The sequence below is a fragment of the Eurosta solidaginis genome, chromosome 3, assembly GCF_040869045.1.
Source record: "Eurosta solidaginis isolate ZX-2024a chromosome 3, ASM4086904v1, whole genome shotgun sequence".
NCBI lineage: Eukaryota > Metazoa > Arthropoda > Insecta > Diptera > Tephritidae > Eurosta > Eurosta solidaginis.
Genome location: NC_090321.1, coordinates 241,958,688 through 242,030,776, shown reverse-complemented (window position 1 = coordinate 242,030,776; position 72,089 = coordinate 241,958,688). Strand labels below are relative to the sequence as shown.

Here is a 72,089-nt window from a genome sequence, read left to right as displayed (position 1 = left end):
ACCTCGAACAGACACACAAAATTGTATCAAAATCCTTCAAGTCGATTAGGAAGAGTTCAGTCGCAAACACACGCACAGTAGAAATAAATATATTAAGATAAATGTTCCCCCACCCTTACCAGATCTGATTTCATGCATCCGGAATAAAAGCCGTGTGCTTTGGCTCTTAGTTGGATGTTATGCAACGCAGACCGTACATCTTTTTAGTATAAGAGTTACATATAACAGTTAAGACTATAGTTAACTATATTTCGACACAAATGATTGACTGGTTACTACCAGTCTGACAAGTAATGCAAATGGAAACTCCCCTGACTGTTTTTCGGCCAACGCCATACGAGAGTAGTTAGCCCTTTTTACAGAATCCCAGATAAGAATGCAAGTTGGGTTATTGCGAACGAACTTGTACTTAGCTTCTTTTTCTGCTAGTTAGGTACGTGTCTATTTGCTGAGGTTTTCTTTTCTTTCGATTTCGAATATACTTTATCTATGTTCAGCATTTCTTTCTTGCGTATTTTTTTTTTTGCGCTCTTCTCAATGGGTGGTAAATACCTTTGACAGCTAGAGATTCTAACTGTCATTTTGATATGTTCAATGTGAATCACAGCATCGATATTAGCATATTCTATAGGGCATTTAATAATCAAATGACAAGTCTTAAAGTACTTTCTCGACAGGGGACGCATACAAAAATTTACTAAAGTAGTTCACCGAAAGAAATCATCAACTCACAACTCATTTAGAGGCAAACAGTCAATTTAGCACGCACGCATTCGCCTATTCGAACACACATAAATATTTATCTATATGTCATTCAAAATGACAAAACCGTGATAGACTTTTTCAGTTTTCTTTCAAACATATGAATGTATATTAGCAACTTTTTATGGCGGTGTGTTTGTTTGTTCGTATATATGTATATGTATTTAGAACTTGCGAAGAAAGCCCTTTTATTTTGTTTCACTGAAAAAGATTCTTAAATTTTACTTGGGATATAAGTTTGGAAATACGTTACATACTTTAGATTACACAGACGTACATATTTAGAAATCCTTATATGTAATACAGTAGCAACGAAAAAAGTAAGCAACTTATATAATTCTGAGTTTGGTCAAAGGTATTACAAAAGGGAGTCCTGAAATTTGTTAGAAGTTGAAAGTATTCCTTTACATCAGCATTCACTTGGGTCGAATCCGGAACCGATACTAAAACAGAACCCCCATCCGAACTCGGAACCAAACCTGTGGCCTAATCTGGAACCAAACCCAAACATTAACCAAATCTGATACCGATTTCAGAACCAGAACTGAAACCTTAAACAAAACATGAATCAAAGCCGAAACTCAACCCCCAACCGCCAAAAACCCAAATCGTACCCCAAACCGAACCCCGAACCTTAACAAAACCAATTCTGGAACCGAAACTTAAACCAAAATCGGAGCCAAACATTAAACCGAAAGAGTGTCCGCTACCAAAACTAGACCCGAATTCGCAGCTATATCCGTAGCCTAAGTAAGAACCGAGACCGGCACTGAATTCGGAACCGTATCCGAACCGTAACCGAAAATAGAAAAAAACTAAAATCGAAATTGATGCAACACTGAGCGGGAAGTGCACACGAATCTGAAACCATAACTCAAACTAGAACGGATACTGAAACTGGAAAGGAAACCGACATCGAAGAGGAAAGGGGGGAGTTTGTTTCAGGTGTATTATCGATGAGGCAGAGACCAGTGTTATAAATTTGTCATCGATAGCAAAGTTTGGCTAGGGATTATCATTCTCAATCGACGATTGAATTATTTGTTGTCAAAAATTTAACGATTTATTGTCAAAATGTTAGCACATTTTTATAGAGAACAAAAAATTATCGATTTCTTATTCAAAACTTGGCGATTTGTTATCGGAGGCGAAATATGGATTTGTTATCAAAATGATATCGGCGTTTCATCGATTTGCTACCAACGACCATTTAATACTTCTAGTAAAAACTAAAAATAATTTGTTCTCAAATTTCATTGAAAATAATTAAAATAAAGTCGCCTTGTCCGTCCTGATGTCACGTTGTTTAAATTTTTCCCAAATTATTAAATAAATTATAAAATTAAAAAATTGCTTCAAATAAATGTTTTCATACATTTAAAAAAAAGCAATACGGGCAATCCCCGATTATTAAAATCATACAAACAGACAAAATTGGTTAATTCGTTGTAGTTCTATAAATAGAACAAAAACAGCAACAAAAAACCAAAGTTTCTTTGAAAACCGCCGTACCAAGCATAGCTTTAACACATAATTGCATACGAAGTATGTAATGTGTAAAAGATTAAAATATGCAAAAAGAAGGCAATTGGGAAAAACTTTACAACAACTAAAGCATGACGTAGCTGAATGCGTTTATAACCATTTCAACTATAGTAGGAGTGCGGGTTCGACTCCCACTCCCGGGAGAAAAGGCTTTGAAGAGATTTACAAGGTATAATCGAAACAGCTGTCGCCTTGTCCGTCCTGATGTCACGTTGTTTAAATTTTTCCCAAATTATTAAATAATTAAAATAGTTTACAGATGCAATCTGCGTTTTGTAAAAATTGTTTAAAGTGTTGCATCTGGCACTCTTCTGCTATTACTAATACAACATATCTGCGGATTTGAATACACAATCTCGCAAACCAAAAACTGTTCTAAGTTGAATTCAAGTAGCTTTAGAGTTTCTGAAAAGGGGAGAAAAAAAGTTTCAATTGTTCTGGAGCTCCTGAAAGGATAAAAATGGTTTGAAAAATTGGTTATTGGGCGTAATTTTGCCGAAATCTTTACGACATTTTCAGGAAGTCCAAAATTATTGAAAAACTACACAGAACACCAACTTTTTGCATGTTGAACATTTTTTGAAATTTTAGACTTTTAGAAAAATGTTATCAAATTCGAGCAAATGCCAGGTTAGGTAGATGCATTTCGCAATGTTTAAAGTACACCCTTAATTCCAGCAAATAGCTATACAATATAGCTCTTTTGTCTACTTAAAAACACAGAAAATCAGTCTAATTTTTTTGCAATCAAAAACTAAAAACTTGCTCGGAAATAGTTTTGAAGCAAATGAAACCGCCTATTGAATCAAATGGCAAACACACTATACCAAATTCATTCAATTTTCATAAAATTTAATGTACACCAAATTGTTCATCTAGATTTTCCAAAAATTTAAAAAAATAAAATAAAAATCAAAAAAATTGTTGAAAAAAGCTTAAAGCTAAATCACAGCTTTTCATGCTTAACGGAGAAAAAAACGAAATCTAACTTGAAAAGAGCTAAAATGGCAACACCGGTTGTGACAGTAGACAAGACGAAATGAAGGAATATATTGCTAATAAAAATTTTATGAGAAGAAAAAAACTATCAAATTTATGGTTCATGAAAAAAAAACTGACTTATGTAAGTAGCGGCTCCCCTATTGTCAGATCTTGGCGGACTGCTCTAATCGTCCCAGAGTTGTTATGAACACATCGCAGCAGTTCCGCCGCATCACAAGCAAATTTCTGATGTTTATTAGTTTTGATGCAAAAGCGATCATCGTAACAGTCGCGCAATATGCAGCGTTGGTTAAAGCAAACAAAACTTGAGATTCAGCAGTTATAACTTATTTCGGCTTGCCAATTCACATAAAAATATTCGTAAGGCACTGTTATGAACTTTCCCACTAAACTATAAAAATACTTCCTAACATGATGTTTTTAATAGGGAAAAATATTAAAAAAGTACCAGCGAGTGTGATAAATAATTACAATTGCTAAGTCTGAAAGCACTCATAGCCAAAACACATGTCACATATTACGCATTGCTTGGAACAAAAGTTGCAAATTGGCTCCTTTTTCATGTCAGATGGCACCTGTGATGCGCTATTTGTCGCTCTTCATGTAAATAAATGCAATCTGTTCAAATGTCAGCGCTCTAAAAATCTTATCTTGCTTCATGCATATAATCTATATATATATATATAAAAATCAAATACTGCGTGTTTTTGTGTGTGTTCCCTATGGACACGTATTTCCCACACTTCAATCATCAGCAAATTTTGGTTATAGTCGATCAAGACGAAGGTTTTCCATATTTCAGAACTAAGAATTTTAAATTAAAATTTTTTTCAATTTCACGTGCGCCACTGGGTGGTGCGACAAATTTTGTATGTCAGCAAAAGTTACTCATACGCCATGTACGTATTTAAGTGCAGAACTTTTGTTTGGTCATAGCATTGAATTCATTAAAAGTTAAAGCGATTGCATTGAGAGATTTAAAAGATTTTATTAAATGTAAACATTCCATTGTAAAAATAGCTGTCTATATGAGATGATAGACAAAAATTGTGCAGCTAAAGTATGTTGATTAAGTTATAAAATTTTGAGTATGAATTGTGTGTGACAAAATAAAATTTGAAAAATAAAAAGAAAAGAATGGCAAATTATAGGAATGAGAGATCTTACAAAAAAGAAGGAGAGAGAAGAGGGTGTAAAAAAGAAGAGGGAGAGATAAGGAAATTTCAAAGGGTAAGAATGGGAGATACATTTTGAAGAAGATCAGTAAAATCGTATATACTGATTGCTTGACTTTGAGTAACGGGAATGAAAGCATACACCTTCTTATTTAGATTAGTATCTGCCCAACCGGAATAACGCCGGGTACGCTGCTAGTTTTTATATATAACGGAAAGAGTTTCACGCATCAGGTTAGGCGATGAGGCAGTTTGCTGATTCCATATAATCTTAATTTCCTATGTTTTACTTACACGATTTTTTGCTGGGTTAATATCTAAACATTAAGTATGTGCCTACTATAAATAGAACAAGTTTTAATCTCTCCATAAGCGCTTTAGAGCAACAACCTTTGTATGCCAAACAAATGGGGTTTGTGTGCTAAATCGGCTACTAGGCTGAACCATTCTCTTTTCAATAATATATACGAAGAAATGGACAAAACAATTGGGTTGGCTGATTTTTCTGTAAAAGGATCACGTACTCATAAACACTTTTCAACGAATATTCAAATTTCATGTGAAATCAATTTCATGCTTTCGAAAGTTTGATAAGCCTTATTACGTGCCAATGCTTTGGGTCATAAAAAATATCTAAACCTATTGTTTTTTTATCAAACACTATAAGTTCGTATACTTATGTACTAAAAGTTTTTGTTGTGAATTATAGATCATACTTATTTATTATATATATTATTTTTTGATGAAAAAACTAAACAGTCATACCATAATTCCTTGATAGAAGAGTTAACTCTAAAGGGATTTCATTTCTCTGTAACTCCGTTTAATTTGTTGCGTCCATCCCACAATCTATAATCCTTGGAGCAGCTCCTTGCAGCTAGACTGCTCCATATCCTACTGCTTCGGGATGGTATCGCACCTAACCCCGATCCTAGGTTGTCGTTCTGCTGCATATGCAGGGAAAAGATCAAACTCAGACGGTCATAATCTAATCGGTTCGTAACGTGTAAAAGATGGTTGCATCGTTCGGGTTGTTCTGGGTTAAGACCCATCGTTCATTGTCCCTGATATTTCTATACCAGAAGGTGCAATGAATGGTGTGACTGCTCAGATAAAAAAAAGTATGAAGGTCGATAACATAATATGCGAAGGCGAAACAAACTCTGACCAAAATTTTACTATTCATCAATAAAAGAAATTTAAAATAGAAGAAATACATGAGTATTTTCCTTACTCCCAATTTTCGGTAACCGATTAGAAAATATCTGATATAGGCATTTTTTTCATAGAAAGTGACTTAAACTTCGGGTGCCCAGTTCGGAGTACGTTGTATGTGCTCAAGGGTAGTAAACGAGGCCCACCATGGTCGATAAAAACTGGTGCTATGATGAACAGGTTACCCATCAGTTCAATGGATACACTTTACTTGCAACACTATTTTGGAAAGTATTCTCTATGATGTGATTACTACATTTGCGAGAAGAATTTCCCATAAGACAGTTAAGTTTTCTCTTGGAGCTGTTTTACTTTCTGACATTCGGTCCCAATTCTTATTTCAAAACTCTTACTCGGTTTATACTGATTTTTCATTGAAAAACAGATAGAAAGGTCGTTGATGGCGTAGCAATTGTCTACAGATGAAAATTTCCCCAAACTTTGTGTGACCTCATGTAGGTAACATTGTAAAAGGTTTGCATATGCGTACCCAATGCGGAGCTTGTTTTCTACATTAAACGGAACAAAACACTGCACCAGAACTAAAGATGTGCGCCTTAATCTAGCGGATAAGGCTAAATTCCTAGGCATATCTCTGGAGTGAAATGGAAGGATACGGTCAACCATTGGCAAAAAAAATATTCCCCTGCTTTATATACATGTAAACACCCACAATATAAATAGATGGACTTATGCCGAGAATATTTGACCCATACTGCTATATAGCGTAGTCGTATTGTGAACACAAATATAGCAATATCAGGAATAATACCAAATGAGTCTCTTCAGATCAATATCGACATACGAGAGCCACGGCAATGTCATCCAGGGAGTTTTTCAGTTGAACTACTTAACCCCTGAGACACACTATCGGACTAAAGAATTAAATTTTGATCTCTCGAATCATGGGCGGATGTGCAAGCACAACACTACCACCCCACGATGTGTTGGCAAAATCATATGCCGATAAATGCACGACAAGGTCCATTAAAAGAGACCAAAACCCCAAACTCACAGTAAAAGAAATAAGACTACCCAGGAAGACGTTCGTCAATTTGTCATAGCTTCGGTCGGTACACAGAAGAAATATAAACTCTTACATATCCAGAATCAACCCCATTATATGTATATCCTGCATATATGCATATGGATAATGTGTCGCTTCATGACAGTAACCACCCTTTCAATTGCAATATGAAACCAACACCTCTAACATCCAGAGTTGTCAGCTACCCTGCAAGCCGGTGCTTGGATAGAAAACTATACTATTGGCAAGGAAACATTTAGGTCGCGGTACACTGAATTGTTCTAATAACTTCTAAAGTGTGGCGACGCACAGAGACATTAAAGAAAACATTATTTCAGCTGACGGACGGGGCACGACCGATCAGATTATTTCCGACAAAAACGTCGGTATACCTTTTATCACATGCAAGAATATTATAATGTCACCGAGCCCTGAATACACTAAAAAAATATTCCTGAATTTTCTTGTAAACGAAGAAAAAATGGGATTGATTTTACGCCAAATAAACTCTACCCTTAATATAGACAAGTCATTTTTTCAAAAATTTAGATGTTTTTCTAGTCGAGGTGCTCAACTTATGCACTCAGTCAAAGCCTTTGAAAGAGCTGGACCGAATCTCATGAAATTGTATGCGTATATTGAGCAGGTTCGAGCATCGGATCTTATCTATTTTAATACTCTAAAATGTCAATTTCCTTCTAAAAAAATGCTTGCTCTTATTTTTTATGAAGAGCATTCAAAAATATTCATAAGCCTCTGGGACTGGGCTGGAAGTGAAGGATGGGGAAAAACAAGTAAGAAAGGCTAGCTTCGGGTGTAACCGAACATTACATACTCAGCTGCCAAATAACAGCTTGAAAAACTTTTAAATTACCTTCTTTTAAAAGTGGGAGGTGCCACGCCTATTGTCTAAAATTTTACTAATTTTCTATTCTGCGTCATAAGGTCTACCCACCCACAAACTTTCATAGCTTTATCCGTCTTGGTTAATGAATTATTGCACTTTTTCGGTTGCTCAATATTGAAAAAGTGGGCGTGGTTATAGTACGATTTCGTTCATTTTAAATAACGATCTGATGAATGCCCAGGAACTTACATACCAAATGTCATTAAAATACCTCAAAATTTACTAAATTTATCGTGTTCACGGACAGACGGACGGACAGACATTGCTAAATGAATTTCTTTTTTCGCCCAGATCACTTTGATATATAGAAGTCTATATCTATCTCGATTAGTTTATGCCGTTACGAGGTACCTGTATGTGAACAAAATTAATTTACTCTGTGAACTCTGCTCAGCTGAGTATAAAAAGAACGAGGGATGGGGAAAGAGACTGACAAAGAAAATAGAGTAAGAGTTAGACGAAGATAGAAATATAGCAATGGATAAGGCGGTGAGGGAGAAGGAGAGGGAGCTAGAGAGAAAATGAGATAAGAAAAAGACGGAAAGGTAGAAAAAGACTCAGAGAGAGGGAGGAGTGAATAAAAGAAAGGAGAAAAGGAGAGGAAGAGTAAGAGGTGAAAACTTCTTAAATAAACCAAACTAATTTTTATATAAAAATGTGAAATTCTTACGTACAATATTGAAACTTTTGCTCAATTTGAAAAAAAAAAAAATAGAATATGTTTTCCTCATTTTATGTAAACGTTTTTTCTTTTTCTGTGTGTATGTTCAGCCCAGCCACAAAGGAATGGCTTAGGACTAATTTTTTGTTGTATTAACACAATACAAGTCTGAAGATACCACAAAGCCATACATATTTTCATCAAATGTTAGCCTTAATAGCATCCAGGCTTATACTGAAATAGCTCACCGACCGACCAATTCATTATCGTGAAGACTATGGATCTCTGACACAAAAATGGAGAGAGCACTACCATCACAGTCCTACAGAACGCGGATAGTATGGCTATTATTTTACTATATGTAAAACTAAAAACAACAACAAAATGCACTATGTCGACATGGAAAGGATGTGTTTCATTTTCTATATTGCTTTATCAGTCCCGATAGAATCCTGGTTAATCACAAATATATCACGTTTGATGCATGTAATTTTGTTAGTCAAATCTTAATTTCAGCGCTTTCGATGCTGCATCTGCGATTGCATAATTATGCAAATAAGGCTTCGCATTAGCACTGTTAGTAACCCTGTGATTAAAGCGACTTATTTAAAATTATTATTATTATGTCCAACACTAATCTCATGGTAATATATATACCACCGGTATTTTTAATATGCGCAATCAGGTATCAATTTTAAAAGTTTGGTAAGAGTAATAACACTTCTGAACTGAAGCAAATATTTGTAAAAAAGATTTATTCCCAAGCGAACGTAATGGGAACATTGCTGGAAGTATTCAATTCTTATGGGAGAAGATTAATATTGGCAGCCGAGCTACCGAAAAAGGAAAAATTTAATTAAAAATATCAACTAAGATTTTTCCAGCTCTGGGCACGCCAATATTTGCTAAAGCTGCTGTTTTTTTTTTTTTAACTATACAGGTAAATTTTTTTTTTTCCAAACCAGTTTGATATCAACCGAAACTAAGTTTTAAACTAGTACTTTTTCTGACTTGTTCAGTTTATCACTGCCAGCAAAGTAACTTCACTCTTGACGCCAACATAAACTACCCTCCAACACAGATACACCCACATGTGCATGGTTTCCTATTACTGCGCCTAATTACCTACTGATGCTCCAGCAACAAATTAGAACAGCTGTTAGTACAACAACAACAACAGCAGCCACATTAAGTGTGTCATTAGCGGTTTTGTGCAGCGCTAAACCGCCAAAATTCGGTAAGATTTTGGTGTCGAGTGCAATCAAAAAGAAAAAAACAAAACAAGTGAGAGTTAATGAAGATAATATGGAAACCGCTGCTGCTGCTTTATTCTTTGTAAAACTTTTACGCATTTCTTGTGGTTTTCACTTAAATGGTTGCTTTACTATGCGATGACAATTGGGTTGCTTGCTGTTGACAAGTGTGTCTACAAAGCTTTTAAACCCCTTAAACGGCTTCAGCAATTACGAGGTAGTAAGATGACGTTACTTAAAGTGCATTAGTCAATATAGAAAGCAGACAAGTATTATACTTTAATTGAAATCCTTTTCCCTAATATGTATGTCTTTCGATATGTAGTGACTAATTTAAAAATAAGAGAACTATTTACAAAAATCGGATCAAAAATGGCGTGAGTACCAAGACTCATGAAGTTCTTTCTGAAATTATTTGAGAGGAACTTAATCGGTTTCTTGTCGATAACAAACGACACCGACAAGTTATTGTTTTATTAGCGACTAATTGTCGATAATAAACTAATACCGTCGAGTGATCGGGGTTTTATCTGCTACTGGTTACCGCATCACAAGCTTTGTTGTTCTTGTTGTAGCAACAAAGACACTCCCGAAGGTCTTTGGGAGCGTTATCGATGTTGATGATTCTCTGCTGGTATAGATCTCATAAGTTTAGTAACGAGATCGATTTAATATAACCACATTGAACTTTACAGGCGTACAGCCCCCACACCCTTGTTCCATGATGAACTTGGTGTATCTATAGCCTGGCCTGATAAAGAAAGAGGTTTCGCCTTGGGTTGACGAGGTTTACAAGTCACCTGCTTCTTACTGGTTTCTTGCCGGCTTGTTACCGACGGAATACAGATATTTTATCGATTTTCTATTGTAGATTTATTGGTATAAAAATCATAAAAACCGATGAGTCGTCGGTGACAAATCGAAAGCACAGCTATAAGAATATATAATAAACACTCCATTAGAAATCGATAACTTTCCGATATAAATGCGATAACCTTTTGATGGAAATTCGAAAATTTTCAATAAGCTTTCGATACTAAAGCGAAAGCCTTTGGATAACTAATCGATAAGATGTCAATGACTTTTTGATAAATAATCGATAAATATTAATAACTCGATAACTTTTCGATAAGAAATAACTTTTATGGAATATGCCAAATCGGTAACTTTTATATAGTATGTAAATCGATAACTTTGCGATATAATGCGAAATATGTCGATACCTTTTAATAAAAACTCGAAAATTTTTAGGTAATATATCGGTAATTTTTCGGTAACAAATAGATAACTTTTTCAATTAGATTACTTATAGATAACATATCAAAATTGTTTCGATTAAAATAACTGATTGATATACTTTGCTATCGAAACCAAATTTATAAAATTTCGATAACAAAGTGATAACTCGTATATAAGTCGCCTATAACGCACTAAACCGATAACACGTCTTTAAGTAATGGATACCACGCCCATTACTCCTCGATAACAAGTCGTAAACACTTCGACAACAAGTTGATAACACGCCTTGCCTAGCCTTTGCTATCTTATTTAGCTCATACAGTGCAACGACTACACTTCTGCTTACATTCAGTTTTAATTCATATAGCATACCAATATCACACACTTCGCCCTTTTCCAAACACTATGCTTATGCTCTCACGCAATGATTTTTAACCATCAAATAATATCAAAAATATCTGAAGTCATTATGAAGCTTTTAATGTACGCCGTGGCGTATGAGTAATTAAATTACTCTCTGAGGGTCGGTTGCTGTTCAGTGAAAAAATGGCATGAAGAGTATTAGAGCTGTAAAGTATTAAGAATGCACCGTAGGCCATCGGAAAGATTAATTTTAATTTTTTATACTACATTGTATTATAATAAACTCTGCAGAAGTCTAAATGGATTTACGTATTACCTATGAGATACGAAATCTTTCGTTCATGCGACATCAATAACCAATCCATGCCGTTCTATCCATCTCATGGTTCTACATGACTGTCGGGATTCTTGGCCCACTCCTTACGCCCAGCAAATAGTCTTTCATAAGTAAATTGATAAATGCGTCGTCAGATTGCACAATTTTCCGTGATAACGCAAGCCACGTTACAGTTCTTTTAAGTTTGAAAAAAAAATTTTTTATATTTTCTGTGCAAATGTTGTTCTATGGTCAAACATATATATTTTGCATAAAATTCGTTTCCCAAACAACGTATTCTATCATTTCCCTTAAGAAATTATCAATGTTGTTCGTACAGCATTGTAGTTCTCGTTTATGTTCAAACACCTTCGTACAATTTCCTATTTTATCAAATAAGATTCTAGCGGCTTTAAGGCAACCTTGCTTTCCACAAGTATAGTTATGTTTGTGTGAAAACCGCACTATTCTATCACAATTTTCATGCTCCTTCCATAGCATAAATTGTCCTAATCCTAGGAGCACTTCAATGTTCGAGCAGCGACCACTTTAATTTCAATTTTTGAATCGTCAGTGCAAATATTCATTTGTATAGCGCTGCCACAACCCTCCGTGGTATCCGTCTCGAAGGATACTCCATACGTACAGAAAATATAGCCGTAAACTGACGTGATAAGGGAACTTTAACAAGCATTGAGTCATGAATCTTTTTACGTCATAGTCCTTACAAACCCCTATCTCTTTTATCACTTGTGGAGCACAATTATGTATGGAATGCACACTCCTGTTTTAAACTGATGTGGATATTCTAAACGGTACATCATAAACTTTGCTGAGTAAAGAAATGTTATTTTGCTTTACGTGCGTGAATAGCCTTAATTTGAATGTCAGCAAAACCAAATTTATGGTCATTTCCAGATGAAATTTCGGTAATATCGACCTGCAAAATTTAAATATTAACCAAGAACTAATCGAAAAAGTCAACACCATTAAATATATGGGAATAAAAATAGGTGATAAACTCAATTTCAATGAGCACGTTGATTATACAGTAGGAAAAATAGCTAAAAAAAATATATTTTATACAAAGAACCTGCAAATATTTAAAAAAGAAATACAAGGTAATGGTAATCGCATTTTATTTTTTGCCCGACTATATTTGTCATATTTCGAGATAGTCAGATATACAAGCTACAAAAGCAAAAGAACCGAGCTATGAGATTTATTCTCAAAAAACGCTATGACTCACCTATAAGAGACATCTCTACTCTAAATTGGTTAAGCATTAGACAGCAACTTTTTTTATTTTACTATGAAATTTATTAAGAACATAATAGACGGTAATTTGTCTGCGTACTTAAAAAGTAAAATCAAATATGTCAAAGATATGCATTCTGTAAATATTCGAAGCAAAAAAAAGTTCAATCTACCTACTTATAAAACCGAAGCAGATAAATGTAACTTGTATTATAAGGGATTAAATTGCTATAACGCGCTACCTAATGATATTAAATCATGTAATGCCAATAGGTTAAAAAAAAAATGTTATATGCATTGCAAAACACCAATCTAGTACTGTTTAGGCAGGCTTCCATAACATTAATACAAATGCATGGCTTCTAAATATTCTGATTTGAAGTGCCTTCCAAGCTCTCGTGTGCATACAATAAAAGTCGCCGAACCACATAATTGCAGGACATCGCTCGATCTTATCAGTGCATCGCCGTTCGGAAGTTGCCTTCGCGCTTTACGAACATGCATACAATTCTCCGAAGCACATACTGCAACGCATCACTCGATCCTATCAGTGCATCGCCGCTCGGATGTCGCTTTTTGTGCTTATGCGTAAATGACCTTCATACCAGAGATGATAATATTGTTGGGATGATTCGGAGGTCTGCCACAGTGCAGCGCTGTATGGTAGTTCAAAGATATATCTCCCTTTCTACTTCCAATAGCAAAATTTTATTCAAATTCGTAAATCCCTAAACATTTATATTTAGATTTGTGCCTATCCACTGTATAATCTTTACAGCTTTACTATTTCAACGTTTATTTTGTAAGTATTTTTGGTGAGTGAATGCTATGTCGCATTGATTAATTTTTCTTGCGTGTATCTAACAAATATATAAGTATTTAAAAAAGGGCTACGAAAAATTAAAAGAAAGAAGAAGTAAAATAAGAATGCTCTGTCTCGACAAAAATTTCAAGGATGCAAGTTAGTTATGATAAATATCTAAAAAGTAATCAAAATATCAATCAAAAAGCTTGTCACTTGTAATGGAAGCTAACAGTGTCAGCGAAACAATCAAACACAACTTCTACGCTCAGCTGGTAGGAAGTAGAATTTATGAAGTGAGAAATGGAAATTTGGTTTGATCATATTAAGTACTTGTATATGTACATATGTCTAAGCTTTGGTTATTCGGCGGGTGAATAGTTTTTTTCTATAATAATAATATTTGCTATTTAAGTTTTTTTTTAACATAGATCAGTATGCACCTGCCTGGTGGAATCACCAGGTGAAGTAAATAAAAAAACACAGAATATATACGCAATCTGAAGTGGTAGGGATGTATTTTCTACGGTCAGAAGAGGGTAACATTTTTACCCGCTTTGAAGAAATAGGAGTAGAAAAATAAATACCTTGCTACGAAAGCCATTAAAGAAACTATTTTTTCATTATATCAGTGCCACCTACCGCCAATGCAAAAGGGAATACAATGGACCAGCGCGAGCTTAAATTACTTTTAGTATTTAATAAAAATAAGAAAATTCAATTTGATCACTTAAACTGACCTTAACTTCAACTGTAGTGAAAACTTTCATTGAAAAACCGGACATAAAAGAAATATGTGTTATTCATATATAGTACGTGTGTACATCAGTAATTTAGAACTTGTACGCCTTTTGCTGAAGTTAAACGGGTTTGGTATTCGATTGCTAAAATCAAACTGATTGATTCTCGCTTGCACCGAGCTTCGTTTATACTCTCAGTTAGCCTTGTCCATCTATTTATCCTAAGGTCTAAACTTTTCACGAATATGCTAAGACTCCAGCTTGGTTATTTAGCTATATACATGATATCTGTAGTTTATATTTTTCTTCTAGCTATATGCGTGTGTATGTGTGATGATGACAACGTGATGTGTGATTGTTTCTCTTTCGTCTTCGCTCTTATCTGCTGATTACAAATGTGTATGTGAAATAATCTCTTTGCTTCAAATTGTATGAGTGTGAAATATTCTTCGTTGCTTTCTATGTATGTGTGTAAATGGCTTACTGTCGTTGTGTTTATTTCTAACAGCATAGTGATGTTGGAAATGCTAATCTTCGCCACAACATTTTCTAAATTATAATCCTTAAGTGTTCCTCTCATCTTAGCGGTGTGAGTTTTAGGGCAAAACAACAAAACAGCAGCAGTTTTTGGTTATATTTAGAATATCATTGTTTTAGCGGAATATTTTCATAAATATGGTATGATCTTTGATTTAATCGTATATTCATTTATCACATTCGTAAATTTAAAGAGTTTGACACGTATTCACAATATTTTCTCTTATTAGGTTATTGTGTTGTTTATTATGAGGGAAAAACTGAAAGGAGTTAAATATTGCGGCTGATATTATAGCTATTTCGAACCTGCCAGAAACTCTTCATATATTTATGTATTTTTTAAAATAGAATTTATGTATCTTACATTATTGCGAATACGTCTCAAACTCATTACATTTACGAATATAAATAAGGTATAATACAACAATTTTGGTGTTCTTGTAGGAATGCGAAAAACATTCTTCCAAAGTCTTCAGTAGCACTTGTTTTAACAGAGACCTGTTTCAATATTTTTGGACGTATTAGTTTAGCACGGCCTTACTTATGGAAGCTAATACCAAAGATACCCAGATGATGAATCTCTGTAATTAAATCTAATAGTTTATGCGAAAAAGTGATAAAAGTATCATATTTTACTCCTGAAAAATGCAAAGTGCAACACTTTTTGGAGGACACAGTGGTCGGTTCCATAGGCCAAAAATTAAAAAATCAAAGTGAAAAGTTTGTCACCAAATGTGTCGTTAGTATCTCTCATTATAACAGCCTTTTAAAAGGTATATTAGTTTTTGTTGTATTCGAACTGTACTCTTTAAGAATAGCTTCAAATTGAGGTTATGGTATTAGTTGATTTTTGCATTGTGAGCAAGTTAGAAATAAAGTGCAAGTTTAAGCTATTTAAAAATATATTATATATCATTGTATTGAAATGAATAGAAATGAATCTTGAAGTAAACGGTATTTACTTCATTTTGAAATAATTTAATTTTAATGTCTTTAGCTTGTTGCGTTTTTATACTCAGTTGAGCAGAGCTCACAGAGTATATTAAGTTTGATTGGAAAACGGTTGGTTGTACAGGTATAAAGGAATCGAGATATATATAGACTTCCATATATCAAAATCATCAGGATCGAAAAAAAATTTGATTGAGCCATGTCCGTCCGTCCGTCCGTCCGTTAACACGATAACTTGAATAAGTTTTGAGGTATTTTGATGAAATTTGGTATGTAGGTTCCTGAGCACTCATCTCAGATCGCTATTTAAAATGAACGATATCGGACTATAACCACGCCCACTTTTTCGATATCGATAATTTCGAAAAACCGAAAAAGTGCAATAATTCATTACCAAAGACAGATAAAGCGATGAAATTTGGTAGGTGAGTTGAACTTATGACGCAGAATAGAAAATTAGTAAAATTTTGGACAATGGACGTGGCACCGCCCACTTTTAAAAGAAGGTAATTTAAAACTTTTGCAAGCTGTAATTCGGCAGTCGTTGAAAATATCATAATGAAATTTGGCAAGAACGTTACTCCTATTACTAGATATATATATGCAGAATAAAAATTAGCAAAATCGGAGAAGGACCACGCCCACTTTAAAAAAAAAAAATTTTTTTAAGTAAAATTTTAACAAAAAATGTAATATCTTTACAGTATATAAGTAAATTATGCTAACATTCAACTCCAGTAATGATATGATGCAACAAAATACATGCGACCACCTATACAACTACTACCACTCCCTTTTAAAACCCTTATTAACACCACTCATTTGATACCCATATCGTACAAACGCATTCTAGAGTCACTCCTGGTCCACCTTTATGGCGATATCTCGAAACGGCGTCCACCTATGGAACTAAGGACCACTCCCTTTTAAAATACTTATTAGCACCTTTTTTGTTTGATACTCATATTGTACAAACAAATTCTAGGGTCACCCCTGGTCCACCTTTATGAAGATATCTCGAAACGGTGTCCACCTATGGAACTAAGGATCACTCCCTTTTAAAATACTTATTAGCACCTTTTTTTTTTGATACCCATATTGTACAAACAAATTCTAGAGTCAACCCTGATCCACCTTTATGGCGATATCCCTAAATGGCGCCCACCTATATAACTATGGCCCACTCCCTCATAAAATACTCTTTAATGCCTTTCATTTGATACACATGTCATACAAACACATTCCAGGGTTTCCCTCGGTTCATTTTCCTACATGGTTATTTTCCCTTATGTTGTCACCATAGCTCTCAACTGAGTATGTAATGTTCGGTTACACCCCAACTTAACCTTCCTTACTTGTGTGTTTTTTGTTTTTTTTTTTGTTATTTAAAATTTCACAAGTGCCTGTATTAGTGTTTATTTGCACAAATTTTTAAATTTCAGCTAAAGTTTTAGTTGGGTTCCTCACCGATCCTCATGTTGTGACTTATACCTTGGTATTAGTGAAAGTTTTAAAATTCTAAACTGTTAATATCAGCTGCCACTTTCTGCCACTAACTATGTTTCGCGACAGTTTTCTGATAGCGTCACCTGGATAAATTATTGTCGTATGTTATATATGCTTACATATAACATACGACATTATTTTATCCAGTCGACGATATGCAAATGTAAACTTTTGTGTGTGTTTCTTGTTTTGTTATTGTTATGTATGCAAAATCTTTTAATAACTTTAATTTCTTTATTTAATCCTATTAAACATTGTATTTGCGATAGACACATCTTACCACTCCCCCCCCCCCCCCCCCCCAACATCTACTTACTTTTTGTATACATGCGGTGAAAGTGGGTGGTTGTAGGTCGGTATAAAGGTATCACCCGCACCACTTTTATGAAAAAATAATTCTCACATCTTTGTAAAGCCGTAGCCAAAGTTTCACGTTGATATCTCTATTGGAAGTATTTTTGGCCACCAACTCCATATAAGACCGACCACTGTGCATTCGTGAAAATTTTTCAGATAGCCGAACTACAGAACAAAGAAGAATTTAGTGCAAGACAATTGACGGCTTACTTACTTACCTGGTTATTCAACCATGATGCACCCGTTACACCTTTGAATGTAAATTATTTGGGGTGAGCACTGGGGGCTCTAAGGTATTGGCTGCGGGTTGAGCCACCTTACTTTGCTTTGGAAAACCCCGCTTTGGGATAAAAAATTTAAACTACATATGCCTTTAGAATAATTCACTGATCAGTTGAGAATTACCAGCGCACTCAATGGTTAATGAAACAAACGAAAGATAAATGTTCTTCGTTTAATTTACTTAAACAGTGTAATATTGGGCTTTATTTAGTTACCTTTTTGAAGCGTATTCTTTTAAGTTATTTTCTAAATTATACCATCATTTCATTGTTGTAGCACAAAGTGTTACTATTTAATGAAATAACTGCACAAAATTATTTAAGGGACAAAATAACTGCAACTGAAGGTACGAAACAAATATCCATATAGTAAAACCTTAAGATCTTTCACCATATTTTTTTTGCAATTAACATATCGAAATTGCAGCATTTTGCTTTAATTATTTTGAAGCAAGTGGAAAAATGTTTATGGCACACGTAGATCAAAACGGAGATTAACTCAAAAAATCGCAGTGCTCAGAAAACACGAAAAAATAGCTGCCTCTCGCATATGCGCCAATGCAGTTTTAAATTTTTACAAAGGATTTTCTCTTTGACTAGTGTAGGTATCAAAAAATCGAGTGTATAGTTCGGTAGGTATTGAATTGGACAATCCGGAGATACTCATAGCTTCAAACTTTCAGATTTCCGAGTTAGGTCACTATCAATACAGATGTGCGATCTAGTCATGTGTGATGAAAATGCTTTACCTTCAGTTATATTACGGTTTTCATAGGGAAGATTGTGAAGAATAGTTATATGCATGACCTCACACACAAAAGGTTTGTTTTGCTCCGTTCAAAACAGTTCACAAAAAAATAACATTTTGGAGGTAGCTTGTGGGTTATGGTTTGTTGGTTGCTGTGCTAACCGGCTATGGAGCCGGGCCCAAGTAGCGCTCTAGGCGCCATTTTGATGCACTTTCTCCTGGAACCAATTATATGTTGGCTGATGTACTATGCGTATTGCTTTACTCAAACCACTTGGTTAAAACTATAAACTTACTGAAGTCCTTGATGCGGCAGTTTGACACCGCCCTTAAGTCGGGAAACACATAGTTGCCGAGATTTTGGGACCGAAAGTTCGCGTGGGCTGGACACTCGCAGAGGAATTGGGTAACCGATTCCTCAGCACCCTCCTGTCTACAGCTCCTACACCTCTCATTGTAGGAGATACCCATTCTACTCGCGTGCGGGCCAAACGACCAGTGCCTTGTAATAATAGCCGTGATTCTGTATATTTCACGCCTGGACCTATTTAGTAGGTCATCGGTTCTTTTCTGGATGTACTCTGGCCAGATTAATTTGGTTCTACAGGTGTCCGTAGAGTACCAATCGCGAATTGATTTTTTCCTAAAATAGATGAGAATGTCTCTTTTAATTGATGTGAGTGGTCGATGAACCGCAACTGCTTCCGTGATGTCTAACGATGCTCCCGCCTTTGCTATTTCATCCGCTTTTTCGTTGCCGTCAATGTTCCTATGGCCGGGTACCCAGCTGAGTGTGATAGATGCCTGGTTAGCTGCCTCACGTAGCACCATCTTACAGTTATCGATGGTTTTTGAGGATGTGTACGGTGATTCAAGCGCTTTTAGCGCCGCTTGACTGTCGGAGTATATGACTACCTCATCGCCTAGCCGGTTCTGCAGCAGGAAGATGCAGGCCCTCTCTATTCCTTGCAGCTCTGCTTGGAAGATGCTAGCTGTGTTTGGAAGGCGGATGGGGATTGCGACATTTAGTTGGTTGGAGAAGACACCTGCGCCGACGCCGCAGTCCATTTTGGATCCGTCAGTGTAGAGTGAGGTGACCCCCTCCCTGCCAACTTTGTCGGCCAACCAATCAGTTCTAGAGGGTATCTGCACCTTGTAATTTCTGTCGAAGATCAGTGTTTTTGGCAGGTAATCTGTCGGCGAGCCTTGTTAGGATGTCACTGTGGCCATATCGTTTTTCTGTCCAGCATCCAGACTCCCTTAGCCTGATGGCTCTGCTGATCGCTGTATATCTGATGTGGAGGGCCAGTGGCAGTAGGTTAAGTATAACATTTAGTGCGTCCGTCGGGCACGATCTAAGTGCACCTGTTACCCCTGCGCATGCTGCCCTTTGTATTTTGTCTAGTTTGTTAGTGTTGTATTGCTTGTTCATGGCAGGCCACCATGCTATGGCTTCGTCCGTCAGGATGGGCATTATGACCGCCGTATATAGCCACATCATAAGTTTTGGCTTTAGCCCCCAATTTCTGCTGACTATTCTCTTGCACGAGTAGTATGCGATATACGCCTTCTCTACCCTTTTTTCGATATTGGTTTTCCAATTTCACTTGTTGTCTATCACGATACCTAGGTACTTAACTCTAGTTGTGAGCGAAAGTTCCGTACCATCTAGTGAGGGCAGTCGAAATGTTGGTTTTTTCGTTATGTTGCTGAACAATATCAGTTCTGTTTTGCTAGGGTTGATGTTGAGCCCCCACGATGGCGCCCAGGTGTGTAGCCTGCTTAGCGCACCCTAAAGGATATCGCCTAGCGTGAAGGGTAAAGCCCCCGAGACTGCAATTACCACGTCGTCTGCGTATGCTACTGCCTTAACACCATACTTGTCGAGTTCGAGTAGTAGTATCTCGAGAGGACTCCGCCATAGGGTGTACCTCTACCAACTTTGCGGGTCATTGTCACTGAGCCCATATCCGCTGGTATGGTTCTGTTTTCCAGCATTGATTGAGTCCATCCACAAATGTGGTTGTCAACTCCGGCCCTTTGCAGGGCTTTCACAATTGTTCTTGTTTCGATGTTGTTGAAAGCGCCTTCTATATCTAGGAAAGCCGCTAGTGTGAATTTTTGTAGTGTAGTGATCTTTCCGCAAAGCCCATAAGCTCATGGAGGGCAGTCTCCGCAGATCTCCCCTTCATGTAGGCGTGCTGTGCCTTTGACAGATTTGGTCCTGTTATTATTGATCTAATATATATATCCAGAAGCCTCTCAAGTACCTTGAGCATGAAGGATGTGAGGCTTATTGGTCTGTAATCTTTGGCATTTTCGTGTGTGCGTCTGCCCGCTTTTGGCAGAAAGATTACTTTTGTTTTCTCCAGCTTCGTGGGATATAGGTCAGGGCGATACTCGCTCTGTATACCACTTCCAGCCAGAGGATCATTGGATCAATTAGCTTTTGTAGCATTACCGGGATAATGCCATCAAGATCGGGCGATTTGAATGGAGAGAAGCCATTTATGGTAAACCTGATCTTTTCGCTGTCTATTATCCTGTCCAATAAGCCTTCTGAGGGCTGATAGTCCCTGCAGAGAGATTCTTTTACTGGTGCTAGATCGCATCCAGGGAAGTGAGTATTGATGATTGTGCCCAGGGAGTCCTCTGCTGAGTTTGTCCATAGGCCTGCCTCACTTTGATTGTTGTGGTGTTCTTTGGACAGAATTTTACTCAGTCTGGAGGACTCACGAGTGTTTTCTATTGAGGAGCAGAAGGATTGCCAGGACACAGCCTTCGCTACCCTTATAGCTTGTTTGTATGCTTTGAGCGCCTCCCTATATGGCTGCCACTCCTAGGTTATGAGGCACTCATTAAATGCCTTCCGTACTGTCGTTCTAAGTTTCCTAAGGTCCCCGCTGCAACAGTGTGGAGTTGCGGGCTATAGTGCTCTAGAAAAGTATTCGCCAGAAAATATATGTACCTACAAGTTGTACTTAGAAAAATTCTTTGTACAAAGAACGTGGAAGACCACAAGGAATAAAAAATTAATTTACCGCAGATAGGTATTCAGTAATTTCTCAGACCTTATGCTGCTCTGGTAGGTTAGGCCTAAAGGACTAGGCCGACATTTAGGGCATCAATGGGCCTGTTTTGGTATATCCAGGTACCCATAAAATGCTATAACTGAAGAGCTGGGTCATCTCATTGAAATATCTGTGACATACAGAGATCTGCTAACGTATTATCAACATACGAGTCCAAAGCTTTTTTCGCGGTCTGGCTCTCCAGCAAAGTGAACATCCTTTTTCCGTCTTTATACACAGGTGCCAGAGGAAGACGGAATTAGATGTTTAGTCCCAGGTCTGGCGAAAAGATATCAGCGATCGATCTTCTGATCTATCTATCAATCTTGAACTCAGCACTAACCGCGAAAACAAAATCAGCCAAAAAACGAAGACTCACTCTTACCAGCAAGTGCTAATGTGGACTAAGTGTAGTCGTACCAAGTCTAACTTGGCAATGATTATTCGTACAGTCCTCGATTTTTTAAATTATTATTTTAAATCAAAGACAAAGATGAAAAAAAATATTTGGCTATTTTTGCAAAAGATGTTGCTCTTTTTTTATTACAATTTGAAAATTTTCTGAAATTTTTCATCCAATGAACTAGCTTTTAGGTGACTATTAGAAACGGACTAATTTTTCATAGTCTGTTACTGACTATTTATGGTTTCATTTCCATATATTAGTTAATAATTTCTCTAACAATTTAATTATTTTTGCTGCACAATTTAATAAAAAAGAAGAATTTTTAATGTTTTTCACTTACGCGATTATGACAAATAACCAATTCAAATATAGTGACATTATTATGCTACAAATCTTTAAAAAATTTCGCACTTAGACATTTAAAAAGCAAAATTCTCTGTCGGCTAAAAAAAATCTCCTTAGGTATCTTCTGGCGACCGCGTGGTGTGGTGGTAGCGTGCTCCGCTTAACACACCGAAGATCCCGGGTTCACGCCACAGGCAAAGCAACATCATAATTTTAGAAGCAAGTTTTTACAGTGACGGCCATGGGGGTGTTCGAGAGAAAAGTTCTTTGGTAGATTTATTGTTCTATCCGATGATGATACCGATGGCGAGTACAGAAGTAGGTTTAGTCATGAGCTATATGAACTTTACACAGACATTAACATCAAGCAACAAAAGTCTTCGTTGGCTAGGTGATGTCATGCGTATGGATCAATGAGTAGAGATAGAAAATTTAAGGAAAACTTAATCCTTCTTGACGTACTAAAGATGACTGATAAAACTTGCCACGAAATATCTGGAATCATCTGGCCAGTCTAATGGCGTATACCTCTTGGAGGCATATGATTTTAAAAGCGCACCTTTATTAGGAAACATACATACCTTTATTTTTGTGTCATTCTTCAGAGTGATGCAGCCTTAAATATGTCTGGGAAGATGCCGCATGTGCCAGGAAATTTAAATTGTAATATCTAAGTCAGTGCTACGCCTACTTCTTAGCCCAAATAGGCACAATTCGACCGAATGCAGCGTGTTTGTATAAAATTTAGGGGACAGGTGACCTTTCGCTGTCTCACTTTTTAGTAGTTTCTCTCGACTTAGTTTACTTTACACTGACGTGATACTTCCTCGCAAGATTTTTCTGACCGAAATTAGATGTCCGGCAGCTTTTGAAGTTCGTCTAAAAAATTAAGCTAGGAAATTTTTACTGCTACTTAAATATATTATTTTCCGAGACTTTTAATTTTAAAACGTTCACATTTTGCAGGAGCTAGTCGAAATTTTTTTGGTCTCGGCGTACTACTATCTGCCAGAATTAATCGAGAGTAAAGCGCTTCTAAACTAATTATAGGTAACTTGATCGTTTTTTATATGCGCCAAGTGAGTTTCTACTATCTGAATCTACTATGCCATCCCACTTAACTAAGATTAAATGTTCTTACTGGACATTATTTGAAACTGTACTAGTATAGGGTCCGGTTCCTGATCTATGGCAGAGTAAGTGAAAGGCCCATTTTTGAAAGCCGTACTAACTTAACTTAACCCAACCCAACATCTCTGTTTTTATGAATTTCTTATATTATTAAATAATATTTGATTTTTCTTGTTCTTTTTGCAGATTTTTGCTTCAAGAATATACGCAGAAAAACGAAATAAACAAAACTAATTAAATAATAAACAAGAGGATATTTAAAAGTAGAAAACTTTTAAGCATCAACGACAACCAACGAAATACTTGTTATTAACGCATAAGGAAGTGAGTAGTTTTCAAAGCAAGGCAAATTAAAATTTACAGAAAAGTTCAAAATCAACCAAGAACACAAACCACAGATACGCGCTCAACACCATAGTGACCATCGTATCCTCCGTTATCGTAGCGCAAACATACATATACTCCCACATTCTGAAAATAGGCTGAGTGAGTCAAAAGGATTTTTTACAAACGAGGTCGAATACTCGCGAACGCGGCAACAATGCGTCCTTCGTACGTGTTGTGGCTGCTGACAGCTGTCGCGCTACTAGCGATGACCACTCAAGCGGCGCACGTACGAGAGGCAAGCAGTAGCAGCTTGGCCAGCAATAGCAGCAGCAGTATTAACAACAGCAACAAACACAACAACTATGAAAATGATCCACGACCTGATGCTGTGAATGAGGAAGCAAGTGATATTTTGGGTACTGGTGGTGCCTACAAATTTCGGTTGCCACAACCTCAAATAAACAAACAACAACTACAACAAAAACAACAGCAACAAAATCAACATAAAACAAAAAGGCCTAACACCACAGCCACTTATATAACCACAACGAAAACGAGTAGCACAAGTAGCAACTCGAACAGCAAGAGTGGCAACAACAGCAGTAGTACCGCCAGCATTTTCAGTCCAATGATGACAAAGTCAACGACCACACGTCCGTCGAGCTCAACTGCTATCAAAAGTGGTCAAAAAATTGCCAATGGCACTTCTCTAACCGCAGTGCCTGCTCAGAGCATTCAACAGTCAAATTTGATGGATAACAACTTACAGGCTAACTATCAATCAATCACTATGCCAGTTGTTGTTGCGAATGACGCAACGGAGAAAGATAGTGATTTATCAAAGAAAATTATCGGTACTAGGTGAGTGTATTTTAGTGTGATAAGTTCTTTAATTGCTTTTAATTGATAAACATAAAATTTGAATATAACTAAAAACACTTTGCTGCTTTCATCAGAAGATATCGCGCACCAAGATCTAAAGGGAACTACATGAGTCGAAACTTAACATTTGTATAGTTATGTAAGTTTGTTGGGGTGAGTACTATTTGACTCAAATCAGTACTTCTTCTTCTTTTTGGATTACTACTTTTCCCTAACCAGTTTATGCGGTGATGAACAAATTATCATCGATATCTTCTAGCACGAGTGGTAAGAAACATACAATCGGAATAGGGTTGGGGCAGAGAGGCATGGCTGTTGGAGCCATCTTTATAACAAAAAAAGAAATGGCTAGTCTCATGCGGGTTGATTTTGAGTAAGTAAAAATTTAACCTTTTACAGTATCAAGATCGAAGTTGGGTCTTAGTTACGCTTGTCGCCTTGGATATTTTGCTTTCTTCTATTGCGAATTTGGTATATTGGATAATGAGAGCGGGGTTCGCCGGGCATTTGTTGACATAACACCTTGCAGCCTCTATGTAAATGAGGTTGTTACGGCCTGCATATAAATGTTTGGTTCTTATGGCCGAATTTTTCATAGAGATTGCGTAGACAACTCGTTATATTTTTGCTTGCCAAGCACTTTCTGTGTCTATTTAATAATAAGTATTTCCGCATCACTGTCAAGATGATATTCTGGCGACATAAGAAGACATCCCGTCGCATTTAAGCGCGCGATATTTTCCCAGGCCTGCAGCTTTTTCCGGTGTTTTATAGGTAGCTTAAAGCATTCATTAGTCCTTGTCCCAAATGTTCTCAACGAAAGGCTTGATGCTCTGAACTTAGTGTTTAATTGCCGGTGTTTGCTAGCCAAAATGCAGGCCATTATCGAACGTCTTTGCCACTATTTTTGGTGACAGAAAGTCAGTCTCGTTATGCCATCGACGTGGATGGCCAATACTACCGACATATGCAAGGGTCAAAAAACTGGCAAAAGAAGGGAGATTGTTATTTATTTTACTCTTAGTTTATGAGGTTCTGTGGCCATTATCGTACAGTCATATTCGTAGGAGACAAATAGCGCTAAGTCGCAGTTTTAATATCACAGCTCGTGTATTAAATACAAATTTTATGTATAACAAGTAAGGAAGGTTAAGTTCGGGTGTAACCGAACATTACATACTCAGTTGAGAGCTATGGTGACAACATAAGGGAAAATAACCATGTAGGAAAATGAACCGAGGGAAACCCTGGAATGTGTTTGTATGACATGTGTATCAAATGAAAGGCATTAAAGAGTATTTTCTGAGGGAGTGCACCATAGTTCGCCATTTAGGGATAAGCTATAAAGGTGGATCAGGGTTGACTCTAGAATGCGTTTGTACGATATGGGTATCAAATGAAAGGTATTAATGAGTATTTTAAAATGGCGTGGACCTAAGTTCTATAGATGGACGCCTTTTCGAGATATCGCCGTAAAGATGGACCAGGGGTGACTCTAGAATGCGTTTGCACAATATGGGCATCAAACGAAAGGTGTTAATGAGTATTTTAAAAGGGAGTGGGCCGTAGTTCTATAGGTGGACGCCGTTTCGAGATATCGTCATAAAGGTGGACCAGGGGTGACTCTAGAATGCGTTTGTATGATATGGGTATCAAATGAAAGGTGTTAATGAGTATTTTAAAAGGGAGTAATCCTTATTTCCATAGGTGGACGCCGTTTCGAGATATCGCCATAAAGGTGGACCAGGGGTGACCCTAGAATTTGTTTGTACAATATGGGTATCAAAAGAAAGGTGTTAATGAGTATTTTAAAAGGGAGTGGGCCTTAGTTCTATAGGTGGATGCCGTTTCGAAATATCGCTATAAAAGTGGACCAGGGGTGACTCTAGAATGTGTTTGTACGATATGGATATCAAATTAAAGGTATTAATGAGGATTTTAAAAGGGAGAGGTGGTTGTTGTATAGGTGGTCGCCTTTTCGAAATATCGCCATAAAGGTGGACCAGGGGTGACTCTAGAATGCGGTTGTACGATATGGATATCAAATTAAAGGTATTAATGAGTATTTTAAAAGGGAGTAATCCTTAGTTCCATAGGTGGACGCCGTTTCGAGATATCGCCATAAAGGTGGACCAGGGGTGACCCTAGAATTTGTTTGTACAATATGGGTATCAAAAGAAAGGTGTTAATGAGTATTTTAAAAGGGAGTAATCCTTAGTTCCATAGGTGGACGCCGTTTCGAGATATCGCCATAAAGGTGGACCAGGGGTGACCCTAGAATTTGTTTGTACAATATGGGTATCAAAAGAAAGGTGTTAATGAGTATTTTAAAAGGGTGTGGGGCTTAGTTCTATAGGTGGACACCTTTTCGGAATATCGCCACAAAGGTGGACCAGGGGTGACTCTAGAATGTGTTTGTACGATATGGGTATCAAATTAAAGGTATTAATGAGGGTTTTTAAAGGGAGTGGTGGTTGTTTTATAGGTGGTCGCATTTTCGAGATATCGCCATAAAGGTGGACCAGGGGTGACCCTAGAATTTGTTTGTACAATATGGGCATCAAAAGAAAGGTGATAATGAGTATTTTAAAAGGGAGTATTCCTTAGTTCCATAGGTGGACGCCGTTTCGAGATATCGCCATAAAGGTGGAGCAGGGGGACCCTAGAATTTGTTTGTACAATATGGGTATCAAAAGAAAGGTGTTAATGAGTATTTTAAAAGGGTGTAGGGCATAGTTCTATAGGTGGACGCCTTTTCGAGATATCGCCATAAAGGTGGACCAGGGGTGACTCTAGAATGAGTTTGTACGATATGGGTATCAAATAAAGGTATTAATGAGAGTTTTAAAAGGGAGTGGTGGTAGTTGTATATGTGAAGGCGTTTTCCAGATATCGACCAAAATGTGGACTAGGGTGACCCAGAACATTATCGGTTGGATACCGCTAATTTATTTATATATGTAATACCTGGCAAGATTTTAAGGGTGTTTTATTTCGCCCTGCAGAACTTTTTCATTTTCTTCTACTTAATATGGTAGGTGTCACAACCATTTTATAAAGTTTTTTCTAAAGTTATATTTCGCGTCAATAAAACAATCCAATTACCTTACCATGTTTCACCCCTTTTTTCGTATTTGGTATAGAATTATGGCATTTTTTTCATTTTTCGCAATTTTCGATATCGAAAAAGTGGGCGTGGTCATAGTCCGATATCGTTCATTTTTCATACCAAGGTAAAGTGGGTTCAGATAAGTACGTTAACTGAGTTTAGTAAAGATATATCGATTTTTGCTCAAGTTATCGTGTTAACGGCCATGCGGAAGGACAGACGGACGACTGTGTATAAAAACTGGGCGTGGCATCAACCGATTTCGCCCATTTTCACAGAAAACAGTTAAAGCCATAAAATCTATGCCCCTACCAAATTTCAAAAGGATTGGTTAATTTTTGTTCGATTTATGGCATTAAAAGCATCCTAGACAAATTAAATGAAAAAGGGCGGAGCCACGCCCATTTTTAAATTTTCTTTTATTTTTGTATTTTGTTGCACCATATCATTACTGGAGTTGAATCTTGACATAATTTACTTATATACTGTAAAGATATTAAATTTTTTGTTAAAATTTTACTTTAAAAAAATTTTTTTTTTAAAAGTGGGCGTGGTCCTTCTCCGATTTTGCTAATTTTTATTAAGCGTACATACAGTAATAAGTGTAACGTTCCTGCCAAATTACATCATGATATCTTCAACGACTGCCAAATTACAGCTTGCAAAAGTTTTAAATTACCTTCTTTAAAAAGTGGGCGGTGCCACGCCCATTGTCCAAAATTTTACTAATTTTATATTTTGCGTCATAAGTTCAACTCATCTACCAAGTTTCGTCGCTTTATCTGTCTTTTGTAATGAATTATCGCACTTTTTCGATTTTTCGAAATTTTCGATATCGAAAAAGTGGGCGTGGTTATAGTCCGATATCGTTCATTTTAAATAGCGATCTGAGATGAGTGCTCAGGAACCTACATACCAAATTTCATCGAGATACCTTAAAATTTACTCAAGTTATCGTGTTAACGGACGGACGGACGGACGGACGGACGGACGGACATGGCTCAATCAAATTTTTTTTTGATCCTGATTATTTTGATATATGGAAGTCTATATCTATCTCGATTCCTTTATATATGTACAACCAACCGTTATCCAATCAAACTTAATATACTCTGTGAGCTCTGCTCAACTGAGTATAAAAACAGCTGAATGCCACAGCCCGCGATGGGAATTTCGTCCCACTATATACATACAGTTTAGTTAATGTATTTAAGAAACTCATCACCCCTAGCATACATTTGTTCTGAAAGGCTCTAAGAAATTTCTTCCGACTGCTTGCCGGATAATCGGGACTCATCTACTACATAGATTGATCTTACTCTGGAGGATGTCAACTGCGCCATGAGGTGTCATATCACAGTCTCATGCTTGTTGTATGAGTCGCAAATGCAAATATATAAAGTGGTCACTTAGAAACTCTTCAAGTCGGCAAACGCGTCTAACTTTTGTTTGCCTCGCTAAGCTAGTGCGGTGAGATGGGACATTTTATGGGCTCAAGGACTTTCGTCGCTTCTGCTTCATTAAGGGCTGGTCATTTCCTGTGCTCCAGCATCCATATCAGGCCCACACCCTTCACACACAATGATAACCCACGGTTTGAGCTTTAGTACTTTCAGCGTCTTCCAACATCCTCGTTCATGGCGGTGTGGTCTCCACAACCAGCAACAGTGCTACTGAGGAATTTATTCAGCTTATTTTCTTACTTATTTCGCCATAAACATTTCAAATCGTTCTTTACTTGGTTTTTTCATGGGAGGAAAGACCTGCCTCCAAAATAATTACAATAAAAAACCTGTAACTTTTAGACCTTGATTTTCGTTTCTCACCAGGCCTTCCATTTTCAGATGCCCATCCTTCCAACGAAGCATTTGTTAACTAGAATATTTATCTTATAGATTTCTAAGCTGCCGATTTTTTGCGCTAGTACTAATTTCAAAATAAATGAGATCTTTTTCTTCGATCGAAATAGTGACCTCTTTACTAGTTGAGTACCAAAAACATTTTTCTTCTAGCTAAAATTAAGCAGCAAAAGCAAAACTAACGGTTGTAAAGGCTACCGATCTGCATAGAATCTTTTCCACATTAAAGCATCAAATAAAAGACTTCGCTAGATCAGGCGCCACTCTGCCTGTCTCAGACTCGTTTAATTCAAACGGCCAAGAGTGGTTCTTCACAATGCGGTTAAGCTTGCTGTTTATCTAGATGTAGTTTTTGCTCAGCCTTTTTTAAGTTTCGCTGCGAAATATAAGTAAAAAAAAACGGCGCATATAAGCTGTTCCTTTTCGTGCTATCGAAAATGGCTTTAAAATCGAGGAAAAGGTGTCATGCATTTGCTTTACCAATTCCTCACCATCGTACATTGAAAAGATTAGAGGCCATCAAACAGCGGAGCGGCTGTGTTGTTTCGTAATTCGTATCACAGTATGGTTGGGTGAGGATAACCAAATCGATCATCTTCGTTTGTGTGCTTGGGTTTAAGATCCTGCTCAGATTCTTTAGTACACTGAAGGAAAAAACTGGTAAAATCAACCGAAATACGGGTCAATTCAACCGAAATTTCTGTCAGTTTGTATCCATCGCAATAAGATGTTGAATCAACTGCGCACAAATCGTTGATTCGTAATTGACCGTTTTAGTAGTCAAATGAACAAAAAAAGTTGTTGCGATAGGTTTGTGTGAAAGTACCTATGTTGCGGCATTTGCAAGGCAGATGAGTTTTCACTGAGACCTTTTCATGGCAGAAATACACTCGGAGTGCTTGCGGAACAGTGCTGAAAAACCTTATTTCTAAAATTTTTATGTTGCTTTGCCCGGGGTGTGAACCCAGGGCCTTCGGTGAGGTAGGCGGAGTACGCTACCATCACACCACGGCGGCCGCCATATGCATACGTAAATATGTGCATATATATTGTACACAGCATACATAAGTACAAAGTAGAGAGCGCAGTGAGCGTAAAATTCTCTTTGAAATTTGCTCATATATTGACTGTTGATCGCTGTTGAAATGACCAGTGAGATCAGTTGTGTTAACAAAAAAATCAGTTAGATTGATTAGGAATTTGCCAATTTTACAGAATTTTGTTAACTTAAGAGCCACAATTTCTCTTGTGTTGAAATGAATAAACTAATTAGTTCGCTTGAAAAAGAACTCGGTCGAATTAACCATAATTCGTTCAATTTCACCGAATCTCCGTTAAGTCAAGAACAACAGAACTGATTTGTTGATTTTACTAGCACCATTTCTTTCAGTGTAGAGCTGGCTGTTTAAAAGGACACACTATAGTTCCTTCACTCTATAACTTAAGTACTTATACTATAACTAAGTAAATAATTAAAAGTGATCATCTGTATTTAATTAGCGAGACTTGCTTATATTGCTTTATACAATTGTTTGTTTATTGATATTAGAGAAAAATTGCAAAGTTTACAAACGGCGATGGTTACTAGAACATGCTTCTGATTTTTTCTCTAATATATATAACAAAACAATTATATAAAGCAATATGAGCAAGTCTCGCTAATTAAATACAGATGATAATATTGATACAATATTTAACAGCGGAAGTTCTGCTAATAAAAGCAACACTGAGCTTTTAAGCGCATCTAAAAAATCCACACCATTTGGATTAAATTGCATATAGAATTAATATGTGCCTAAATGGTGAATAAAAGGAATAGCAACAAAAAGGAAACACTTAGAGACCAATTGAAAAGCGAGCAGCTGGGAATTCATAGGGATGAGTATACCTTATACTAGTATGAGATTCGAGTGCAATATTCAGCTCCCGAAAAGCTAGCTGATGAAGAAGGGAAATTCAGAAACATGTCCTAGTAACCGTCGCCGTTTGTAAACTTTGCAATTTTTCTCTAATATTAATAATTAAAAGTGAGTTTAAAGAAATTTGTTCTTTACTCCGAAATTCAGTATTTTTTTTTAATTACTTCTTTTCTCAACTTTTGGTTTCTTTTATTGCTATCACTTTTATTTAAGTAGTATGCCCTAATAATTCCTTTCCACTCTTTCTATTGCATTTGTCTAATTTTAAATGCGTCTTTATTGCTTTTCTCAGTTTGTTAGGTAAACACAAAGAGACATAAAAAGCAAACCACCTGGCACACATTTAACGTTATTGATTTGCAAAATGCTGGCCAGCTGAGGCAGCCCTTTCGAATTAATTAGCGTCTCTAATTGGCAGGCAAAATTCAGGTTGCAAAGGCTAATTGAAATAAATTTGATGAATTATATGATGGTGAAAACATTTTGCTTAAGAAAATATTAAATATTTTAACAGGTGCTGAACAGTTTTAAAGGATTTGTTAATACAGAGGTGTAAAAATTCATTTGTGTTTATTGGACGATAAAATTTCCTTAATTCTTGAGAGGATATTTGCAGGGATCGTTAAAGTTATAAGTTTGGTCGCTTTTTAAACATAATTTTTTGAATTTAATATTTCGCATAGAAATTAAAAATCATTTTTTGAGTTTTTTATTTCGCTCTGGAAATTATAATTATTTTTGAGTTTTTTTTTTTTATTATCGGCGGCAAATATCAGGGTCGGTATCGCGTTATGTGATTCCTGATCGAAATCAATTTTTTAAATCGCAATAGCTCTAAAATGTGCAATCGGATTAGGGAAATATGTGAAATGGTGGCTACCAGTACTCATAAGATCCAAAACTTATAATAATTTTTACGAAGCTTTTGACAGTTTCTGATTTTTCGTTTGTGAAATTAGCTTTCGATATGTAATACTAGGTTCAAACATACACCAAATTGGAAATTTATACTATTTGGGCAATTTATTACGCAATTTGTCATATAATAAATTGTAATAATATATTGCCAATTTAAAAAAAAATTGCGTAATAAATTGTTACAAACTGCAAATGCAACATTGTAAAGTGTGTTTAATGAGTATATTGAGTAAAAGTCAGTTACGCATGGCTGAACTATATGGTTAGCTCATCTCATCAGCTAATTTTATGTCTTTCATTTCACTGGAGTAGGGATTGTCAAAAGAAGATGGCAAAATCAAAATGAAACCAAAACATTGAATACATTTTCTTACAACACACAAAAATTTAAAAGTTTTGTGTTTTCATTCCATTCCATTCACCTAATACCAACACGCACATTTTGACAGTCTCAACAAAGATATGTTCTTACTGTATAGATGAGCCAACCAGCTATCAAATTACTATTGTGTAAGCTAAATAGTATTGTATGAACACCACTCAATTTAAATCGAAATAGCCTCAATTTATTTTTCTGTTTGAACATAGTATAACTGTATAACACGATACGAGCCCAGCTATTCTTTGAGCTTTTTATTTCTCTGAGAAAAAAATTTTATTGAGTTTTTTATTTCACTCGAAAAATAATTATTATTAAGTATTCTTCAATATCGGTCGCTCGGATGATTTCGTTATTATAGGCATTCATGGAAATTTTCCACACTTCCACTCGTAGAAATTTTTATACATTGAGAGTGCACTCAGTGAGTGTTGAGCGGTCCTCAACAAACCACTTGCTTTCCCTGATGAACTTAAGTAAGAGTGAAATATTCACCTTCCCAAAGTCTGCGAAACTACCGAAAAAAACGTGCGCCCAAAAATCAGTCGTCTTGTTTCAGTCCTGAATATCGGTAGAGAAAATGATGAATCGACTCTTCTTCCTCCTGACAGCATCTGCAGAGGGAGTTGTTGCTATGCGCTATCTTTGGAGCACTGGTACAATAGCCCAACGATCAGCGGGTTGGCGGGCTTTGAATATACCCGCGGCAGGTATGTACAACCCTTCGAAATGGCTGCCAATGCAGTGGTGGATCCAGGGGGAGGAGGGCGATGGTCCACACCCTGCTTTGATCTGGAATTTATGAAAATAATAAAAGTTTATTTTAATTACATATAAAATTTAAAAATTTTTAGCTTTTATATATGTATAATCTATAAGATCGCCCTAATCCGCCGCCACCTTGCAAGATCTGCAATTTATAATACTTCGGTTGAAATATTTATTGAAATTAATAGTTTAGCTATATGTTCATTTCCAATTACCATTTGTTTCGCTGTGCGTAAAATCAGCAGAAAACATTTACCATTCTGGTATTTGAAGAAAGAATTGCGTACTTTTCGCTGAAATTTGGCAGCCTTGGTCACTATTTCATGATCACGGTTGCCCAACCACATATTTTTCTGGACAAAAATTCCTTTTGAAAAAACAAAAGAAGTGACAATATTTTTAAAATGTCCCAAAAAAACTATATATATATATATATATAGGCCTTCGCGAATTTCAGTCCCTACATCGCGTTAATGTGTTACTATTTGGCAGCAGTAATACATTCACGCCAGGAAATCTCCATTATTTTGGGAACTGTGGCACGCTCTGACTTATACTTTACATAATTTTACATAAAGATAAAAAAATATGTAAAATTTGGTCAACCTATAGTTCTTTGGGCATCTCTTAGTAGTTAATGGAACCTATCTTCTTCCGCTCTGAACTTTGTTTAATGCAGCAGAAATTCTTTGAAAGTCGAGGACTCGTACTTTATGAACAAGAGAGTTGATTAAATGCGGATAAACTTTTAGTATTTTTCAGCAAAGGTAACTAATAAAAATAGTCATAAATTAGCCTAATTGACACATTTATAATGTTTCAAAACCTGTATAAGAGCTTTCAATACTCGATCCGAAAAAACGAAATAATAAGGTATCCTATCCAGTAGGTTGTTTAAGGTTCACAATAAGCGTAAGTTTTTTATGAAGCATAAACTTTCTCATCAAGATCAATAAAAATCAGGGTTTTCCCAAAACAAAATGAACACTTGTTATTTTCATCTTATAATTATTTAACCCGAATTTAAGCTTATCTTATTGCTTTTTCTGGTTCAAGACTCTGGCGGCGCCGTGCTGTGGTGGTAGCGTACTTCGCCTACCACATCGAGGGTGCTGGGTTCAAGGCCCGCGCAAAAGCAACATCAAATTTAAGAAAAAATTTCATTCAATTACAAAAAAGCATTTCTAAGCGGGGTCGCTCTCGTCAGTGGTTTGGCAAACATTCCGAAAAGTTTCCGCCATTAAAAACCTTCTCAGTGAAAATTCATCTGCCTTCCAGGTGCCGTTCGGAGTTGGCATAAAAAATTAAAGCCCCGTCCCGCATATTTGTAGGAAAAACTAAAAAGGGGCAAGATGCAAACTTGAAGAGAAGCTCAGCCTAAATATTTTCGGATATAAATCGCGTCATATATATATATTTTTTTTGTGAATAAGTAGGCCTGAACCGTGATAAAAAATAAATAAAAACAAATATATGATGTAAATTGGAACGATTTTCCGTCATCCCTTGTCAAATTTGGGTTTGAGACAAACCAGTTTCGGCGCTATGCCATCATCAGTGTCGCTTTTCGTTCTCTTTTTATATATTTTCAGTAGGCGTCGCTTGTAAATTGTTAGTAGTACGTTCGCGTTCAAGTTAAAAGCCTGACAAGAAATAACTGACTTATATCGACACTGACGATGGCACAACGCCGAAACCGGTTTATCTCAAAAGCAAATTTGACAAGGGAAGACGGAAAATCGTTCCAATATACATCATATATTTGTTATACCTTTCATGAACATGAAATGGTATATTAACTTTGGTCCGATGTTTTTAACGTTGAGAAATATAGAAGATAGGCTCACCATTAAGTATACCGAATTGATCAGGGCTACGAACTGAGTTGATATAGCCATGTCCGTCTGGCTGTCCGTCCGTCTGTCTGTTTGAACGCAAACAAGTCCCTCAAACTTTGAGATATCTCAATGAAATTTGGCACAAGGATGTATTTTTGTATTATATTAAACATTTGTCGGATCCGGTAGGATCGGACCACTATAACATATATCTCCCTTACAACAGATCGTTCAGATAAGACGATTTTGGTCATTCCTGCCGCAATTTAGAAAGTATAAACGTGAAACTCGGTGATATATATTCTAATATATCTTAGAAGATATCCTGAAAAATCACTTTGATCGGAGCTATATATAGCTATATCCCATACAACCGATCGTTCAGATAAGGAAGTTTTTTGCCATTTTTTTATATTTATATTAAAATCGTTTAGGTATGTACATCTGTTCACTATATATTTCTTATCTTATATAGCGCATTATTTAGAGATTACTGTTGAAGACATGGAGGAAGAAAATTTAATCGAATTTTAAATATGATCATTTTCGAATTTTTATATATACATATACTCTTATACTTACCTGAATTCTATAAAATTAACTATTCATATAGGTATGTATAGATAGCCAATGAACTAATTTTATGAAATAAAATACATATATACATATACTTACCTTAAACTCATACTCACCTGTAAATTTATACTCACCTAAAAATTTTTATATCATAAATTCGAACGCCCTAATGTAAAATCTATTAAATTAAATTGGAAGAATACCGATTCTCTGTCATGTACGTACCCTAAGTATACATATGTACATATACATACGTAAAGAAGTAAAAAACCAAAGGCTCAACCGTCAGCAGCAAAACGGAGTGAGGGCAGTTATCGTTGAGCGCGCGGTGAAAGCTATATGTTTCTTTTTCTACTCCCTAAACTCTTGTTAATTCGATTTGTGCATTTTGAAGTTTAACCCAAGAAAGGTATTCTTCTAAATAAAGTTAATTTGTGAACGGATTAATATTAAATAAATATTATAAACCTTTTTATTATTGAAAATCGTGTGCCGCGTTGATTATTTAGTGAAAGGTGATAAAAAGGCGTAAGTAGCCAACCCAGCCAGTAAGTTGCCCTCCGTAGGCACAATAGAGTGGCTAGTGAAGCTTAAACATGGTCCTCTCGCCAGCCAAAGTGGAAATATAAATTTAAACAAAAAAAAAAAAAAAACGAAGCACTAGAAAAGGCTATAGTTTGCTCTAAGGGAACATTTTTAAAAGAAAAAAGCTGAAAATAAGCGAAAAGTGCCAAAAAACTAAAGTGCTGAAGAATATAAAACTGGAAAAAGCGGTGTCGAAAAATCGGAAAAAGAAAAGCAAATTTTATATTAAACACTAAGGTGCTCCGAAAACATGAAAAAGTGCCCAAAAAAATTTAAGTGCTGCGGAATACCAATAAATCTGAAAAAGAAAAAGCAAATTTTAAATTGATAAAGAAAACCAAAACGCTATGTTAAGAAATCTGGTGCTACGAAAAATATCTGAAGTGCGGTCTTCGAAAAAACCTAAAATAGGAAAAAAGGGTACACCAAAACCGGAAAATAAAAGGAAAATATTTTTAATAAAGTGCTCGTACAACCTGAAAATAAAAAATAAGGTGCACGGTCAAAACCTAAAAATATAAAGAAAATATTTTAATAAGGTGCTCCGAAAAAGCCTGAGATATACAATATAGAAACATAAATGGGCTTGTGAAAACCTGAAAACATAAAAATAAGGTGCTCATAAAAAACCAGAAAATAAAAATAGGGTGCCCGTGAAAACCTGAAAATACAAAGAAAGTAAGGGTAAGGTGCTCAGTAAAAACTCGCACAACAATAATACGTTTAAAGTGAGTTAATATAAAAACGAAAAAAATAATCAAAAAATTGCAAAATTCTTTAAAAGAGCTAAAAATAAATAATATTAGCGTGCTCAGTGCGTTCAAAAGAGGTTAGTGAGCCCAACACAAAAATCTGAAATTTTAAAAGTGGCAATCAAAGACGGTACCGAACCTGAAAAAATAAAATAAAAATCAGAAAATTTTTTTTAATCATCGAACAGCCGAGCGGAAGGTACAGTCCACAAGAAGCAGGAAATGTTACCAGCACAGACAGAATAACCCGCTATCCACACAAGCAGCGGATCCGTTAACAGCACTAGCAGCATTTCCCCATTACCAACACCAGAAAAATCTCGGAACAGCAGCGTACGGTAAATAGAAGGTATCCCAGGCAAAAAGTAAGTGCAGAAAAAAAAAAATTTCCTACTACACATACACAGATTTATATAACCTAGCGGACCTCTAAAGCATTTCTCGAGAAACCTCTCATGTTCTCATATTTGCTATATAAAATATAAACTCAAAAAAACAAAAAAATCTCTTAATCCCCCAACGCAAGCCTCTATAATCCGCTAAGATATATAAATCACACAGTTTCAAATACTTACATATATATGTATATACATATATAAACCACGTATATACCCCGTTTGCCTTCCCTTGAATGCCCCTGAAAAGAAACTATTAAAAACCCCTTATTTACCTCAACAAATTATTAACTCACCCGTACACATATTCTCCGTTGGTTTTTCACATCAGTCTAGCCCAACAACAGCCAAAATTTTTGCATACTTACATATGTATGCAGGCATTTACCAAAGACTTAAATTCGGTTCAATAATATTCGCCTAATAACACTCTTGCCTCATTAGCCTCAAAAGAAAAAAAAAAAATCATTTACTTACATATTTTTTCTTGTACTCAGAAGCGCTGAGACAAGTGCATAATTCTACCTCCGTTAAACTACATAAGCTGTATACGCATATATATTACATATATTCATTTGTGCTCAGAAGCGCTGAGACAAGTGCATAACCTCACCACCATTAGCATAGCAATTTCGCTCAACTCAATAACTGTAACATACAAATATACGCACATACACTTGGACTCAGAAGCGCTGAGCCAAGTGCACGAGCCCACCCCCGTTAACAGCAATTAAGTGCACCAATATACTTGTACATACACATATATATAGTCACCGAAATAAGTGCCGCTGACCGCGCTGCTTGGCTAGCACTCATACACCCTGCCACGAAAATCACTCAGTGAAAACTTATCTGCATTTCGGAGTCGGCATAAAACAAGTAGGTTACATTCCGTCAATTTGTAGGAAAAATTAAAAGCAGCACAACGCAAATTGGAAAAGAAGCTCGGCGGAGATTTTCGCACCTCACAAAAGGATAATTTTAATTTTCCCAGTGAAATAAGAAACTTATAACATCTTAGCTGATTTCTTTTTTTATAGTTCCACTAGTTGGCTTGACAGACTCTCTCCAGTCCGAAATATAAGGTTTCCTGTATACAAAAAGTGAGCCTCGCTTACCCTTTTCTCTCTCCATACAGTTCTTGTCGCTTTATCCTCCATTTTTCTTCTTATCCTTTTCCCACTCCCACTCTCTCTCCTACCCTGGTCTCACTCCCACTCTCCCTTCAATTCTCGCTCCCACTCTCACTCTTACTCCCACTTCAACTCTTAATTTCACTCCCAATCACACTCCCAGTCCAACGCTCAGTTCCACTTCCACTAGATTTTTGATATTTGTTTCAAATAATTGCGGATATAGCACGAACTCTCCTAAAAGGGGGCATAACACCGCCTACTTTTCCAAAAAAAAATTTCTGAACCATCCATGAACCATAACGAAGGAAATAAAAAAACTGTTTGGAATGGGACAAGCCGGTTTTGAGTTTTAACCAGACCAACGCACACAAATTTACTTTTATAAATATAAATTAAAAAAAAAAAGTAAGGAAGGCTAAGTTCGGGTGTAACCGAACATTACATACTCAGCTTAGAGCTTTGGAGACAAAATAAGGGAAAATCACCATGAAGGAAAATGAACCCAGGGTAACCCTGGGATGTGCTTGTATGACGGGTATCAAAAGGAATGTATTAAAGAGTATTTCAAGAGGGAGTGGGCCATAGTTCTATAGGTGGACGCGTTTTCGAGATATCGCCATACAGGTGGACCAGGGCTGACTCTAGAATACGTTTTTGTACGACATGGGTATCAAATGAAAGGCGGTAATGAGTATTTTAAAAAGGAGTGGCCCTTCGATGTATATGTGAAGGCGTTTTCGAGATATCGACCAAAATGTGGACCAGGGTGATCCAGAAGATCATCTGTCGGGTACCGCTAATTTATTTATATATGTAATACCACGAACAGTATTCCTGACAAGATTCCAAAGGCTTTTGATTTCGCCCTGCAGAACTCTTTCATTTTCTTCTACGTAATATGGTAGGTGTCACACAAATTTTACAAAGTGTTTTCTAAAGTTATAACTTGCGTCTATAAACCAATCCAACTACCATGTTTTATCCCTTTTTTCTTATTTGGTATAGAATTGTGGCATTTTTTTTTAATTTTTCATAGTTTTCGATATCGAAAAATTGGGCGTGGTCATAGTCGGATTTCGGCCATTTTTTATATCAAGATAAAGTGAGTTCAGATAATTAGGTGAACTAAGGTTAGTAAAGATATATCGAGTTTTTCCCAAGTTACCGTGTTAACGGCCGAGCGGAACGACAGACGGTCGACTGTGTATAAAAACTGGGTGTGGCTTCCACCGATTTCGCCCATTCTCACAGAAACCAATTACCGTCATAGAATCTATACCCCTACCAAATTGCACAAGGATTGGTTAATTTTTGTTGGAATTATGGCATTAAAAGTATTCTAGACAAATTAAATGAAAAAGGGCGGACCCACGCCCATTTTGAAAATTTCTTTTATTTTTGTATTTTGTTGCACCATATCATTACTGGAGTTGAATGTTGACATAATTTACTTATCTACTGTAAAGATATTAAATTTTTTGTTAAAATTTTACTTTAAAAAAAATTTTTTTAAGTGGGCGTGATCGTTCTTTGATTTTGCTAATTTTTATTAAGCATACATATAGTAATAGGAGTAACGTTCCTGCCGAATTTCATTATGATATCTTCAAGGAATGCCAAATTACAGCTTGCAAAACTTTTGAATTACCTTCTTTTAAAAGTGGGCGGTGCCACGCCCATTGTCTAAAGTTTTACTAATTTTCTGTTACGCGTCATAAGGGCAACCTTCCTACCAAGTTTCATCGCTTTATTCGTCTTTGGTAATGAATTATCGCGATTTTTCGGTTTTTCGAAATTTTCGATATCGAAAAAGTGGATGTGGTTATAATCCGATATCGATCATTTTAAATAGCGATCTGAGATAAGTGCCCAGGAACCTATATACTAAATTTTATCAAGATACCTCAAAATTTACTCAAGTTATCGTGTTAACGGACTGACGGACGGACGGACGGACATCGTTCAATCAATTTTTTTTTCGATACTGATGATTTTGATATATGGAATTCTATATCTATCTCGATTCCTTTATACCTGTACAACAAACCGTTATCCAGTCAAAGTTAATATACTCTGTGTGCAAAGCACGCTGAGTATAAAAAAAGTTTGATAGTTGTAAATGGCTTTCATTACCCGTACACTAACACCCCTTTAGTTAGACCAATAACAGTTATTTTCAATCTCTATTTTTTCAAATATCACACTTTTTTATAGCATTTCTACTGCAACTTGACGAATCTAATTGAAAAAGTTGTTATCCTTTCGTTCAAAACAAAAAATTGCAGTCAAATCTGCTTTTGTCATCTGCGTGTTTACTCGTGGCTTCAAATCGCTACATGTGCGAGCTTGAACCGCAAATAACATGTACATCGTATATCAAAAAGCTCATTTTGCACATACTTCCAATCTAATAGTGTGTATATATATGTATGTACATAATACCAATAGCAATAACTGCTACAAGCACTCATACGAGTATGCCCAATTCATGAATATGCAAAATTTTTGAGCATATTATGCTTGTGGTAGCGTTTGCTATCTATTCGAATGCATGCGTACGCGTATTTGATTCGGCTCATAAGTGCCGAGCTTGTATGGAATGTCAGCGACTGGTCAGCCACTGATACACGCAGATACTTTCATACTATTTGGTCATAAACGTACATTCGTCCGCGACACATGGCAGTTTCATGCATATGAAACTGTCTTTCACATTAGCTGTGGGTTGAAAGCAGGGCGGGAATTGTCGCAGATTGATTCTACACTAGGATGTTAGGCAGCGACATCAGTTGGGTAAACACTGGCGAGAGCTTAACAACTGAGGCCATTAAGTACCATACTAAGCATCAGGGAGATTGCAAAAAAAATTGCGATGCGGCTGAACAGGTACAGGGTTTCTAAAAGAAGTAGTTTGTGTAGCGAGCGATCAAAATTATGGATGAGGCGATGGATCGACAAGTTTGCACCATCGGTGCTAATAGAAAGGTTGCAAAAATCTCTGCTTTGCTGTGATCATCTGTGAAAGGTACATGAAAGGATCAACTCTTGTGCATATCTGCAAAGGCTGAAGGGCCAACAGCAAGTGCCTAATTTTCTAACGCCGATTACACGACTCTACAAAAAAAATGTGTTCTTTGTCCTAAAGTTTATTTCATGATTTTCTGTTTTATTCTAAAAAAAATCGAAAAGAAAATACCTTTTTTCGGTATAAGGTTTGCCTTCGTAACAGTTATAGTAACAATACTCATGGCGCTAGAGTGATAACTAAACAACGGTCAGGTGTTTTGTACAAATCTAGAATACTCTAAAATGTCGTCGCGAAAGTGTAAGTATGAAGCTGGTGCTTTTTGTTATATATGTGGGCAATTTATTAAAGTTCAAGATATAAAATATTGTGGCGAATGTTAGCATACTATCATCACTAATCCGATACTAAGCAGCCACTCGTATGTACGTAAACAAATCATTTATCATAAACCCACATACAATGCTTAAATGCACGTCACAAACGCATGTCATCATCAGCCGAAGTAATACTCACATATACACTCGCATATGGCTACAAACAACAAATATACATGTATATGGCTGGTAACCAAGCATGAAGTTCACGAAATTACTAGATCTTAGGAGAAATGGGTGAACGAGGAAACCGAGAGTATAAAAGCAGCGCAAGCTGAGGCATGACAAAGCAATTTGATTTAAACACGCAATTTGTTGTGAAGTAAGAGTTATTGTGAATTACTCTCAAAGTAGTAGTCTAATAAAGACCATTTTACATTATTCAATATAGCAGTTATTTATTCAACAGTTTAGCGATTCGAACGTTAGCAGAAAGTTTGGAATAATGGGCGCTACATGTTGCTTGTAGTTATTGTTAAAGATGTTTCGAAGGTAAGCAAATTTTAGTTAAATAGTAAATTAAATAAAGTAAACATATTAATTTCTCTTTCTATATTTTAGGTTGGTGTCGAGGTGAGAAAATATCTATGCAATTTACAACACCAATAATCTGGCGAGAACCAAAATACCAAGTTAAAGACTGCTACTTTTGCATTGTGAATCCGAGTAAAAGACGTAGAGGTAAAAATGCAAAACCTATCGCTTACCCTGATCTTGAGTCTCTTTCTGCTCCAGTCGCACACGATCTGAGACGACCAGTACAAGAGCCACCGAAAAAATTATCGCAGAGGAGTGTATCATCTCTTAGTTTTTATAAAAGCAATACCGATAAGGGGTTTTTACCGACACCAGAACAACCAAAACATCATTTGATCACTTCTGAAGATTTGAGTGATTTCCTTAGGGGTTTAAATTTACCAAAAGGTAAAGCAGAGCTTTAAGCTCTTCTTTGAACAACGTTATCAGGGCCAATATAACGAAAACATTATGGGTGATTATATTTGGGGTTTATTAAGGGATAGTACTTATGAACATAAAAGAAAAAGTAGAAGTGTACACTTTAAAATCATTTTCCTCTTTTTCGTAAGTTATTTCGATATTAAAACTTAATAAAAACATTTATTTGAATTGTTTCATTTTCAAGCAAATATTAAAACCACATATTTTGAAAAATTTCGTTCAAGCGGTTTCCTAAATAGGAAAGCAAACTTTTTCATGCCATATATATATATATTTTTTTTCCGTTAAATTACGACCTAGAGAATTGAAATTTAATGCTTTGAAGTCAAAGTCAAATTTTGTGTTGATCCGTGTTATCAGTATGAGATAGCCAAGCAAGCCAAGCTGCTGCTTATTTACCTGTTGTTTTATCCCTGTTTCCTAACTGATTTAAGTTTTCCATGATGCTATGTTGAAATGTAGTTGAATATGCAAGTAAATTTACAGTGGTGGTCTTACCAAGTTAACTCTTTATAACAGATTTTTACTATGGAATTTCAATGTGCAATTGTTAGTTCGCATATTATACGAGGTAATTTTCGTGAGCTATTAATTTAATTTTATTTATTTATTATTACGGCTGTTTAGGCCTAAAACTTAAACTACTAAGTACAATTCATTATTATATCATTTATTTCTGTTGAATATGCTGTTGGAATGCCATGTGAAACCGATCAGCATATTTACTGGCGTAACAAACGGACGAGTCTAGGAGCCAGTCATTTAAGGAAGGTTGGAAAGGACGCGTTTCCAATCCTCCAGGGCTCCCAGCTTAAGGCAACAAAATTTGGAACTTATATTTTTCAATTATATTTGTATTTTAAGCTGTCTGAATGTATTGGTCTCCGATCAACACAGCTAAACATGTATTTGGATGTTAGAAATTGAAGTGTACCCAATCACTCCTCAACTTTGTTTAGTAAAGACGCTGTCGGAACGCATGAAGATTCCGATCAGCACATCTCAAAATATATTGGGAGGTTGAAAAGGACGTGTTTCCAATCCCCCCTGCTCCAACTTTTGTTTGACCTTATTTTGGTTACACATCATATAATTTTATTATAATATTAATGCTGTCGGAATGCGAGTGATCCCGATCAGCAACAGTAAATATAGGCTGAAAATACCGCGAAATTTGTTGTTGGAACTGTCTGGAGTTACAGGTGGCGACTGATTTTCTTTTCCTTAGGGCCGGGTGCATTGTATTTTGCTGCTACCAGTATTACCATTCCCTTTTCGCGCTCCAGTATCGGTATGTCATGTAAAAAATAAAAGAAAAAAAAAAATCAGTAGGCCGATATAACAACAAAAATTGAAAAAAGAAAACTTTATCTTATTGGAAGGGTTTTACAATGCTCCAATAAACTTTTTTTAAAAATATTGAAGTTATTACTACTTTTTATGTGATTAGGAAGTTCATTGAAATATTTCAGGCCCTTATAAAATATATTTTGCTTGTCCACTTCTGTTTTGAAAAGAGGTAATCTAAAATTATTGTTTTCTCTGATTACGTATGAATGTGCATCATTTACATATCTAAGCTTTTCGCTGAGGTATGTTGGTAATTTACCGTGCTTAATATTAAATACAAGTTTCATACTGTGGTAGAATATGAGCTGTTTTATACTCAACCAGTTTAGTGCTTCTATCATGTTATTAATGGGAGTATCATACCTCATGTTTAATATAAATCTCATAGCTTTATTTTGCATAACTTGTAGCTTATCTACCTGAGTTACATTGGCCATAAAGAATATTGTGGGACAATATATGAAATGCGGCTCTATGATGGATTTATATACTTTCAGTTTGTATTTTCTACTGATAAATTTGCATGACCTTTTCCAAAAACCAATTTGCTTGCCTATTTTGGCAACTATATAATCAATATGATCATTAAATTTTAATTTATTATCAATCTGAACCCCTAAGACCTTGAAAGTTTTAACTTCGTTAATGTTTGAGTTCATTATTTTTAGCTCGATATTACAAGATTCCTTATTCATCGCTCTAGATATGACCATAAAATGGATTTTATTAACATTAAGTTTAAGCTTATTGTTACAAAGCCACCTGTATAGGGTGTTCAAGTCTTCCTGCATTTTTCTCCTAGCTAACATGATATCAAGTTCACTTACTTCGAGCAATGCGTCATCCGCAAACAGCCTTATTTTACTATGTTTTAGCGCCGAAGATATATCATTTATATATATGTTAAATAGGACCGGTGCCAAAACCGATCCTTGTGGCAATCCAATTCCTGTCAATACCTCTTCCGAGACAACCGACTCAATGGCTGTTTTTTGTCTTCGGTTACCTAAAAAGCTCTGAAACCACTGCAGCTCGTTGCCCCTAATTCCAATTTTTTCTAACTTTTTAATCATTATATTTCTGTCTATAGTTTCAAATGCTCTCTTTAAGTCGATAAAAACCGCAAGTATACTTTTCTTTTGATTTAGTTCTTCTTTGCAACTCGATATTACATAATTTAAAGCCGTTTCAAAAGAGTGGCCTTCTCTAAAACCGGATTGTTCTTTAATTAGTATTTTATTTATTTCCAAGTAACTTATGAGCTGATCTTTTATTACTGTTTCTAGAATTTTTTCGATATTCGATACCAGTATTGTTTGATATGATGTGGTACAGTAAAATATATCCTAAACTATCCTATAACATGATCAGATTTGTGGAGATATTACATGTTATTTGACTATATGATAGGATACGCTGTGAAATGTTTTGTTTATATATAAATGAACCATATATGATGCATAAATTGCTATGAAATTGTGTATGATGAAATCTGGTAAGAATTTATAATTTGTAAATGACGCATTGTGATCTGTTCTCATAAGGAAGGGTGATTTGGTGGGGTGTGATAGTTTATGCTATGATGGCGATAAGTTGAATTGTTGTGTTTTGTATTTATTGTAAAATAGTGTGGTGATCATAATATTTGAATTAAGGTGGTGTATCGGTGAGGTGATGATACGGTGCAATATCATAGCATATGAAGATATGTGATATAAAGAACATCTGGTTTTCGTAATGTTAACTTAGCAAGTACTTGGTACTCACGCCTTTCTTTTCTAAACATTTTTGTGCACGATATGAGTAAGTCCATATATACGCCCGTAACTGCTTTTGTAAACATTGGTTTCAGAAGTTATATGGAACTGTTTACATAGTTGAGCTGACTTGAGCGCAATCAGACACCAAAATGAGATAATAGAAATGAACCAAACCAGGGCCCGTATCGTGGTTTACGCTCCGTTATCGAAACCAATTTTTAAAAATCCCAATAGGTCTTAACTGGTGAATCGGATTAATTTCATATTTGACCAAGCAATGACGCGTGCACTTTAGATGCATAATTTGTTATAATTTTTATAAATAGTTTTGACACTTTCGTATCTACCATTTTCATCCATGATCGTATAACACGATACGGACCCAGCTATGAAATCGTAACATACTGCCCCGGATCGAAAATTATTTTCACTAAAGAGACAAACATTAATCTATCCAACTATTAAAAAATAAAATAATATATAAAGGATTTAGCGAGTACGCATTGTCCCTAGTTCATATATATCATTAATCCGATACACCATTTCCGAGCTATTAGGACTTAAAAAACGGCATTCGATCACGGGTCGTACATTACGATTCTGCTCTGGAACAACAGCGCCGGAGAATGAGGTGAATTAATTAAGGAGAATGATTTAAGAGGTGTGATGGAAATGATTTGGATGATATTGTATATAGAATTGGCAAAAATAGTGTGTACTTAATAGGTCAAGGAAAGAAATATTTGTGATTACTACAACGGTTACGGGACACTAGCTGCATGACCTGCATGCTGAAAGAATGGTGATCCCTTTAACAGCATTTACAGGAGCTACAGCGAGAAAGGCAGCGAGGAAAAAGTTGCGCACTACTTGAGTGTGTCCAGCTCTACACACACTAGATTTTTAACTATGGGCAGTTATATACAACCTATCACTGCTTACTTAAGTCATGTTAGATATGGGCTCCTAAGCAGAGGACATATAACGAATCAGAAAAGTTAAAGCGAAGTCCTCCAACGGGTCAAGGGTTTTAGAGTATTCCCACGATAGGAATTGACAGGAGTCCACTTTAATCTAAAGAGCTGGAAGGTACGATGTGCTCATATTAAATCGTTCTCGAGATGGTCAGACTCCTCCCCAACACCTTCGGGGAGTGTCATTATTGCTACAAGAAGAAGAAGCAGATGAGAAAACGCGAAGCATTTCGAAAAACGCAAACAAAAGTAGCACAAGAGTGGGGGTGACACGGAATAGGCTGCCATCCAATCCTGGTTACATATAAATTTTATTAAAATGTATATCGTCGTATTAAATTTTGTTGCTACATTCGCGTCGCTTAAGGTTTATTTGGAGTTTGTTAACGTATCATGCCGGTTCTATTTTGACATCATTCAGGACCATTTTAGTGATTTTTCGGGATAACTACAAAGGTAGTTTGGGATTATTCTGAATTTTTTTTTCGGTTTAGAGGTTTTTTCGATATCCTTTCGATATGAATTTTGAACTATTTTGGGATCATTTCGGAACTGGTTTTTCATTTGACATCATTTTGGGACTACTTTAAGATTATTTCAGGATTTTTGTGATCATTTTGGAAATTTTTTCGATATTATTTCGGATCTTTTTGGAAATAATTTCGGAACAATTTTCGGATTTTTTCGATTCTGCGCACTGCTTTCCGTATTATGTCAGAACTATTTCGACATCATTTGGAGATCACTTCGGAATTTTTTAGGGACAATTTAAAAGCTGTTTCAGGATCTTTCTAAATTTTTTTTTACATAATTTCGGGACTATTTTAAATTGAAAATTACATTTGAATTTTGTATGATATTTTCAAGAATTTCATCGATATTGTTTCGAAACTATTCCAAAATAATTTCAGGGTTATTTCGGGTTTATTTTGGGATTCCTTTCGTCAATTACGAACTATTTTTGGTTTTTTCTGAGATCATTTTCCATATTTTTCTCAGTATAATTTTAGGTTTGTTTCCGGATCATTTCGCTTTTTTCTAGATGATTGCAGGACCACTTCAACATTTCGCTATCGGTTTGGAAATATTATTGGTTAAATTTGGTATGGTTTTTGAATCATATCGGAATTTTTTCATAATTATTTCATGAGTACTATTATGGCATCTATTGTTTTTGGCTCAGTTTGGCCTATTTTGGGGTTATTTTCTGTGATATTTCGGAACTTTTTCATTACCGGTTTCGGTTAAAATTTTTATTATTATTTTTTTTAATCTTCTTTTGCTGGCAAACCCACCTACCTCAAAAAAGTTTTGTACACAGGTAAAGTGACACATTTGAAATTGTCTACGTAGGTTTTACCTAGGATTTAGGACAGCTTTTCAAGACAAAGACAAAAAAAAATTATATTTAAGCGTTCAATAAAATGATAAGCCATGAATAAATGATCTTGTAGAATAAATTGCTTAGTTCGACTGATTTTTGTTAATAATTGTATGAAAAAATGGAAGGTATTTGCAAGTGTCCTTCACTCATAGATTTCAATTGCATACTTTTGAACAGCCTAACATGCATGTAGTTATGTTCTTATTCCAAATATTGGTCATAGCTCTGCTTTTAAAAAAGAAGTACTACCATTAAAGCTGAATTTATAGGAATAGAAATTTATTACTTGGGCTTTATGATCACATACTAGTTCATATTTTATGCATTCCTTATAATTTGTACCACGTATACATACCTGATTACATATTTACCCAGTAGAAAAAAGATGGAGAAATAAAAACTTACTGTTCTTCAGTATGTGAAATACCTTGTTTCGAAAAAAAACATTATTTTTTTTTTTTTTTTTCAATAGTAAGAACTTAAGGCTGTGTGCGAGTTGACCTAAATTTCTACCTAAATAGAGAAAAAACCTAAATCACTGGAAACTGTCGGTAAGGCAGTGCAAAATAAAAATTTAGAATTTTCATGAGCATACTTTTCAACCTAAATTCAAATGTCAAATTTCAAAAACAAAAATATTGATTTTTCAATATTGTATATGCAAATAAATGGCTCTTGTCCATTCAATTTAAGTAAATCATAGATCATAGAGCGATGATCCCTGCTGCGATTAAGGCCCGAGCGACACAAATCAAATATGGACCGCAATCTGGACATAATTGGCAGCCAAGTGCACTAATTGGCCTAAAGAAGTTATTGGAGGCGTACCAATATCACAGTATTGAATTCGAGATTGTGGAAAAGGTGATTGTGCACGTGCTCCACTATGTCCGAAAAAAAAGCCTTATAAAACGGAGCCACTGCATTTTCTTGAACTGCTATCTTGGGATGGGTACTTACCGCGGACCCTAATTGACCTCTGTTTTTTTTAAGCGTGAAAACGCATCAAAAGTACCAATTTCCCGTATTGTTATTATTTTCGTAGAAGAAATAAATAATTTAGGTTTTCAAAACAAAGCGCACAGTTGTGACAGCTTTTTCCTAAATTATTGCAGTGCTGGAAAGTTGCAGTGAAATATTAGTTTAGGTACCTAAAATTAGGCGAACTCGCATCCAGCATAAGTAATGATCGCTTCAAACAAAAAGCAAATGGCTCATTGTAAGACATTGAATTTAAGCTTCCGTCTCATTTGCTCAGCACTTCCAAATTGCCAATTGTGATGGGAAGAAATTTTATTGAAGCGATTCACTGAAGTGCATTGCCCTAGCTTGGAGCTTTTCTACCCTTATCAAGTGAAGCGCTGATCAACTTTCTTTCTGGGTACGTAAAATACATAGTTCATGCATAAATAAATGCACATGTAGCTGAAAAATTCTTGAAAAAGAAAAATAAATGTTTCAGCTTCTGCATGACGACATTCATAGTTGTGTGGGTGTGTGAAAACACTATAGAATTCTACTACTGAATACTGCGAAAAACGATTTTTATTGAATTATTTGGCAGAATGTAGTATAGCACTTAATATCCGAACTTTAACGTACATTTAAATGGTTGTGAATACTATTAAATTGGTTTTATGCTTGTACACGTAAGCTTTCTCGAACAATTTTTTCTTTTGCAAATCTAAATATATACTCCTCTTGAGTTCAACTAACAAATTGTTTAGCTTCAAAATTATGATAAGCTTTGAAGGGTGTTCTTGGCTAAAGCACTTAAGTTCGACTTCATTTTGAAGTGTGCGTTAGCAGCTGTTGCTTGACTTTCAAGTGATGGACTTTTATTGTGTAAGTTTTTTATTGTCGCAGAGCAGCACTTAACAGAATACATTGAATAATTTATTGCGACTTTTATGTTATGAACATTTATTTGATATCTTGGTAAATCAATTTTATATGAAAGTAATGTATGATGAACAATTTCCGCAGAGTGAGTATGATTAGTACGTGATATCAATCAAAATCGTTTACGCTTTATTGTATTTCAAAATGTTTGAAATGTAGCAATTTTCGATACATCAATTTCATCAAGTTTTTCAATCAATTTAATTTAAAGCTGTTTATATCTTATAAGTACAAGCTAGTTAATGCATGAGTTTTGTTGCTATTACCTTATTATATTTGGATCAGATCACTATAAAAATCGCGTCACCTCTTGGTTTCACTGGAGTAATTGGTAATCGTAATGCCGCTATATAAAGTTTGTTTTTCTATGCAATTAACAACTTCGTTTCTTTAGTCACTTCTATTCACAGTAAACTAACTAATGATTTATCAGAGGTGTACTTTTTTTATCACATCTAATCACATCGCCCTACATCAAGCGCATTGAGGATTTGCTACATCTTGCTTTCTGGTTTTATAACTTTTGATCGAATGCAGAATGATATGATAGTTAGCGTTGTGATGGTATGATCTAAATTGTATGAGATATGATGTAATATAATATGATGCGAACTAATATGATGTGATATGAAATGATATGATATAATATGATATGATACGGTATGGTATGATATGATATGGTATGATACGATATCGTATGATATGGTATAAAATGATATTGTACGATATAAAATGATAGATTAACCAAAGAGGATAAATTAACAAGAGACAGCACTTAACATGTTTGCTTCGAACCCAAACTACTCCCTGATTTAGATTGGGGTTACTGACATTTCTTTTTATAGCTGTTCGCAAAAACACGGCGAAAACCACGGTTGCCACTTCGGACTCTGTTTGATGCGCTGGTACCTTTTTGTAAATTTTGATACTTTTTAAGCACGTATGCACGATTTTGATATTTTTTTCTTTTTCACTACTGCACAGATTCTAAAATCGTTCAATCATTTAATTGTAGCAGAACAAAGGCAATTCCGGCACATAAAGGAGTAATGTCGGATTTTCCAAAAAACAAAGAGGGCTAGTTTTGGTGGTTAGATATTTCGATCAATTAACAAACAAATTTCTTCATAGACTTTAGTCACTTGTTGAGCGTAATAAAAGTGATACAACCTGAATTAAAAATTTATTTCAAAATAACGTTTGCCTCTTGGTAATATCATAAAGCTTGCCATTGATGGAGCCAATAAGATGGCCAGCGAAAAAATTAGTTGAAAACAAAATTGTATATTTAGTGCATTCAGGCGAATCGACTTGAACTAGGTAACCTGTCACTCTGCAAAATGGCTGAGTTTGTACCCCTTTTCTTATTCTGTACGAAATATTTCCCCGATCGCATTCTTTGCAGAGCTGTTATGGTTTTTATGAAAAAAATTAGTAAAACTCTTGAAAAGTTGCCTTTAACTTTTAACTTTTAGCTTTTATTTTTAGCTTTAAAATATTTGATTTCCCCTCCTTTAGCCTTTAATTTTTGTCCATATAGCATTTTTTCTGCAAAGAAGTTCTGGCAACACTGCTCTAGTGTTTTGACATGCGGCGAAAATTAAAATGAATAGGGGAAGCAACTGTCAGAAACCCCAATCTCTCATAGCGAGTGTTTGATATCAAACATACGAACTGACGTCTCTTGTTATGTATGCTCTTTCGATTAACTAGCGATGTAATGGTATGATGTAATTTTTATGAGATATCATATGAAATGAAGTGAAAAATTATGATCAGAAGTGATATGATATAATATGATTGATATGATAAGAAATTATATGATATGTCATGGAATGATACGATATGATATGATACAATGAGATGTGATATGATATAATATTATATCATGTGATATGATATCGCACACGCGCCAATGCACTTTTTATACACAGCTGTACTTGTACACAGGGTATTATAACTTTTATTGGATAACGGTTGGTTGTACAGGTATAAAGGAATCGAGATAGATATAGACTTCCATATATCAAAATCATCAGTATCTAAAAAAAATTTGATTGAGCCATGTCCGTCCGTCCGTCTGTCTGTCCGTTAACACGATTACTTGAGTAAATATTGAGATATCTTCACCAAATTTGGTACACGAGCCTATAAGGCCCCAGAATAGATTGATATTGAAAAGGAGCGAAATCAGATGATATCCACGCCCACTTTTTATATATATAATATTTTGGAAAACACAAAAAACCTGATTATTTAGTAAATAATACACCTATAATGTTGAAATTTGACGTGTGGACTGATATTGAGACTCTTGATAAAAATTTGAAAATTTGTTTTAAAATGGGCGTGGACCGCCCACTTGTGATAAAATAAATTTTACAAATAGCCGTTTTTTTCACGCCTATACGTTTCGTTTGCACGTGAAAAAAACGCCTATCCTCGCTTAGATAATGCTTAGGAGACCCATCTAGCGGCTGTGGTTATACAACTAGCTACAGCAACAGGGTGTAGCGAAAAGCGGAGACACAACCCTCTATTGTATTTCTGTGTATAACATATAGCTGAATCAGTTGTGATAAATAGTGGACGCGCATAGAATATATAGAATTAGTGCAGAGGGTGAAACATAGACACATATTTCAGTTACATCTGAGTATAATGCGTGTTGAAATTTAGTAGTACTAATTTCATAAGTAGCAATTTCAGAGGTGTATTTAAAGTGTGTCGCTTGGCAGTCCATATAAAGTTTAAGCGTAAACGTATAAAGATGAGAAAAAAACACAGCTATTATTAATCATATATCAAAAATCGTTAAACCTATTGTAATAAAATTCTGCAAAGAGGTTGCCTTTATTATAAGGAATGCTTTGAAGAAAAACTGACAAAATCGGTTAAGAGTCACGCCCACTTGTATACAAAAGATTTTTAAAAGGGTCGTGGACAAATAGAATAAACAATATCTTTGCAAAAAAGAGCTTTATATCATGGTATTTCATTTCCCAAGTGGATTTATAACAATAAAAAAGAAAAACTTCAAATTTTCAAAAATGGGGGTGGCACCGCTCCTTTTATAAGTGAGCAATTTTCATAACTCGAAGAAAAATTAGTTCATAATAGAACCATATGTATATGTATTATTGCGCAGCCTTGTACAGTATTGAGCACATGAAACAAACAACAACAGCATTTCAAGTGTACAGCTGGGTATGTAATGTTCGGTTTCACCGGAACTTAGTCTTCCTTATGTATTATTTTTAACAAAGCCTCTTCCCGCTGATGAGTTAAGGTATTGGTAAACCGAGTATAAAGCTCGGAGGAACTCAATAGCTCCCAGTTGATCTAGGTGTGCCAAATTATATAATTTGAAAAGATATGTTATGGCATGACGTGATAGGATGTGTATATGGCGTAATCTTTATATATAAAAATTACGTGTCACTATGTTTGTCCGCGATGGACTTCTAAACTACTGAACCGATTTTGAATTTGTTTTGCACCCCGTGTGTAGTTTGACCTAACTTGAAATATAGGAGAGGTTATATCTCAGTTTATATTCGCAATATTATTTTATTGCATTTTTTTTTTTAATGTTATACGTAATAATAAAATGTTACGTATACGCAGCGGCACTCATATTTTCAGGTGGTGCAGATATACTTCCGTGTAATTGCTTGGTGTTTAATTAAACAACCATCAATGAAAAATATTATAGCGAATGATATCAAGTATAGGACATCATCAGGCCCGTCGAGAGAGAAGGGGAAGATTACCCCCGGACCCGGGGTTTCTGAGGGGGCCCGCGATTTAGAAGTACTAAGACATTTTTTTTTTTAATTCAGGAGAGTCTTTAGTTGTCCCATGTGCAATTTTTAAGCCCAATTTCAAAAGCAATGAATATCTGCATTTCGTTTTAATATTATAGTGAATTGTGACAAATAAAAATCTATATATATAAAAGGAAAGGCTAAAATGAGTGCTAGTTGTTCGCCGGTGTTTGAAGAGATGCGTCAGTCGATTTTGTTCAAACGTGGACCAGGGTACCCCTAGAATGTGTTTATGCAATATGGATATCAAATGAAAGCTGTTGATGAGTGCTTTAGTACAGAGTAATATATTATACCGCTGGGTGACTAGGGTCTCGAGATATAGGCCAAAACGTGGACCCCGATACCCCTAGAATGTGCTTGTAATATGGATATCAAATGAAAGCTGTTGCTGAGAGCTCTAAAGTAATTTTCAATGTGATATTCGATTTAGTCGCATCAACCTGGCAAAACTGATAAATATGCATGCGAAACCAAAATAGAGACATGAATTAATAATACCCACATTCCTATTTACATACGTCCTATTCGATTTGCTGAAATTTGGTATATAAATTTGCCTGTATTAGTGTTTACGATCCTTTTTTGCGACCAGAGAGGGACTGGGACTGGGATTAGGACTAGGACTGGGACTGGAACAAAAGAGATAGGCTGAGAGAGAGATAGAATGAGGCGAAGACGGAGATAGATGAAGCGAAAAAGAAGGAGAAAGGACTGAATAAAAGGATTAGGAAAAAGTGAAGAGAGGGAGGGCAGAGTTACGGAAAACCTTTTTAAAATGTGTGCAGGTAGGCCAAATTTAGGGCAGAACAACGTCTGCCGTGTCTGCTAGTTATATGTATAATTTTCATTTTGACGTAGTACGAAGTTTGATGAAGTTGCGTAATATGTAAGGTTGTTGTTGTTATTTTTGTAGCAACAAATACACTACCTTAAGGTTGTGAGAAATGTTATCAATGTGGATGGTCCTTTTCCGGTACGTTCCGGTAACAAGCACCATTAAGTTACTAGCCCGACCATCTCGGGAACGGTTGAATATGACCATTGCAAACATTCTAGGTTATCCTGTCCCCACTTCCTAGTTCCATGAGGAGCTAAGGGTTGCTAGATCCTCGGCTGCTAAAGAAACAGGATTCGCCATCGGTAGGTGATATTGACAATTCCGTTGCAGTAGCTATAAATTGCGCTGGCAACCGTTTGAAACGGTTGCTCTACACAACTCGTTTAATCATTTGGGTATTTTAGTCGCGGATATATTCTAATCTCCCTCACCCACTGGGGCAATGTTTGGTAAAATATTGCTTTACCGTCCGATATCGTATGATACGGTGAAGTATGGTGTAATGTAATAGGATTTAGCGGGGTGTATTATGCGCAAGTATACAATGCAATATTGGCGTGATGTTTGATAATAATCAAATAGAACCCCATGTGATGTAACGCACTCACCTTTGTGTATATGTGATGTGATATTCTGTGGATTTTGTATGGCTGTATGTGCTGATATGGATTTATCGACTTTCGTGTGTTATACATTTTATTTTTTGATATGGCCTAATATGAGTTATAGCTAGCCTCACCAAATGTCATACGATGGCACAAAATATGATGTGTGTAGTGCTATTCTTTATTAGGCAATTTCTAATCATACAAACATGGCGTGATGTTTGATTGTAATACTAATGATGATTATAATTACTTCCAGAAAATCTCTTGAGTTCTTCAAGAACTTTTCAATCTTAGTTTCTAATAATGCAGAAATTTGCCGAGATCAGTGAAGACTATTTTCGGGATAACTTAAGGACGACTTTTTCACACCTCACAAAAATACCATAAGAACAATATCGAAAAAACTTTACTCTTGCCTAATTCTATATTTTTTCTCTCTTCCAGTGTCGTCACCTCCGTCTCAGTAGTACTCAATGGCAACGAACCAGAATTCACTGATGCGCTTGGACATAAATTACCCAAACCACAGGGACCGCTACACGTGGCTAGCCCCATTGATTTGCTCAATCCCGATCGCTATGAATTCTACACGTTCGACGAGAATGGCGACTTGGTAAAACGCCTTATGACTATGGAAGAGATACAAAGCATTGTGGCTAATGGAGATGGCGAAAATTCACCCATTGTACAATATACGCCCGTAGATGACCGCAGCGAACCAGAGAAAAATGTGCAAGATATTGTTGATAGCGTGCAAAATGTGCTTAATAAGGAAGTCGAGTCGAATAAAAATGTATCAAAGGATTCACTACCAACATTAGATACACCTGACGTCACATCATCCTGGTCTATAATTTTACCTGCTATTTTCGGCAATGGCGCTGGTGGTAGCAGCGACTTATTCTTACAACAGAAACCACAACAAATTCTAATGACACCCGACTCAGAGGTATTGGAGACTTCAACAAGCTCATCTGTAGCGACAGCACAGCATACGAGCAAACGTCCGAAGCCGAGCAAACGTAAACCGGGACAAAAGCGTAAACCAACTACGGTGGTACCGATGTCCGTATCCACAGCATCCACTGCAATGACACCACAAGTTGTACAAGAGGAATTGGGTCCGGATGAGTCAGTCTATACGGGAATGCAACAATATCAAAATACTGCCGCTAACATGCAACACTTTGACGGTTTCTCACAGCTGCAGATGCAGCCAATTTATCACAAGTTGCCTGATCAAAGTACACCAACGGAGGAGTCAACAACACGGCGAATTTTCGTGAACAATCAAGAAGTTGTAGAGAGTGAGAAGACAACTCGTCCAACGATGGTGGAAGATGAGAAAGTTGAGTTGAATGAGGATTTTGCTAAGAGACCAACGACAGTTGTGGGCGCCCACTACAAACGTCCTGCGCTACCACATAGCAACAAAACTCCAAACGGTAGTAATGGAGATTCAAATACTACGAAGAAACCACAGGGTGTGCATGACAAGCAGAAGATAAAGAAGAAACCGACTGCAGCCTCAGCGACAACTACAACAACACCGGAGCCGACGACAACAAAAGACCCATCAACGACCACTACTACTACACTGGAGCCAACTGCAACCACAACAACCACCACGCCGGAACCAGAGCCAGTTCCAGTAACTACAATAGCACCAGAATCAGCAACGAGCTCCACCACAACCAAACCAAGCGCAACTACGCCGAAAAAGAAAAAGAAGCCTACGCGCCAACCAGGGCAAGGTACAAGCAACAAACCCTATCCGGTAGGTGAGAAGCGCAAACCAGGGACTGGCAAACCAAGTACGGGTAAACCACGTCCTACAGGTGCCGCACAGCACAATGTGCACAAACAGCAGCAACAAAGTGTGGCCGGCATTCAACACCACTCGACTTCTTATGTCTCCACAACCAAACCATCCGCTGTAGAACCGGCAATAAATAAGCACAGCAGCACTATTAGCCATAAACCGAACAGAACGCGACCACGCCCACATAAAAAGCCGACACCTGCTACTTCAACTACTACCACAACAACAACAGAGTCAACGACTACGACAACAACCATGACTCCGGAACCAATTACACCTGAAACTACAGCAATAACTACAGCAGCGCCCTCTGAAGCAGCAACAAATGAAAACACATTAATTGTAGAACATTTCCCTGGCCATCCACCTATACACGTAAAACACACTTATATCAGCAAGCGCCCCGGGGTCTCCAATTATCCAGTACCTGTGTACAACCCTACAGACCACAAGGTAGAGGTAGCGGATGCAGCTGACTTGGGGAAATTGAAGCGTAAACCTTTACCATCGTTATCACAAATCCAACAAAATCTCAAACCAGCTGAGAAACCGATACTATTAGAAGATCATCAGACGCTTACTTCTTTCGATCAAATAATGGAGTCGCTTAAGGTGGAGCTCGGCGACAAAATGGACGAAGATATAAATGAGGCAAGTGCTTCCGAGAAAAGACCTATGGTAGAGAAACCATCGAAGGTGGATGTGGAAAAGGCACCAGCTACTTATGCTAGCGACACACTTAGCAAAGAAACGAATGAGGCTGCTTTGAGCGCACCACTAGAGCCAGAGATCATTAACGATAAATTTACTACCGATCTGGAACTCATATCAGCACTACCTCCACCAACATTAGCAGCCACATCTGAAGAGATTTCAAAGAAGACAACAATGAGTACAACGCACGAAGATACCACTGAAGAATTCACCGAAGATCCAGAAGACTCAGCAGATACGACAAATGTTTCAGTATATTCTACAGAAGAGTACGTTGCGACTTTGGATAATAAAAACGGTGTGTTGATATTGGAACCACTTTATGCTGATGTAAAAGAGCCTGTACTCACTGACATTGCTACGACAGCTGAAACCTTTTTGGATGAGACCACTACACCACTTGATGAAGAAAACAACACAGAAGATGGGGCAGTTGAAGAAAGTGGAACTGAGGTATACTTTGCAGGTACAATGAAGTCACCAGTTACGAATACAATCGACACACTTATAGCAGAAGGTAAGCTCACAACTTCAGAATCACAGCCCCAAGTCGCCGATCTTAAGCCACACCTAAATATGGATATAATAAAGCCGTCTAGTCAAATAAATATGTCTGACTTCCAAACACAGGCAGCCACAGTGGCCTCGGCACTAGTAGATGGCGGTAATTCGTATGAGCTTGCAAGCTCGAACGATACACGCAGCGAACTTGATTTCCTCATATCAGATGTGCTCCAAGAAATAGCTGAGCATGAGAGCGATGATTATCGAGTTGAGAGCGTAGGGGATGGTAATCGTTTTACGAATTTCGCGCAACTGAATTCATCTTTCTTATTAAAGCCGACGCAGTCAACGAAAATAAATGATGGTTTGAGCAACAGTGATTCCATATATGTAGGCAGCACTACAACAACAATACCTTTGAAAGAAAGCACTGTTGAATTGAATGAAGCACTACACGAAGAGGAACACCATAATAAGTTGGACACTGCAACACAAATCTTAACATATGCTACGAAAGATGACATCAAGCAGGAAGACCAAAACACAGTGGAAGCGACCGCTGAAAAGCCAGATAAGGAACATAAAGCAGAACTCTCAGAGGAAATCTTAGAAACCAAAGAGACCATGCACAAAATAGAGTGGATTGATAAAGACAATTACGAAGTGCATGAAAATACCGAAACACAAACTACGAACTTTGAAAAGGACAACGAAAAACTAGACGAAAATCCGCTAGCACAACTTGATACTACTGAACAGTATGACATTGAAATAACAACAGTGGAATATCCCGATAAATATAAAACCACCACACAGGAACAACAGTCCTTTGAGGGCAAGAAGGAGAGCGATGATAAACTGTTTAACAAAACACAGATAAGAATAGAAAGTGATACTACAGAGTCCCTGTCCGAAGCCGAAACAATAACAGCACCAGAAGAATTAAGCAGCGAAGAAAGCGCGGAAAACAAAAAAGATGAAACAAAAAGCGCGGAAGAAATTATTACAGAAATTGAAAAGATCAACGATGCTGAAACAGCAAAGATCAATGAAGAAAACGACAATAAGCGGAGAGATTCTGCAGAGAAGGAAGAGTCGCAGAAGTTTGGAGCAACAACAGATGAGCACACGACACAAACTGAGCACATTTTGCTAGATGAAGTGACCGAAATTGGTAACTTGTTAGAGGAGAATAGTACGGAACAGAGTACGGATTATGTTAAACAAATACCCGAAGAAGAGGAAAACGGTCATGCAGAGACCAAAGTTCCCTTACAAGAAGCAGAAAATTTTGCCTCATCAATTCAAGAAACAAATGAAAAAGAGAATGATGAGAAGAAAACTCAAGTACAGGCAGCGCAATTGCAAGACGCTGAGGAAACACCAACGAGTTTAGAAAACGTAGAAAATAAAAAGCACGAAGAAATAACAAAAGGAAAAATTCAAAATAAAGAAAGTGAAACAAAAATTAGTAGTATAATGGAGAGCATCAACAATAGTAACGAGCATGAGGCTATGGAAAAAGGTAACGAGGAAAATGATGATGAAGCTAAAGAGAATATTACACTAAACGAAGAAATTGAAAAAGAAACGAGTAAAAAAGAAGCCGTACAATCAGCTTCCAGTGAGAACAACTTGGATGAAGAAAAGATATACGACAAAAAGACGGATAATGAAGAAACAAATGAAAAACAAACAAATGCAAAAAACACGAATGATGGAAAAACAAACAAGAAAGAGGCAATAGAAGAAGTCGTAATTGAAAGCGAAACCGAACAAAAAGCACCACACTCGTTAGATTCTGCAGAAAATGACACTACCGAGAAAGAATTGATTGAAAAAGAAGCAAACGATCAGATAGATGTTATCACTTCCTCTCAAGATGAAAAAATGTCTGAGCAAACGCAAACGGTAGCAACAAAGATGGATGTTATAGAAACACTTGAAAACGCAACAGAAAAAGACAGCACTGAAGAGACTAAAGACGATAATGCAACGAACGCCAATAATTTGGAAGTGCACTACACCAAAGTTCCAGCAACTGAGGAACACGATCTTACGGAAGAAGTAGAGCACAGCAGTGAGTTAAATGAATACGAAACAACTACTTTACTATCAGCAGACATGGCAAGTGCGGCAACAGAAGAAGAAGATATAGAAGAAAATAGTGATAAAAGTGGAACAGAAATTGCAACGGAGGTAACAATAATACAGCTACCTGATAGTACAGAATCCGATGAAGATGTTTACATAAAGTTGGGAGAGACTACAACTAAAGCGACGGAAAAACTGAATAAAGAGGTTACTTCAAGCTTAAGTATAACAGAGGAAGGGTTGGCCAGTACTGAGGCAGATTTTATTGAAACGACAACAACAAGGCAACTGGAATTAGAACCACAAAATGTGCCCGAGTCTTTGACGGTGGATGACGTGAAAACAGATGAAAAACTTGTTGAAAAAAAAATAGAGTTGCCAGACATTGCAGCCGCAGAGCCATCAAAAAAAGTTGTGGTAATCTCAGTTGAACCGACAACTCAATACAACAAGCCAACAGTGCTGGCGCAATCAATTTCAGTTAGCACGCTCGATAAGCAAACTATGGAGAAACAAACAGGTAAACCCATCGAGGAATTTGTAACACAACAACGTCCACAGCAAATGCAACTAAACGCAGACTATCGCCCCGATCCACAGAACCCCACAGACACTGGTGATTTAACCTCATATATGGTACCGAAATTCCCCATAAGCCCTGTACTTGCTGCGCTTTCAAAAAAAGGAGCAGCAACTAGCAATAAAACTGCGAACGTCACTACAACAAAAATAAAATTTGGAACACCAACACGTAAACCCATACCCACAAGCACTAAACGTGTACATACCTTGAAGCCAGTATCATATTACAACAAACATGGTGGTTTTAGTGGAAATGCCCCAAAACCTGTAGAACCAACCAAAGTTATACCATATTCTGCCAACGTAGGCCAACAGCGTCCTATGATGCGTCCTATACAACTAAATAACTTGATGGCCACTTCGACGCAAGCCACACGGCCACCAGTTAAAATGGAAGCGAGTCCCGCAAATTCAAAAGGATTGGAAGCTTCTGTTAGCAATTTAGATGAAGACTTGCAATCCTTTGTAAAACTTTGCAATGAATTAGCATTCAGCTATTGGAAATCGATAACTGCAGAAAAGATTAGCTCAGCACGCAGCTTGGTCATGTCACCATTTGCGCTAACTTCAATGCTTTCGATGGTCTTCTTAGGCGCACGCGGCGGCACGTCCGGTGAAATGAATGAAGTGCTCAAACTGGATGATATGGTCACCTTTAATCCACATTTGATATTCAGAAATATTACAGATTCAGTAGAATGTGCAGCTGATAGCGATATAGCAACAGCCGCTTTTGTGCGCGAAATCTTTAGTGATCGTGCAAATGGTAAAATATTGCAATTCTTCAAAGAGAAGACACAACAGTTCTATGCCGGACACGTAGAAGAAGTGAACTTCAATGTAGTGAATGATGTTATACGTCGACGCACAAATTTGCTTGTGAAGAGACATACTATGGGTAAGGTGTTGGAGTACTTGCGTACAAATAGTTTATGGGTAAATGGACCGTTGGCTATCATTTCCGCTAACCTCTTCCAAACTGATTGTCATCGTGGCTCGACACATTTAACCGATGGTGAAATGTTCTTCCAAGTGCATCCATCAGTGCGTCAACGACGACTCATACCCATACCTGCAGTGTTGTATAATAGTGGTTTCACTGCTGGTTACGAACCCATTTTGGATGCGACCATTGTCGCCTTTGGTAGCGTACAAGATACTGTGAGCACCATTTATGTAATGCCTGGACATCAGAGTACACTCTCACAGGCAGAGAGTTTGGAACGTCTTGAACATGATCTTGTAGAACAAGCGATTAGCAAGAATGCTTGGAGTAATATACTCACCGCGCTTATGGATCGTCCTGGTATGGAAGTACAACTGCCGCGCTTTTCACATCGTTCATTTGTGAATGCTTCTCTTGGTTTGCAGAAAATGGGTTTGAAGGGTTTATTCCAATCAGATTTTGCTGACTTGCGCGGCTTGACAGGCTCTTCGAATCGTGATATTTACCTCTCAGATGTTATACAAATCAATACGTTCAGCATTTGTGGCGAAGAGAAGATTGGTGATAATCATCATGTCGAAATGTATCCGGCACCACCATTGCGTAAACGTAATAAGGATTTGAGTGCAGATGATGTGAATGCTGGTGATGATGGCGCTTATGATTCATCAGAAGCTATTATTGACTTTGGTTCGTTGGTGCATGATTCGGCGCTTGCGCGTAGTTTCTATGATGATTTGCTAGATCCGAAGTATTTAGAGTTACCGCTGTCGTTACGTCCACGCCAAGCGCGTCTACCGGATGTACCGAGACTACGTTTTGATAAGCCATTCCTCTATTTTGTGCGTCATAATCCGACTGGCATTATACTCTTTATGGGTCGTTTTAATCCGCGATTGTTACCGTGAGGGGAGAAAATAAAGTTTCTGGAAGAAAATATACATTAAAATATTTAGGATTAAAGAAAAATGATAAAACTGTATGCGAGAGTTTAGCAACTGTTTAAAAAATCTTACTAAGATTGTGTTTATACTCGGCAAACTTTGTGACTCCCCAGTTTTGCTTAGGGCGCTGTCTATCGCACTCGTTTTTTTTTTTTTATTTAAAATTATTTTTATTTGTGATTTTTAACCAAACCGTAATTATATGAGCAGTGGCTCAGCTTAATTTTGTATCGCTTTCTGTTCTTCATATTAGAAGTTGGAGGCAACAAAAGTTGCCGTATGTAAGCACGGTCTAATAACCTTTTTTATATAAATTTTTTTCTAGTTTGAATTTTATTTGTAGCACTTCAACATGATCTATAAACGAAATTTATTATAAATATTTATTTATGTGTCCGTTGAAGCTGTAGTTTAAGAAAGTGGAAGTCGACAAGCATTTTTCAGATATTTAGTAAAATTGTATTTTTATTTAAAATAAAATTGTAGTTCAATTAGTCGAATTTAAACAACAGTACAAATGGGATAGTGCACTATCAAAAAAATATTCCTTAAAGCTTTCAAATTTGTCTGCATTTTTTTTTTTTTTTTTTTTTTTGCTAGAGTTATTTTTATTGGGGTATAAATAAGTCTCTCAACACCTAAGTTACATTTTTTACAAAGAAAAATATAAATTTTCAAGAATTTGCAAAAATAGAGCTACATTTTTTTTTAATAAAATTATATATTAATATAAAAAACCTACTTTATCCCAATTTTTTATTTTCACTGCTCACTGAACTTTTACAAATTTCGTTTTTTGAAAAAAAAAAAAAAAACATTCAAAGTAAGATGCAATTTTTTTTTGTTTTAAGTTTTTAATATTTTTTAACAAAGCATATATTTCAACATCCTAGTTTAATTTTTTATAAATAAAATATTGTTCTATTTTCAAGAATTAGCAAAATTAGAGCTATTTTTTTTTTTTTTAATTTTATTTTTAATACTGTACTTGCAGTGAAAATGGAACGGTATATTTTTAAAAATGTTCAGAAATTTTTGTTTTTCAATTAAATCTGTGGTGTTGTGTGATACATTTTTAACAATTTGGTTTATGGGAATTTACCAAAAATTTCAAGATGGAGATGTACAGTGCTTTGTAGAATAAAACTTCAATATATTCAAAAAAAATAGTAACAGACTGTCCCATGTTGATTGTGAGCGACTGTGGGAAATTTCGCGCAAGCAAAATTTTAGACATAAAATAAAAAAAAAAAATTACTCTTCAAAGACTTTGACGCTGTAATTTTAAAAATTTTCAAGAGTTCTTAACTAAGTTTAAATCGGTTCAAATAACACGCAAATTGAAAATAGTTTTCGTTTTTTTTTTTTTTTAACTTTTTGGCGTCTCAATATTTTTGAAAATTTGTAAATGCTTTAGCATTGGTTTCTTGAATTTAGGTTAAAGTTCTTAGCATTAATTTTGAATTTAAAATATATATTTTTTTATTTCAGAAATTTTTTTATTTTACAAAATTAAAAAAAAATGTTCAAAAAAAATTTCTGGCAAAGAAATAAAAAATGTGTCTGTCCCATTTTGTTTTCGAGCGACTTTTGCTTAGTAATTTTTTAGTTTTAAATAAATTATTCATACTCAAACGCATCTGCTTAAATTATATCTGAAACCAATTATTTTTGTTGTACCTTAATCACGCATCACTCGCAAAACAATTGTACCAGCGCACACACACACGGGCCAATATTAATCCTTGTCGAGTGCGTGTCATTTTGGATACGTGATTGATGCGCGACATACATTTTAAAATATGCATAATCACACTACTTCGTATGTAAGTTATAAAATATAATATGTTTTATAGAGCATATTTATTCTAAAAAAAAAAAATAAATGAATTCGAATTATGTTCATACACTGAAAAAAATCTAAAAAATAAGTAATTGTTTCTCATCTTCGCATAATTATTAATAATTTAAATTTTGTACTGAAATCATTGTTATATAGCATTTTATAAGATTTTTTTCTTAGTGTAACACGCCGTGTGAAAACTATTCTGAGGACGCAAGGGAGTCAAATAAAAACTTAACTCTTACAGTATATCAGTCAAACCATAAAATATTTTCGATATTAAGAAAAAAGTGTAAATTTGAAAATTGTGAAAAATCGCTAAAGGTCAGTTTTAATCCATATTTTGAAAAAGTTTGAGTTTACTGACAGTGACAGGTCGACAGGGCCGCAGATAGCCGAGCCGAGCCCCTGGGAAAGTTCGCGTTTACGGGCCCCCCTAAAAAATAAACTCAATCCAGTAAAAAAAATAACATAACATACATAAATTTTTCAATTCACATTGTCAGTTTTATTTCATATAAAATAAGATTTACTGGAGCACTTACATAAATGAAATGTTGATTTACTCACATTAACTTTTTCTAAATATTTACATTTTAAGAGGTTGAATCAGCCAAGGAAAACCTTCCGTGCTTTTTGTCTGCAAATATGAAATTTACCGATTCAAAACTAATGCTGCGAGCAAGGCTGAACTCCAACGCCAATGTTCCAAGACTTGTCAAGCGATTTTGGTTCATAGTAGAACGTAAAAAAATTTTCACGCGAGACAATAGCCGCTCCCATTCAGCCACACTGACTGGAAGTGTGCAAAATATTCTTAATGCTTTGCAGATGTTCGGAAATAATACTTCCATATTCATGTCATGAAATTTGTTCAGAAGTTGAAATGGTAGCAGCGAATCACATCCCAAATTTGCTAATTCATCGAACTGGCGCTTTCTTATCTTCCTTCTTTTCTTTGCGAAGATATTCACAACTCCTATATTCCCTGCCAGAACCTTACATTCTTGAAGTATGATCGACCATTGATCTCTGAACTTCTTCAACTCAGGCTACGTATATTTTCCGTTTCCGCGTCCAGTGTGGCATTTCTAGCTGGCAGTACTAGATTTCTATGGTTGATTACCATCAACACTTTGAGCCAAATGGAGGCTAAGAGGATACACTCAAATTTTCCCATATATGCTTCAATACCTTTCAAATCCTTTACTGTTTCTGAACTCAGATTCAAAAGCTTGATTTCATCAATAGCTTTCAATATTTGGGGAATGTGAGTTGCGAAAGGTTTCACACTATCCACGCGAGCAGACCATCGTGTTTGTGACATGCTGTGCAAGGAGCTATTAGTTTTTTCCTTGAGAATTTCCCATCTCTGAGGGCTTGCGCTAAAGATATTATACAATTTCTGCATAATACCGAAAAATGTGATGACTTCTGCATAACATTCAGCAGCTTGCACAAGACACAAATATTGCCAGGGAGTTATCTCTCAGGATATGACTCTGCGCTCCTTTGTAATGACCGCTCATATTACTGCCATTATCATACCCTTGCCCTCGGCAGTCATCCAGGGGAATATTGTGCTTTTTTAGAGTGCTGCGAATTAGCTCAGCGATAGCTTCTTCTGTTTATGCGTTACGCTCGACAAACTCTAAGAAGCGTTAATAGATTTTCCATTTTCCGGAGTCCCTGTCTAATAAAACATAACGCAATATAAAAACAGTCTGCTCAATATGCTCCGAATAAGGGGTTGCATCCACTATTACTGTGTAATACTTGACGGACTTTTCTCGCCTTCTATCTTTCTAATTACTTGACTTGCACATATTTCTATGAACTCATTTTGTATTCCATCAAACAAATAATGTGCTTGGAGACGATTCTTTTTCATTTGAGATTCCCCCACCTTCTCCAAATGTTCATAAAATAGGCGGTCGTAATTGCTGATCAGTTCCAACATACCAAGAAAGTTTCCATTTTTTGGATTTCCGATCAATGAATTATCCCATCTAAATGCCAATCTCTTTTCTCCAAGAAGTAAAACAACATCAAGAATTCTGCGAATTATCTCTCTCCATTGAGCTGCTTCATTTTTAAGGGTTTTCGCTAAGAGAAAATCCACTGAACTTGCATTTCGAGTTCTCATTTCATATTGGCGCCACTCTATATAGCAAATTTTATGATTTTGACTATTTTACTGTTCAAGAATTTTGTCGTATAACCTCTTCCAACCATTTTCTTTAGGATAATCTGAAGACTTTGTCAAAGCTGATCGGGTATTTTCGGAAATTTTTCTGAAAAGCCGGCATGGAAAACAAAAAAGCGCTTCTTTTGTTGCACTCCAAACGAGCCAATCAAGCTTTACTTTTTCTCCGTTTTTTTAGAGTAGTATGGAGTATGGTTTGAAGGAAATGGCGACCACTTAAGTCGTTGGGAAGTCGAAATAAAATGTGATTTTAAGTTAGTTTAAGCATTTTGACAGATAGCGCTTATAAAATTGTGTCAAAAACGTTTATCTATCTTAAAATCATATTTTATGTCGGCTATGACTATGCCCCATAGTATTTGATCGGACGGATTTTAGTTAAGTAATTTTCAATCTTAAAACAATTTTTTGTAGCAACAAAATATGTATGTATCTATGAAATCCTAGTTAGAGTACTGTCAATACCACTTTGCCTTTCCGGGTCCCCAAAAATCTTCCAGGTCAATTGCCCTGGCTGCCCCCCCCCCTTCTCTGTGGCCCAGCAGGTCGATAGCGGGTTAAGTATTGAAGGATTTTTAATGTAAGAATATTTGATTATTTTACTATTTCACTCAAGCTATACTCAATGTAATAGGCGCCAGAATATGTTGCACAGTGTCATTTGATATCGCATATTATCATTATTATTTGTAATATCGTTACATAAAGAAACACTCAACTACTATTATTTAAGTTATCATTACTCACTAATTTTATTAAAAAAAAATTTTCTTGTAATACATTGTATGAATACAAAATATTTTGGACCGGTACATATACTAAGCTATATCGAGGCATTTTTTTTTACTGATACATATATTAACTTAGTAAAGGTTTTAGTACATACATACATATGTAACACATATATTCATATACATATATACCCTCATAAATAATTTAAGTTGCACACTTGAGTGTAATTTATACGTAAGTTATCAAAAATTTCAAGTTGTTGGAGGAAAATAAAAATAAAGATACATACTATTATAAATAGAATAAAATTCACTTTTTATGTTGTTGCATATTTATTGGATAGCACGGTGAGTATAACCAGGTAAACAAGGCTCTGCGAGGTGAAATTTATCTATTAATCTCATGAAATTTTTTAGTTTTTTTCAGCTTCTAACCTATAACAACCGGTATCGGCACATTAATATTTGACTATCGGCTTATTGCCAACAGCAAATTATCATCGTCGAGCTATCGGTTTGTTATCGCCGAGTCATCGGCTTCTTATCGGCTTGTAGGTTACAAATGTGTCGTCGATTTTATAGTGAAGTTTTATAGTTATATCGTCCCATTTCTTCGTAGACCGCGTATCTAAATACAATTGAAAAAATACAATTGGAAACCCAACTAAACCACTTACGTTTTGCGTAAAAAAAGAAGCCCTCTTCTTCGGCTTTAATGGGCTGGTTCCGACACAAAATATTATCTTAGCCGGAGCACCATCTTTCATTAGCAAAACACTGCCACAGCTGCTTCATCTGATCTTGTCATAGTCTGTGCTTTTGCACCATATAGCAGGAGGGGTGCGATAAGTGACCTGCAGAGCGTGATTTGAGTTTTGCCGATTCCCAAATAAACGAAGTGTTTTACTATTTCGAAACTATGGCAATCGACAGTAGCGTGGCTGTCATGGGGCAAATGCGCTAACTCTTTGCTCGATGACAGCAGGCACTCCGGTTTGTTCTCAATCACCATCAAATCCAGCTTTTCCATTCGTTTTTCCAGCTTGGAGTAAGCAGGTCTCACTCCGCGGGTGTTCATGCCAATAATATCGATGTCATCAGCATACACCAATAATTGTACGCTTTTACAGAATTTTTTTCCTGAGCGGTTAAATTCTGCAGCAAATAAAATTTTCTCCAGCATCAAATTAAATAAATTACACGATAGGGGGGGTCATTGTGTTGGAAACCTCATTTAGTCTCGAACAACTAACACTTCGATAACACGCCTATACCAGTTGGGTAAAACTCCGATAATTTATCAATAACTTTTCGATAAACAGTCCGTAACTTCTCGATAGTCAATCGAAATATTTTCAATAATATATCGATATCTATTAACAAAAAATAGCCGATAAATTTTTAATAATATATCGAATAACTTTGCGATAAGAAACCGATAATTTGTCCACACAAAATCAGTGGCTATATCATCATTTTTGTTATTAATAGCAAATGTATAACAATGCGATAACAGATCGATAACTTCTCTATACCTCGTCGATAACACACCTATAACAAAACGATTGCTCATCGATAGAAATTGTCAACGCTTAGATAACATTGCATCGTTATTATTATCGGTATTGTTTTTAACATTGTTATATTACTACTAGCAGACCCGGCAGACGTTGTTCTGTCCTCAATTTGGCCTATCTGCATATATTTTAATAAGCTTTTTCCGTCTAACTCTGCCCTACCCCTCTACACTTTTTCCTACTCTTTTTATTCACTCCTCCCTCTGTCTTTTTCGCTTCATCAAGTTTTTCTCATACTTCTTTATATTTTATTGCCAATCCCAGAGGGTGTTATGTATTTTGTTCCAGTCCCATTCCGAGTCTCAGTCCCAGTCCCACTCCGAGTCTCAGTCGCAGTCCCAGTCCTAGTCCTAATCCCAGTCCCAGTCCGTCTCTGGTATACTTCCCGGAAAAAAGCATCGTAAATATTAATATAGGCAAATTTATATACGAAATTTCAGGCAAATCGAATAGGACGTATGTAAATAGGTATGTTGGTATTATTAATGCTTGTCTTTATTTCGGCTTCGCATGCATATTTATCAGTTTTGCCAGGTTGATACGACTAAATCGAATATCACAATGAACTTTAGAGCTCTCAGCAATAGCTTTCATTTGATATCCATAATACACAAACATTCTGGGGGTATCCGGGTCCATTTTTTGGCCTATATCTCGAGAACCTCACTCAGCAATGTAAAACTTACTCTGTACTAAAGCATACATCAACAGCTTCAATTTGATACCCATAATGTAAGAACACCGGCGGCCACCGTGGTGTGATGGTAGCGTGCTCCGCCTACCACACCGTATGCCCTGGGTTTGCACCCGGGGCAAAACAACATCAAAATTTTAGAAATAACTTTTTAAATTAGAAGAAAATTTTTCTAAGCGGGGTGTTTGGCAAGCGCTCCGGGTGTATTTCTGCCATGTAAAGCTCTCAGTGAAAACTCATCTGCCTTGCAGATGCCGTTCGGAGTCGGCATAAAATCATGTAGGTCCCGTCCGGCCAATTTGTAGGGAAAATCAAGAGGAGCACGACGCGAATTGGAAGAGAAGCTTGGCCTTAGATCTCTTCGGAGGTTATCGCGCCTTACATTTATTTATTTGATTTAATGTAAGAACACATTCTATGTGTATCCGGGTCCAAGTTTTGACCTACATCTCGAGACCCTAGTCACCCAGCGGCATAAAGCTTACTCTGTACTAAAGCACACATCAACAGCTTCAATTTAATATCCATAATGTAAAAACACATCCTAGTGTTACCCTGATCCACGTTTTGGCCGATACCTCGAGACCCTAGTCACCAATAGGTATGAAAACTACCCTGTATTAAAGCACTCATCAACAGCTTCAATTTGATACCCGCAATGTAAAAACATTGTCTAGGCATTCACGGGCCCACGTTTGGCCTATATCTACAGACCCTAGTCACCCAGCTTATGAAAATTATCCTCTGCTAAATCACTCATCAACAGCTTTCATTTGATATCCATATTGTATAAACACATTCTAGGGGTACCCGGGTCCACGTTTTGATCTCAAGACCCTAGACACATAGCGAAAAAAAGGTAGACGTTTGCCGATTCTCAGACCTACCCAATATGCTCACAAAATTTCATGAGAATCGGTTCAGCCGTTTCGGAGTAGTTAAGCCTCTAACACCGTGACAGAAGAATTTGATATATTAGATTACTTTCTTCCACCTCTTTGGTTTCATCTCCTTTACACTGCCTTCTCTTTTTGCATTGCACTTTATCCTTTATTCATACATACACATCATCGACTTGGTTTTTTGGCCTCGTTTATTTCTATCAATCGATTTGCTGTCTGATTTTGCTCATATCAGCTCTTCCATATGTATCGCTCGCACTTTCCGCCACAGTATACTAACTACACTTACCCATACAATCTGTAGTCCACCGTATAGCTTATCAAAACCACACATTATGCCTACCCTGCAAACTGCGTTTATCCTTTCGCTTCCATTCTAGATCACCTCCTTGTAAATAGCAGTAAATCTGTCTTCTCCGGATTGCGCCCAAGATCACATTTTAGAACCCACAAACTTAGGTTTGCAATCGTTCTTTCATATA

General features: G+C 36.3%; 1 protein-coding gene across 1 annotated transcript; it reads left to right on the top strand.

Annotated features, from left to right (window-relative positions):
- The first annotated feature begins 23,812 nt into the window (after positions 1-23,812).
- On the top strand, positions 23,813-64,243 carry LOC137245305 (serine-rich adhesin for platelets). Its single transcript, XM_067775738.1, has 2 exons — positions 23,813-24,785; positions 56,493-64,243. Exons 1-2 carry the CDS (start codon positions 24,139-24,141, stop codon positions 63,616-63,618), a joined length of 7,773 nt encoding a protein of 2,590 aa, XP_067631839.1. The 5' UTR covers positions 23,813-24,138; the 3' UTR covers positions 63,619-64,243.
- Positions 64,244-72,089: the final 7,846 nt, after the last annotated feature.

What these genes read in the sequence shown, in the direction of transcription:
- LOC137245305 (XM_067775738.1), top strand. Translation starts at nt 24,139, where the DNA reads ATGCGTCCTTCGTACGTGTTGTGGCTGCTGACAGCTGTCGCGCTACTA. An exon ending in AAGAAAATTATCGGTACTAG is followed by an intron (nt 24,786 to 56,492) that starts GTGAGTGTATTT and finishes TCTCTCTTCCAG; the next exon opens with TGTCGTCACCTCCGTCTCAG.